The sequence below is a fragment of the Arachis ipaensis genome, chromosome B8 (assembly GCF_059453495.1).
Source record: "Arachis ipaensis isolate K30076 ecotype BB chromosome B8, ASM5945349v1, whole genome shotgun sequence".
NCBI lineage: Eukaryota > Viridiplantae > Streptophyta > Magnoliopsida > Fabales > Fabaceae > Arachis > Arachis ipaensis.
Window position 1 is genome coordinate 43,370,346 of NC_142443.1, and position 72,089 is coordinate 43,442,434.

Genomic DNA, 72,089 nt, shown 5'->3' on the forward strand with positions numbered 1-72,089 from the left:
TCAACAATTCAATGCCTATCTTAGGGCCTCTAGCCTAAGTATTTCCTACCACATTACATATTAGATACGGGAAACCGAAACCATACCTTAGCCGATTTTCCCAAGCTCCCCCGGAGCACTTCCAAACCACTTATCCACAAGCTCTCAAGGCCTCAACACCTCCAAGAACAGATTTTTCACCACCAAACCCTTTCCAAGCTTTTCAAAGTCACCAATCAAGCTCCAATACCCACACATACACAACCTAAGCCACAACCATCATACTCATACACAACATCTCAAAACCCAAACATCATAGAACAACAAAATCACACTAGGGTTGAGAATCTTACCACACCCAAGGTCCAAGGAGACAAGATTAACCTTCTCCTTCAAGAGAGTTGGGTCCTATAACATCAAAGAACCCAAAATCTCAACATTTTACCCATGAAACTCGAAAATAAGGGCTGAAATTTCGAACAGAAACACGTGGCTTACCTCAAGATTAGTTGTATGGGTTTTGTAGAGCTCTCCGCGGTGAACGTGTGCCCGCAAACGGAGCGGCAATCGGAGCTCTAGATCAAAAGTTATGGTGGTTTGAAGATCAAGTGAGAGATAGAGGTTTGAGAGAGTGTTCTTCCCCCATTTCCTCTCTTTTTCAGCGTGTTTGGTGTTGTGTGAGGAGAGAGAGAGTGCTGAAAACTAGGGTTTTGGTTTAGTTATGTTGGGCCAAGGGCCCACTTTGGGTCCGGTTGGACCGGTTTGGCCCGTTCGGTCCAATCTTGGTCCGATTTCCATAAAATTGGTACCGAAATTCTCGTCTCAATTTCCTCTATCATATTAAGCCATAAAAATATCATTTTAGGCTTTCTAGAATAAATTCTCATTTATGGGTTAATTAGCCGTTAATTAACCGGGCTTTACATTCTACCCACCTAATTGGGAATTTTGCCCACAAAATTCAAATGCAATTACCTGAGAATAAATGCGGATAATCCGCTCGCATCTCCGACTCAAGTTCCCAAGTGTGTTCCTCAACACCGCCTCGACTCCATGCCACTTTGACTAATGAAACATCTTTTCCACGCAACCGTTTAATACTAGTATCATCAATTCTGACCGGAGCCACTGGAAGCGTCAAATCTTCCCTTAACTGAACCGACTTAGGTTCTAACACATGGCTAGCATCAGGAGTGTACTTCCGAAGCTGCGACACGTGAAACACGTCGTGCAGGTTCGAGAGATAAGGTGGTAGAGCCATCCGATACGCCACCGGTCCAACCCTCTCCAGGACCTGAAATGGACCAATGTATCGAGGATTCAACTTCTTTGCCTTAATCGCCCTACCTACTCCTGTAGTTGGAGTAACTTTCAGGAAAACATGATCTCCTGCCTCAAATTCTAAGGGCTTCCGCCTTTGATCGGCGTAACTCTTTTGACGACTCTGCGCCGTAAGCATCCTATCTCGGATCTTCTTGACTTGTTCAGTGGTCTCAGCTATCATTTCCGGCCCCAACAAGCCTTTCTCTTCAGCTTCATACCAACATAGTGGAGATTAACATTTTCTCCCATACAAAGCCTCATACGGAGCCATTCCGATGCTCGCATGGTAACTATTATTGTATGCAAACTCTACTAACGGCATATACCGATCCCAACTCGCCGGTTGGTCCAAAACACAAGCTCTCAACATATCCTCTAGTGTTTGGATCGTCCTCTCGGATTGACCATCTGTTTGGGGATGGTACGCTGTACTCAAGCTTAATCGAGTTCCAAAAGCTTTCTGAAATGCACCCCAGAACCTCGAAGTGAAACGAGGATCTCTATCAGAGATTATAGTAGCAGGTACACCATGGAGTCTCACAATCTCCTTTATGTATAACCGAGCTAGCTCCTCAAGGGTGTAAGTCATCCGAACGGGTAAAAAGTGAGCTGACTTCGTCAGTCGGTCCACGATCACCCAGATAGCATCAAAACCAGTCCTAGTCCTTGTTAATCCCGACACAAAGTCCATTGCAATACTTTCCCACTTCCATTGCGGAACCTCTAAGGGTTGCAACATCCCGGAAGGTCTTTGATGTTCAATCTTTACCTTTTGACAAGTTAAGCACTTTGAAACATATTCCGCCACATCATTCTTCATACCCGGCCACCAAAACATCGCCTTTAAATCATGGTACATCTTAGTACTTCCCGGGTGAATGGAGAATCCGCTTTTGTGTGCCTCCTTTAAGATATCTTGCCTCAAAGTGCCAACATCCGGCACAATGATCCTACCCTTGAATCTCCATAACCCATCTTTTTCTTCCGACACTCTCCACTGTTTTCCTTGCTCGATAGCCGGTAACACCTTCCATAACGCTTCATCATTTTCATGAGCCTTTAGGAGTTCGGACTTAAAGTCACTCGAGATTTCTAATCGGCTCAAACACAAGGTTCCAGATACTTCTCGAGCACCAATTTTTAGACTCTCGAATCCCTTGAGCAACTTCTCCTCTTGAAGCATCATCCAAGACGCATATAACGACTTTCGACTTAACGCATCCGCCACTATATTCGCCTTTCCAGGATGGTAATTTAACTCAAAGTCGTAGTCCTTCAACAATTCCATCCACCTTCTCTGCCTCATATTAAGCTCTTTCTGATCAAAGAGATACTTCAAGCTCTTATGATCAGAGAAAACTTGGAACTTAACCCCATAGAGATAATGCCTCCACACCTTCAAGGCAAACACAACCACAGCGAGTTCCAAATCGTGCGTAGGGTAACTAACTTCATGAGGTCTCAACTGTCGTGAGGCATACGCCACCACATTATGGTGCTGCATCAGCACGCACCCTAGACCCTTCAATGAGGCGTCACAATACACCTCAAATGGCTCATTCGGCTCAGGTAACACTAACACAGGTGCAGTGGTCAACTTTTTCTTCAATGTCTGAAAGCTCTCCTCGCACTCAGGAGTCCAAACAAACGGAGTGTCTTTGCGAGTTAACTTTGTCAACGGCAAAGCTAATTGCGAAAAGCCTTTGATGAACCTTCGGTAATAGCCAGCTAAACCCAGAAAACTCCTTATCTCAGTTACTGTGGTTGGTTGCTTCCAATCCATCACAGCTTCTACCTTGGTTGGATCTACGGCTATTCCCTTCTTACTCACCACGTGACCCAAAAACTTCACCTCACTCTTCCAGAACTCACACTTAGACAGTTTCGCATAGAGTTTCTTCTCCTTTAAAATCTGCAACACGGTCCGCAAGTGTTCCGCATGCTCTTCTTCAGTCTTGGAGTAAATTAGTATATCGTCAATGAAGACAACCACGAATTTATCCAGAAACGGACGGAACACTCTATTCATGTAATCCATGAATACTGCAGGAGCGTTCGTCAACCCAAAGGACATTACAGTGTACTCGTAATGACCATAACGAGTCCTGAAAGCGGTCTTAGGGATATCCTCACCCCTCACCCTTATCTGGTGATAACCGGATCGCAAATCAATCTTAGAGAAAACCCCAGCTCCTTGTAACTGATCCATGAGATCATCAATCCTCGGCAATGGGTACTTATTCTTTATGGTGACCTTGTTCAGCTGCCTGTAATCCACACAGAGTCGCATACTTCCATCTTTCTTCTTTACCAGTAACACTGGAGCTCCCCACGGGGAAACACTTGGTCGGATAAAGTTCTTACCCAACAATTCCTCTAACTGAGACTTTAGCTCGGCCATCTCTAACAGTGACATCCTATAAGGAGCACTTGAGATTGGTCCCGCCCCAGGCACCAATTCAATAGCAAACTCGACCTCTCGGTTAGGTGGAAATTCCTCAATATCATCGGGAAACACTTCCGGAAACTCACACACTACCGGAATCTGATCCAACCTTTGATCATCACCCGAAACACCCACGGTTAACAACAGGATACCCTGACATTCGGTTCTAGAACAGTTCACCATCATTGAATTCAAGTAATAATTATTCACCACAACCGGCCCTTCTGTATCCTCCGGCATAAAGTACACCGACTTGGTAGAACAATCAAGCAGGACATGGTTTTCGGATAACCAGTCCAATCCCAAGATAAGATCAAGACCGATCATCGGTAAGCAGATTAGATTATGGACAAAATCACGCTGCTTGAACCTAAACGAAACTTTCGGGCATCCTAGTCTAGTTACCATGGCTTCATGGGTAGCATTATACACTTTTAAGTCATAACCTAAGGTTACAATCTTCAACCCTAACTCATGGGCTTTCTCAAATGCAACGAATGAATGCGATGCTCCCGAATCAAATAAAGCATTTAAAGTTTGACCAGCCATTTCACAGTTACCTCGAATGAGTGTCTCAGATCCCTCTGCACCCACAGCTGAGGTGGTGAACACCCGACCAGTCTGTTGTGCTTTCCCAGCACCTTGCTTTTGCTTCTCTGGACAACTTGCGGCTTTATGCCCCGCCTTTCCACAATTGTAGCACAAACCCCATCCGGCCTTGCATGGTACTCCCGGATGGTGACTCCCACACCTAGTACAAGATTGTTCATTCTGAGGTTGCTTCCCAAACTTCTTCCCTTGGAAATTGTTGTTGTTGTTGGGCCTCCTGAAAGAGCTTCCCCTCTTGAAAGACGGACCTCTAGGTGCAAAGCCCTTCCCTCGGTTCTGTGGAAATGAACCTTTATGACTCCCTTTCTCAGCGGTTGCCCTTTTCACACACTCTTCAGCAACCCTACACTTGTTCACTAATTCGGAGAAAGTCCTAATCTCCATTGGTCCTACTGAACTGAAGATATCACTACGGAGTCCTCCTTCATACTTAACACACTTCCATTCCTCATATTCCACCGGAGTCCCTTGGCACATACGAGAGAACCTGAACAGCTCCTCAAACATGTCAGTATACTCTGATATGGACATAGTACCCTGCTTCAGCTGTAACAATTCAAGTTCCTTAGCCGTCCTAGCAGAAGTCGAACAGTACTTCTTATAGAACTCTTCTTGAAAGACATTCTAGGTGATATAGTCATCACCCTGCTGCAGAAGACGTCGGATGCCTTGCCACCAATGCGACGCTTCACCGGTGAGCATATAAGTGGCAAACTCGACACACTGTCCTTCAGGTACCACTTGTGCTTGTAATGCTCGCTCTATAGCCTGAAACCATGTATCAGCCTCAGTCGGGCCAGTAGTTCCCTTGAACTTAGGCGGATTAACCTTCAAAAAGTTTGTCAAGGTCATCGGACCCTAAACTCCACCTCCATCATTACCATGGTTGTTCATCTGTTGACCAAGAGCCTCAGCAGTGGCTTGCATAGCAGCAGCCATGTTCTCCAACGCAGCCATAAAGTTCACCGGGTCATTAGGGTTATTCTCCGGTGCACGAGCATTCGTACGACCTCTCACACTACCTCTACCGCGTCCACGAGGCGCCATCTGGTTCCTATACACACCCAACAATCGATATTAAGTTGATCAGTCTCAATATCGGAAGTCTAGTGCTTCAAAGTCCCAAATGCATGCTCATGAACGTTTATGCCAATTATATCAAGCAGATATACTAATAGCACATAACACACACACAGAGAATGCACAGAAGCATAGTCAGTCCATCCCTCAGGCTCTATAGGAACGAACTGCTCTGATACCATAATGTAACACCCTACCATACAGAGTCTTATGCTTAAGTCATAAGACAGAGATGGCAAGGTATTACGACCTCTAAAACAAAAATTTAGTACGTATAGTAGTATGAATAATTGATTATAACTAGGAGCCTTTGTAGAAAAAGGGGTAAACAAAAACCGTAACTCGAACGCGCAACACTCCGATCGATAACGTAACGAGAAAAGGATAAGCTAACGCAAGATCATATATATAAAGAGTGTCAAAAACGGGAATATCAAGACTCAAAATCCGGCTGCGAAGATAACCGGTCCGAGCATAATAATATATACATATAATAAAATAAGGAAACCCCAAAGGAAACCCAAAGGGACACAAATACATACAACCTATTCTCCAAAATCCCCTCTAGAAGGAGTCATCACAGTTTGTATTATTTAATGGAGATAAAAGTATCTAAACAAGATATATAAACCAAAACAGAGTCCCAAGAATAAAGGATCTTCGCTAATCCAGAAGTCTCCAGCATGCCTCAACGAGAAGCCTCGCGTCCTGCATCTGAAAACCACAAAATCCGCATGGGTGAGAACCAGAGGTCCCCAGCACGGTAACAGCTTCCACATATATAATACATAATAATAGAGGAAAGCCAAAGGCAATCCTAGAACTTCCTCCAGATAATATCAAAGCTTATAAACAAGCTAAACCATATAAGGGTATCTGACTAAAGATTCTTCAGTCTAACTAATACTTCCCTTTCCAATTCCTTCAAACCTCCCAACCACCAGCAGGAGTATATAATAGCAAACACAATTATATCAGACAAAGAATATACAAATAGGAGCAGTTAAGACATTTAGACAATTAGCAAGTAATATGCAGTCAAATAGGCAATCTCAAATAATTCACATAGTATGCATATGATGAATGCCTGTCCCTAGTGGCTGATGATATCATCTGTCGGTTATAGAGCCAACCCGACAAGTCCTGGTAGCTAACCATTGGACTGTCCCTCTGTCGCACATCCCCAACTCGAGTTATACTCGTTATAAACTTGATCATAAACATGATCCATATCCATCACCCTCACTGGTGAATATTTCGGGGGCGAGCTCATCCGGGTCTTTCACAGTGCCCGGCCACACTTACGACATAGGGTCAACAGAGTCTCGAGCCTCCACCTGGAGCACGTGGTGGCTAGCCACTGCTTCCTCCCAGGGATCTCGTGCCTCTGATAGTGGAAGTGCAAATCTCAATTATCAATAATTCAGCATAAGCATGCATAAATTCTCATCCATGGATCAACATCCATATCAGCCATCCAGCTCACGGTTCAGTCCAGAACCAGCCAATATTCATATTATACACAGCCTTTCCGGCTCATGGTTAAATCCATAACCAGCCGTTTCATTAGCAATTACAGCCTTTCGGCCCATGGCTTAACAAGCACTTCCACCACCATCCTCCGCATCTCACATAATCATCTTGATCCTCATTGATCATTCATTTTTCCCTTGCTTCACTCGCAAGTTACCTCATTCACTAGCCCCTTTTTAATAGCTAGGCATGTCATAATGATTTAAGACATAAATGGTGAGATCGGAGGCTTAGAAGTATGAGATTTGGCTTTTAAAACTCAAAAATCAACTTTGGGATGAAAACAGGGCCACGCGTACGCGTACTCCACGCGCACGCGTGGATGGCCTCAAAAACTCATCGACGTGCAAGCGTCATGCACGCTAACGCGTGGATTAAAGATTTGCCAATCGACGCGCACGCGCCAACCACGCGTACGCGCGGGTGTTCTCGTGCCCCAGGCACAACACTGGCACAGTTCTGGCATAACTCTCTGGAAAATGGCTGGGCATTGGGTGCAGCACAATTGGCGCGCCTGCGCACATCACGCGCACGCGTGGATGGCGCTTTTTGGAAGATCGGCGCGTACGCGCCAGGTACGCCCACGCGCAAGGGGTCATTCTGCTAAAAATTTTCTAAGTTAAAAGCTGCAGAATTCACAGATTTAAATCGTCTTTCACCCGTTCTTTGAACGGCATGGACATCCCGGATCCAATTTCATTTTTAAACAGATTTGGTACAAAACGGAGATCCGTAGTCCAAGTTATGTCCCGCCAAAGTGTGCCCAAAAACCATATTTTCATACAAAACCACAAAGTGCCAATTTCAAAACAAGCCATTTCCAACTCTTTTCAAAACCAATCAAAACATGCCAAGTTCATCCCGTTTCTTTGAAATCAATCAAAATATATCAAATTCAACATCAAGCCTCCTCAACTCACACATTGACACATTACCACAAATTACCAAAATCACTATCTCATCATTTTACCCCACTTCACCCAAGTGGCTCAAACTCAAACACATTGACATATCATATACTATTCCTCATGCCAATTCTCAACAACACCAATTCCAATAAATTATTATTGTACACAATCAACATCATACTCACCATCAACATGGTTCAACCCACAATTCAACCATAACCAGTCATCAAGTATATATATCACAACATGCATATTTCTCATACATCATACCACTAAGGCATTAATAATCATCATCACATATATGACCACATCATATATCTCAATCATTCAACAACATCAACAATTCAATGCCTATCTTAGGGCCTCTAGCCTAAGTATTTCCTACCACATTACATATTAGATACGGGAAACCGAAACCATACCTTAGCCGATTTTCCCAAGCTCCCTCGGAGCACTTCCAAACCACTTATCCACAAGCTCTCAAGGCCTCAACACCTCCAAGAACAGATTTTTCACCACCAAACCCTTTCCAAGCTTTTCAAAGTCACCAATCAAGCTCCAATACCCACACATACACAACCTAAGCCACAACCATCATACTCATACACAACATCTCAAAACCCAAACATCATAGAACAACAAAATCACACTAGGGTTGAGAATCTTACCACACCCAAGGTCCAAGGAGACAAGATTAACCTTCTCCTTCAAGAGAGTTGGGTCCTATAACATCAAAGAACCCAAAATCTCAACATTTTACCCATGAAACTCGAAAATAAGGGCTGAAATTTCGAACAGAAACACGTGGCTTACCTCAAGATTAGTTGTATGGGTTTTGTAGAGCTCTCCGCGGCGAACGTGTGGCCGCAAACGGAGCGGCAATCGGAGCTCTAGATCAAAAGTTATGGTGGTTTGAAGATCAAGTGAGAGATAGAGGTTTGAGAGAGTGTTCTTCCCCCATTTCCTCTCTTTTTCAGCGTGTTTGGTGTTGTGTGAGGAGAGAGAGAGTGCTGAAAACTAGGGTTTTGGTTTAGTTATGTTGGGCCAAGGGCCCACTTTGGGTCCGGTTGGACCGGTTTGGCCCGTTCGGTCCAATCTTGGTCCGATTTCCATAAAATTGGTACCGAAATTCTCGTCTCAATTTCCTCTATCATATTAAGCCATAAAAATATCATTTTAGGCTTTCTAGAATAAATTCTCATTTATGGGTTAATTAGCCGTTAATTAACCGGGCTTTACATTATGATTAGGTTCTGATTTGAAGTCTACATAATACTCAGGATTGATTTAGAGATACTCATATTTTGGAGTGAACTTTTTGTAAAACACTCATGCTTTGGTTTGTGAATCACTGAATCGCTTTATATATTGGTTTCAACTTCTATGAAACTCTCAGGAATTGGAGTGTAATTCCAAATGTGTCATATATTTGAATATTTACATTGTTATCTTCATAGACATGTGTTTCACAAACTCATAATAATACAATATGATAATATCTCAATACACTATTTTAAATTCTAATAACTACATGAAATAAAATAAATTAAGTATCACTAAATTAGAGTAAATAATCATAACATGAGTTGTTGTCTTCATACAAGCTATGAATTTCAACCATAATACATTAAATAGTTGTCTTCTATTTACATAACTTTGCACACTAAATCAAATTTACATTTTTCTCAATTAACCCATTGCAAATTGATGAAATTATAAGTGTAGCTGCAATTCCAATTAAAAAAGTGGTTAAGGTTCTGCATTTAGTGTTGCCTCCAAATATTTTTTCAATTTTCTGCTTCGCCATCGTTACTTCCAGTGCCTCCAATATTTCTTCCATCGTCTTCAAACTTTCAACCATACCATTCTGATTGACATCAGCTTTATGTGAATATGACTCAACATATTCATCAAGCCAAGCAAAGTATTTGCAATGTGGAGTTACGGTCTGCAACAAACAACACTCCATGGTAATGGCAATGAATTTTGAAACAAAACTAAAATTGAAAAATGATTACCTTAAACATTGAGCAACCAAAAAAAAGCCTGTTCGGATTTCCTGCAGTGCTAGATTGAAATAATATTGCATATGTGCCACAATGACATCTGGGTGCTACAAATCTTTTCTTGCCTTGGTTTGTCTTTTCCCCTATACTCCCAGTGGAACCCAGAGTCGGACTCCAGCACAAATTTTTCCCAGCTTCACTGCTTTCCTCCACGGTTCGTGAAGAAGAGTCTCTGACTTTCATAGCCATATTGTTCTTCAGGAGAAAAGCCCTAATCTTCACTCCACACACAACGAAGACAATGAAGAACAAAGAAAAAACCCTAAATAGCTATGAACACCCAGGAGATAACTGCTCATAATGAAACGCAATGTTTCAACAAAGTTATAGGGGGCAATTTGTCCCAATTATGAAGGAGAGAAACCCACGTGGATAAGTTACTGACACATCAGCAAGTGACCTGCTCGGAATTGGTTGTAGGGACTGGAACATACAGATATCTAAATAGATAGGGATCGATTTGGGTATTTAGATTTCTTAGGGGGTGGGAAGTCCATCGGGCAAATGGTTAGGGACCGGAAAGGGCATTTACTCTGGTTAATTTAATTGAACCAATCGGTTGATTCAATTTTCAACAATATATAATATTGTAATAATTGAGTTTCATTAATTTCTAGACTCTTGGTCAATTGTCATAAATAACAATAATAATAATTAGTTAAGTACATAATATAACAATTTCGGTCGAGGATCAAATAACAATAAAAGACATTGGAACATGTACAATGGACCCGGGTTTTTTGGCGCGGTCTGGGCTCAGATCTGGGTCACGCACGGTACTGTTCACCTCAGTATGCATGCTCGGATTTTCCCGCCGTCCGGTGCGGTACTGTTAACCTCGGCATGTGTGCCCCGGGTGGTCTGGCACACTTCCCGAGCGACCCGGGCGGGTCCTAAACAGTGCACCGGTGTCGTGGCACATTTCTCGAGGCGATGATGTGGCAGTGGTGTGGCGCATTTCTTGAGGTGGTGACATGGCGGTGGCACTAAATTTTTATTTTGGTTCCTGAAATTGCACCAATTTTTGTTTTGATCCACTATAGAAAAAATCACTTTTAGCGGTCATTTATTTTGCTTTTAGCGGCAATGAAAATAGCCGCTAATACATTTATCGGCAATTAGACATTAGCCGTCTTACGTTTTGTCGCTAAAAGGGTTTAGCAGTAATTATAACATTTGCCGGGGCCCCAAAAAGTATATAACTTTTAGTGGCTATTTTCTTGGCAATTTATATGGCCACTAAAAGTAATTCTAAGATTGCAATATTGTTCACTTTTAGTTACCATTAAACCCATTTTACTAGCAATTTATATTGCCAATAAAAAAAATTCTAAAATTATAATATTATTCACTTTTAACTGCCATTACTATTGCCGCTAAAATCTTAAATTTTTTTTTAATTATACTCACTTTATTAGAACTAACAACCTATATTTTTTTAATGATGATGATGATGATGATGATGATGATGATGATGATGATTTGTATTTGAATTTTGATCAGAAAAATTTCAAATAAACTTTCTATTAAAATGCTCTTTTTGACAAACTAGAATGTTAAAAGTGGTATTTGTCAATACATAATAGAGGTTTCTTTGTCATTTCATTGACTTTGAATACATTTTGCAGAAAATAAAAAAAAAAGTCAAAATATGCTCAATTCTTCTAGGCCAATACTGCAGCAAGGACACCAACTATGAGTCCCACAACAGTTGCAGTGAAAAAAAAGATGTCAAAATATGCTCAATTCTTCTAGGCCAATATTGCGGCAAGGCCACCAACTGAGTCCCACAACAGTTGTAGCGATGCCAATTCTTATAACACCATCTGTATAACACATTGAAATTTAAGTTCAGTTAATGTTCTAATGCATGGTGAGAAAAGCTTGAGTAAGAAATAGGGATGAGGATATTGACATAAACTTAAATAAATCTACACAACCTTGGATAAAACACAGAGTTCAAGCCAACTCTCACAAGATAAAAACTCAAGTGAAACAGAAAACCTATGGCCCTGTCTTAATGCTTAAGCCAAAACTGACAATTTCACTCAGTTTTACAAAATCTAAGTTTATAACATCTAGCACCATAAAAGCCTCACACCATTCCTCTCATGCTCATTGTTGCAAGTCAGAATTCACAATTTCACATGCTCACATTCACTATCAGCATATTGCCCAGAACCATATTCCAAATTCCAATAAAGCCACCTAAAAACGAATGACAACTATCTCTATACCGTAATTTATACCCTCCATACATGCCACTTCAAATTTAATTCAAACACCACTCTCCTGCATAGTCATGTTCGGAATTTATACATATACACGTATCAAAAGAATTTAATGGATAGAGAAGTCTTGTATAATGATTTATAAAATACATTAAAGGAAAGCAAAAAAAATAAGAAAAGTAATCTTAATGAGCAGTTGGTATACTATTATGTATGGTATTAATTAATTAGTGCTGGATTCAAACAATAATAGATGGAGATATAATCTTACAAGAAATTATTATTAGCATCAAACCTGATTTCAAGTGCTGGATGGTGTTAACTCATGGCCACTATTAGCATCAGGAACCTAATAAATACAGCAATGTCAAATAAAAAAATAGCTCATAAGAAAAAATTTCAAATTTCAAAAATTACCTGCATAAAAAAAATTTTCATTAAAATCTTGAGTTATAGATGAACTTATTAAAATAAACTTACACAAAACTTGTCTCATAAAAGATAATTCAGCCAACATTTTATTTTGATTTTCTTTCATCAACTTCATTTCTTCTTCATGTTTCTCCTTTATCCCCTTTATTTCTTCTTGTAATTTTTGAGCAACCTCATTAGCTAAAGCATCTGAAGCAAATTTATCATAAGATGATTTATTATCCCATAATAAAAAAGGTGTTGGACCAAGTCCTAAACCACGTACGTAACCACTTCTATCACTTTCTAATACTTGAGAATAAACATCTCCTTCCCAAGAAACATCATTATTAGATTCTTCATTAGATAGCTCGCTGGTGCACGAAAATTACTTCACACTATGTAATTCCGCACAACTAACCAGCAAGTGCACTGGGTCGTCCAAGTAATACCTTACGTGAGTAAGGGTCGATCCCACGGAGATTGTTGGCTTGAAGCAAGCTATGGTTATCTTGCAACTCTTAGTCAAGATATTAATTAGTGGTTATCAATTGGCTTGCAAATAAACACAAAAGCATGAATTAAAGGTTACTTGTTATGCAGTGAATGAGAATATGTTGGAGTTTTGGAGATGCTTTGTCTTCTAAAATTCTGCTTTCCTCTGTTTTCTGATTCACTCACGCACGTCCTCCTATGGCAAGCTATGTGTTGGCGGATCACCATTGTCAATGGCTACCATCCATCCTTCCAGTGAAAAGGGTCCAGGTGCGCTGTCACCGCACGGCTAATCATCTGCAGGTTCTCAATCGTACCAGAATAGGATTTACTATCCTTTTGCGTCTGTCACTACGCCTAGCACTCGTGAGTTTGAAGCACGTCACAGTCATTCAATCCCTGAATCCTACTCGGAATACCACAGACAAGGTTTAGACTTTTCGGATTCTCTTGAATGCTGCCATCAATCTAGCTTATACCACGAAGATTCTGATTTAGAGATCTAAGAGATATTCATTCATTCTACAGTGGAACGTAAGTGGTTGTCAGGCACGCGTTCGTGGAGGAATGATGATGATTGTCACGTTCATCACATTCATATTGAAGTGCGAATGGATATCTTAGATAGGAACACACATGTTTGAATGGAAAACAGAAATACTTGCATTAGTTCATCGAGACACAGCAGAGCTCCTCACCCCCAACAATGGAGTTTAGAGACTCATGCCGTCAAAAGGTACAAAGTTCAGATCTAAAATGTCATGAGATACAAAGTAAGTCCCTAAAAGTTGTTTAAATACTAAACTAGTAACCTAGGTTTACAGAAAATGAGTAAACTATAACAGATAGTGCAGAAATCCACTTCTGGGGCCCACTTGGTGTGTGCTGGGGCTGAGACTAAAGCTTTCACGTGCTTGGGGCTGTTTTGGGCGTTCAACGCCAGCTTTGGATCCTTTTCTGGCGTTGAACTCCAACTTGCAACTTGTTTCTGGCGCTGGACGCCAGAATGGGGCAGAGAGCTGGCGTTGAACGCCAGTTTACATCATCTATCCTTGAGCAAAGTATGGACTATTATATATTGCTGGAAAGCCCTGGATGTCTACTTTCCAAAGCAAATGGAAGCACGCCATTTGAAGTCCTGTAGCTCCAGAAGATCCATTTTGAATGCAGGGAGGTCAGAATCCAACAGCATCAACAGTCCTTTTTTAGCCTGAATCAGATTTTTTTGCTCAGCTCCCTCAATTTCAGCCAGAAAATACCTGAAATTACAGAAAAACACACAACTCATAGTAAAGTCCAGAAATATGAATTTTTCCTAAAAACTAATGAAAATAAACTAAAAACTAACTTGAACATACTAAAAACTATATGAAATTAACCCCAAAAAGCGTATAAAATATCCGCTCATCACAACACCAAACTTAAACTGTTGCTTGTCCTCAAGCAACTAGACAAATAAAATAGAAGACTAATAGGTTGAGAAGCAATAATATCTCAGAGTTTTTGAGTGAAGCTCAGATTCTAATTAGATGAGCGGGACTAGTAGCTTTTTGCTTCCGAACAGTTTTGGCATCTCACTTTATCCATTGAAGCTCAGAGTGATTGGCATCTATAGGAACTTAGAATTCAGATAGTGTTATTGATTCTCCTATTTCAGTATGATGATTTTTGAACACAGCTATTTTATGAGTCTTGGCCGTGGCCCTAAGCACTTTGTTTTCCAGTATTACTACCGGATACATAAATGCCACAGACACATAATTGGGGGAACCTTTTAGATTGTGACTCAGCTTTGCTAAAGTCCCCAATTAGAGGTGTCCAGAGTTCTTAAGCACACTCTTCTTTTTGCTAAACCTTAACTTTAACCGCTCAGTCTCAAGTTTTTACTTGACACCTTCACGCCACAAGCACATGGTTAGGGACAGCTTGGTTTAGCCGCTTAGGCCAGGATTTTATTTTCTTAGGCCCTCCTATCCACTGATGCTCAAAGCCTTGGGATCCTTTTTATTACCCTTGCTTTTTGGTTTTTAAGGGCTATTGGCTTTTTGCTCTTGCCTTTTTGGTTTTAAGAGCTTTGGCTTTTTCTGCTTGCTTTCTCTTTTTCTTTCTAATTTTTTTTTCTACAAGCTTTGTTCTTTGTTGCTTTTTCTTGCTTCAAAAATCATTTTTATGATTTTTTAGATTATCAATAACATGTCTCATGTTCATCATTCTTTCAAGAGCCAACATATTTAACAGTCTTAAACAACAAATTCAAAAGACATATGCACTGTTCAAGCATTCATTCAGAAGACAGAAAGCATTACCACCACATGTAACTAATTAGAATTTTTTTTATTAAAAACTTGAAATTTTATTGCCTCTTATTCAAAAGATCTACTATTTTATTCATGTTTGCTGATGATGAGAAAAATAGACTATAACTTAATTGGAGATAAAATCAAAATAGATACTAATTACTACTATATGACTCCTAAGGTAAACTCCTATAACGACAACTATCACAGAGTTAAAGCAAAAATTGGAATTTAACAACCTTTGTTCTGGGAAGTGGATGTTCCTCGGATCTGTGGGGTGCTTGGTCCTTCAAGAGATAACTTCTGGCGCTTCAATTCCCTCAAGTCACGCCCTTGCTCCTCTTGTTCTTTAATCAAATAGCAAAGAATTTGACTTTGTTCCTTCTGTTCTTTTATTATCTGTTCTATAGCTTCTTGCATCTTGGTAACTGATGTTTCAAGATACTCCCAGTATTCAGATTGAGGGATTTCTGGGAGAAATTCCTGTGTTTTCTTCTTGATGGGATCATCCTGTGCTTGTTGTTTTTCCATTGATGCTTTGGTGATTGGTTTCTCAACTGAGATATACTCAGTTATTCCCATCCTTACTCAAGCGTCCTTGCAGAGCAGAGAAATCAAGCTTGGGTAAGCCAACCTGGCCTCTTTAGAATTTTTGTTAGCAATTTTGTAGAATTCAGTTGAAATCAGTTGATGAACTTCCACTTCTTTTCCCATCATGATGCAATGGATCATCACTACTCTTCTAACAGTGACTTCAGAACGGTTACTAGTGGGCAGCAGAGAATGCCCAATGAAGTCCAGCCATCCTCTGGCGACTGGTTTGAGATCTTCTCTTTTGAGTTGATTTGGGACACCCTTCGTGCTGGTGGTCCACCTGGCTCCAGGAATACATATATCCTCTAGAATCTTATCCAGGCCCTTGTCTGTTCTCATCATTCTTCTGTTGAAAGAGTTTGGATCATCTTTCAGCTGAGGTAGCTTTAAGATCTCCCTGATCTTGTCAGGGTTAGTATGAACAATCTTTCCTCTAACCACGGTCCGATATTCATAGAAAGCAGTTCCAGATAGTTTTTGCTTGTCTGTCTGCCACATATTAGCATAGAACTCCTGGACCATATTCCTTCCCACTTTCGTTTCAAGATTAGCTAGGACCTCCCAGTTCCTGATTTGAATTTGCTCCTGGATCTCCGGATATTCGTCTTCTTTCAGATCGAATCTAACTTCCGGGATCACTGATCTTAGACCCATTATTTTGTAATAATGGTCTGAATGTTCTTTAGATAAGAACTTCCCTTGATTCCAAAGTGGTTTTGGAATGCTCTCTTTCTTGCCTCTTGAAGTGGGTTGTTTTCCCTTAGGAGCCATGATCTTAGTGATCACGGATAAACACACCAAACTTAGAGGTTTGCTTGTCCTCAAGCAAAAGAAAAGAAAGGAGAGGGAGAGAAGGAGAGCTAGGTGCAATGATGGATGGGAGGGGAGGGAGGCCGAACCCATATTTAAAGGGAGAGGGGGGTGGGTTTTCGAAAAATAGGGAGAAAGATAAGATAAAAGATATGATTTTTAAGAAAAATTTGAGTATGATAAGAAAAGATATTTGAAAAAGATAGATTTGGATTTTTGAAAAAGATAATATGGAGATTTGAAAAAAGATATTGATTAGTTGAAAAGATTTTTGAAAAGAGATAGATTTGTTTTGAAATTTTTGAAAAAGAGTTGAATTGGATAAAAAGGATTGGTGCTTATGGATTAAAATACATTTGATATTTTTAAAATAGGGTTTTTGGAAATTAGGGATTTTAGAAATCAGGGTTCTTAACATGTTTATGCAAGAAATCATGAATTGAAACATGAAAATTAGGATTAAAATGAAAAATATGAAAAAAACGAATTTACCTCCTCCCCACCATCCTGGCGTTTGAACGCCCAAACGCTGCATGTTTTGGGCGTTCAACGCCCAAATGCTGCCTCTCCTGGGCGTTCAACGCCCAGCTGCTGCTTATTTCTGGTGTTGAACGCCAGGAAGTCCCTTGTTACTGGGCGTTTTTCTGAATGCCCAGAACGCTGTAAATCTGGTGTTGAACGCCCAGATGGCTATCCTTACTGGCGTTCAACGCCCAGTGGATGCTTCTGTTGGGCGTTGAACGCCCAAAACAGACTTTTACTGGCGTTTTCTTGCTAGTGAGCTCGTTTTCTCTGTTTTGCTTGCAGAATCCTTCTGTAACCATGTGAACTTATACAATTGACTCTTTACCTTAGGATCAATGAACTTTATATAAACAAATAAAAATAAAAATAGGGCAAAAATGCTTAGAGGATTGATGCCCCATGGCTGGGTTGCCTCCCTGCAAGCGCTTCTTTATTGTCTTTAGCTGGACCTTGCTGAGCTTTTAATCTAGCTTCAGCCTTGAGCATTCTTGCTCAATGTTGCCTTCAAGATAGTGCTTGATTCTCTGTCCATTGACAATGAACTTCTTATCAGAATCAATATCTTGAAGCTCCACATAACCATATGGTGATACACTTGTAATCACATATGGTCCCCTCCATCGGGATTTCAGCTTCCCGGGGAATAGCCTGAGTCTAGAGTTAAACAGCAGAACCTTCTGTCCTGGTTCAAAGATTCTAGATGACAGCTTTCTATCATGCCACTTTTTTTATTTCTCTTTATAAAGCTTGGCATTTTCGAAAGCAGTGAATCTGAATTCCTCTAGCTCATTTAGCTGGAGCAATCTTTTTTCTCCTGCTAATTTGGCATCAAAGTTTAGGAATCTGGTTGCCCAGTAGGCTTTATGTTCCAGTTCCACGGGCAGGTGACATGCCTTACCATACACAAGTTGGTATGGAGAGGTCCCTATAGGGGTCTTGAATGCTGTTCTGTAAGCCCACAGAGCATCATCCAAGCTCCGTGCCCAATCCTTTCTGCGGGTATTTACTGTCCGTTCTTGGATTCTCTTTAATTCTCTGTTAGAGACTTCAGCTTGCCCATTAGTTTGTGGATGATATGGAGTAGCCACCTTGTGGCGAATTCCATACCGAACCATGGCAGAGTAAAGCTGTTTGTTGCAGAAGTGAGTGCCCCCATCACTGATCAGTACTCTAGGGACACCAAACCTGCTAAAGATATGTTTCTGGAGGAACTTCAGCACTGTTTTAGTATCATTGGTGGGTGAGGCAATGGCCTCAACCCATTTTGATACATAGTCAACTGCCACCAGAATATAAGTATTTGAGAATGATGGTGGGAAAGGTCCCATGAAGTCAATTCCCCATACGTCAAACAACTCAATCTCCAAGATTCCTTGTTGAGGCATGGCGTAACCATGAGGCAGATCACTAGCTCTTTGGCAACTGTCACAGTAACGTACAAACTCTCGGGAATCTCTATAGAGTGTGGGCCAATAGAAGCCACATTGGAGGACCTTGGTGGCTGTTCGCTCACCTCCGAAATGGCCTCCATATTGAGATCCATGGCGATGCCATAGGATCCTCTGTGCTTCTTCTCTAGGAACACACCTACGGATTATTCCATCTGCACATCTCTTAAAGAGATAGGGTTCATCCCACAAGTAGTACTTGCATCAGTGATTAATTTTTTCTTTTGTTGCCTGTTGTACTCTTTGGGTATGAACCTTGCAGCTTTATAGTTTGCAATATCGGCAAACCATGGTGTTTCCTGAATGGAAATAAATGCTCATCCGGAAAAGTCTCAGAGATCTCAAGAGAGGGGAGGGACGTCCCTTCTACTGGCTCTATCCGGGACAGATGATCAGCCACTTGGTTCTCTGTCCCTTTTCTGTCTCTTATTTCTATATCAAACTCTTGCAGAAGCAACACCCATTTGATGAGCCTGGGTTTTGAATCCTGCTTTATGAGTAGATATTTAAGAGCAGCATGGTCAGTATACACAATCACTTTTGATCCTACTAAGTATGATCTGAACTTGTCAATGGCATAAACCACTGCAAGTAATTCTTTTTCTGTGGTTGTGTAATTTTTCTGGGCATCATTTAAAACGCGACTAGCATAATAAATGACGTGCAGAAGCTTGTGATGCCTCTGTCCCAATACTGCACCAATGGCGTGATCACTGGCATCACACATTAGCACAAATGGTAATGTCCAGTCTGGTACAGAAATAACTGGTACTGTGACCAGCTTAGCTTTCAGCGTTTCAAACGCCTGCAGACATTCTGTGTCAAACACAAATGGCGTGTCAGCAGCCAACAGATTGCTTAGAGGTTTTGCGATTTTTGAAAAATCCTTTATAAACCTCCTATAGAATCCTGCATGCCCCAGAAAGCTTCTGATTGCCTTAACATTGGCAGGTGGTGGTAATTTTTCAATTACCTCTATTTTTGCTTGATCCACCTCTATTCCCTTGCTTGAGATTTTATGCCCAAGGACAATCCCTTCAGTCACCATGAAGTGACATTTTTCCCAGTTTAAAACTAGGTTGGTCTCTTGGCATCTCTTCAGAACAAGTTTCAGGTGATCAAGACAGGAGCTGAATGAGTCTCCATATACTGAGAAGTCATCCATGAAGACTTCCAGAAATTTTTCCACCATATCAGAGAAAATAGAGAGCATGCATCTCTGGAAGGTTGCAGGCGCATTACACAGCCCAAATGGCATCCTTCTATAAGCAAACACTCCAGATGGACATGTGAATTCTGTTTTCTCTTGATCCTGGGGATCTACTGCAATCTGGTTATAGCCTGAGTAGCCATCCAAAAAGCAGTAATAATCATGACCTGCCAGTCTTTCTAGCATCTGGTCTATGAATGGTAAAGGAAAATGATCCTTTCTGGTGGCTGTATTGAGCCTTCTGTAGTCAATACACATGCGCCACCCTGTAACTATTCTTGTAGGAACCAGTTCATTTTTTTTCATTATGAATCACTGTCATGCCTCCCTTTTTTGGGACGACTTGGACAGGGCTCACCCAGGGGCTATCAGAAATAGGATAAATAATCCCAGCCTCTAGTAATTTGGTGACCTCTTTCTGCACCACTTCCTTCATGGCTGGATTCAGCCGCCTCTGTGGTTGAACCACTGGTTTAGCATTATCCTCCAATAAGATTTTATGCATGCATCTGGCTGGGCTTATGCCCTTAAGGTCACCTATGGACCACCCAAGAGCCGTCTTGTGTGTCCTTAGTACTTGAATAAGTGCTTCCTCTTCCTATGGGTTTAAATCAGAGCTTATGATCACTAGAAAAGTGTCACCTTCTCCCAGAAATACATATTTCAGGGATGGTGGTAATGGTTTGAGCTCGGGTTTAGGAGGTTTTTCCTCTTCCAGAGGAAATTTTAGAGGCTCTTTCATCTCCTCTGAATCCTCCAAATCAGGCTGAACATCTTTAAAGATGTCTTCCAACTCTGATTCGAGACTCTCAGCCATGTTGATCTCTTCTACCAAAGAGTCAATAAGATCAACTTTCATGCAGTCTTTTGATGTGTCTGGATGCTGCATGGCTTTGACAGCATTCAACTTAAACTCATCATCATTGACTCTCAGGGTTATTTCCCCTTGTTGGACATCAATGAGGGTTCGTCCAGTTGCTAGGAAGGGTCTTCCTAGAATGAGAGTAGCACTCTTGTGCTCCTCCATTTCCAGCACTACAAAGTCAGTGGGAAAGGCGAATGGCCCAACTCTGACAATCATGTCTTCAATCACGCCTGATGGGTATTTAATGGAGCCATCAGCAAGTTGTAGACATATCCGGGTTGGTTTAACTTCTTCAGTTAAGCCAAGCTTTCTGATAGTGGATGCAGGTATTAGGTTGATGCTTGCCCCAAGATCGCATAAAGCTGTCTTGGTGCAATTACCTTCTAATATGCATGGTATCAGAAAACTCCCAGGGTCTTTAAGCTTTTCAGGAAAGCTTTTTAGAATGACTGCACTGCATTCTTCAGTGAGGAGAACTCTTTCTGTTTCTCTCCAATCCTTTTTATGACTCAAGATCTCTTTCATGAACTTGGCATAAGAAGGTATTTGCTCAAGTGCCTCTGCAAATGAAATCTTTATTTCAAGAGTCCTGAGATAATCTGCAAAGCGAGCAAATTGCTTATCCTGCTCCTCTTTCCGGCGTTTTTGAGGATAAGGTATCTTGGCTTTATATTCCTCAACCTTAGTTGCTGTAAGTTTATTGCCTACAGAAGTGGTTGAAGAAGCCTTTTTAGAGGGGTTGTCATCAGCACTTGTGTGTGTCTGATCTCTCACTGGCAATTGAGTGCCAGAGTTAGAAGCTGGAGTGACGTTAGACGCCAACTCCTTGTCTGTTCCTGGCGTCTGAACGCCAGAACTGTGCCCATTTTGGGCGTTCAACGCCAGATCCTGCCCATTTTGGGCGTTCAACACCAGATCCTTGCTTGTTTCTGGCGTTGAACGCCAGTCCTTGTTTGTTACTGGCGTTGAATGCCAGTCTTGGGCATGGTCTGGGCGTTCAGCGTCAGCCTTCCACCAGATTTCTGGCGTTTTAGCGCCAGAATTACTTTTCCCTGGGCTCTTACTGTCCTCAGGTGAATTTTGGGTGGTTTGCTCACTCCTTAGCTCTTTGCTGCCTTGAGGTGGGGTATTTAATGTTTTCTCACTTCTTAATTGAGCTGCTTGACATTCTTCTGTTATTTGTTTTGATAGCTACTGCTTTGTTTGCGTTAGTTGTACTTCCATGTTTATATTGGCCATCCTTGTCTCTTGTAGTTTATCCTTGAATTCAGCTAACTGCTTTGTTAGAAAATCTAATTGCTGATTGAATTCAGCAGCTTGCTCTACAAGACTGAGTTCAGCAGTTACTGTTTTAGCCTCTTCTTTCATGGAAGAGTCACTGCTTAGGTACAGATGCTGATTTCTAGTAACTGTATCAATGAGCTCTTGAGCTTCTTCAATTGTCTTTCTCATGTAGATAGATCCACCAGCTGAGCAATCTAAAGAGATCTGAGCTCTTTCTGTAAGCCCATAATAGAAGATGTCTAACTGAACCCACTCTGAAAACATTTCAGAGGGGCATTTTCGTAGCATCTCTCTGTATCTCTCCCAGGCATCATAAAGAGATTCATTATCTCCTTGTTTAAAGACTTGGATGTCTAGCCTTAGCTGTGTCATCCGTTTTGGAGGAAAGTATTGATTCAGGAATTTTTCTGTCAGCTGTTTCCATGTCCTTATGCTAGCCTTAGGTTGATTATTTAACCACCTTTTGGCTTGGTCTTTTACAGCAAACGGAAACAGTAATAATCTGTAGACATCCTGATCTACTTCCTTATCATGTACTGTGTCAGCAATTTGTAAAAACTGTGCCAGAAACTCTGTAGGTTCTTCCTGTGGAAGACCGGAATACTGGCAGCTTTGCTGCACCATGATAATGAGCTGAGGATTCAATTCAAAGCTACTGACTCCAATGGAGGGTATGCAGATACTACTCCCATATGAAGCAGTAGAGGGGTTAGCATATGACCCCAGAGTCCTCCTGGACTGTTCATTTCCACTTAGATCCATGATGGAGAAAGGGAGATGATGTAAAATAAAAAAAATTTTATTTATTTATTTATTTATTTATTTATTTTGAAAATAAAATAAATTAAAATAAAATAAATAAAAATGATTGAAAATTTTCGAAAAAAATTGAGGGGAGAGATAGTGGTTAGGAAGTTTTGAAAAGGATATGATGATTTTTTTTTGAAAAAGGTTTTAAATTTTGAAATAAAAATCTGATTTTTAAAGGTAAATTTCGAAAATTTGCTTTAAAATAGAGAGAAAAGAAATTTTTGAATTTAGAGAGGAGAGAGAAAAACAATAAGATAGCACAAGATTTAAAAATTTTTAGATCTAATGCTCCTTGTTTTTGAAAATTTTGGAGAGAAAACACCAAGGAACACCAAACTTAAAAATTTTAAGATCAAAACACAAGGAAAACTCAAGAACACGTTGAAGACTTACAAGAACACCAAACTTAAAATTTTTAGAAAACCAAACTAAAATTTTCGAAAACCAAAGGGGAATCAACAAGAAAACACTAAACTTAAAGTTTGGCACAAAATTTAATAGAGAAATTATTATTTTTGAAAATTTTTGAAAAGAAAATAAAAGACTCTGACTCAAAAGACAAAAATTTCCTAATCTAAGCAACAAGATTCACCGTCAGTTGTTCAAACTCGAACAATCCCCGGCAACGGCGCCAAAAACTTGGTGCACGAAAATTACTTCACACTATGTAATTCCGCACAACTAACCAGCAAGTGCACTGGGTCGTCCAAGTAATACCTTACGTGAGTAAGGGTCGATCCCACGGAGATTGTTGGCTTGAAGCAAGCTATGGTTATCTTGCAACTCTTAGTCAGGATATTAATTAGTGGTTATCAATTGGCTTGCAAATAAACACAAAAGCATGAATTAAAGGTTACTTGTTATGCAGTGAATGAGAATATATTGGAGATGCTTTGTCTTCTGAAATTCTGCTTTCCTCTGTTTTCTGATTTACTCACGCACGTCCTCCTATGGCAAGCTATGTATTGGTGGATCACCGTTGTCAATGGCTACCATCCATCCTTCCAGTGAAAAGGGTCTAGGTGCGCTGTCACCGCACGGCTAATCATCTGCAGGTTCTCAATCGTACCGGAATAGGATTTACTATCCTTTTGCGTCTGTCACTACGCCCAGCACTCGTGAGTTTGAAGCACGTCACAGTCATTCAATCCCTGAATCCTACTCGGAATACCACAGACAAGGTTTAGACTTTCCGGATTCTCTTAAATGCTGCCATCAATCTAGCTTATACCACGAAGATTCCGATTTAGAGATCTAAGAGATATTCATTCATTCTACAGTGGAATGTAAGTGGTTGTCAGGCACGCATTCATGGAGGAATGATGATGATTGTCACGTTCATCACATTCATATTGAAGTGCGAATGGATATCTTAGATAGGAACACACATGTTTGAATGAAAAACAGAAATACTTGCATTAGTTCATCGAGACACAGCAGAGCTCCTCACCCCCAATAATGGAGTTTAGAGACTCATGCCATCAAAAGGTACAAAGTTCAGATCTAAAATGTCATGAGATACAAAGTAAGTCCCTAAAAGTTGTTTAAATACTAAACTAGTAACCTAGGTTTACAGAAAATGAGTAAACTATAACAGATAGTGCAGAAATCCACTTCTGGGGCCCACTTGGTGTGTGTTGGGGCTGAGACTAAAGCTTTCACGTGCCTGGGGCTGTTTTGGGCATTCAACGCCAGCTTTGGATCCTTTTCTGGCGTTGAACTCCAACTTGCAACTTGTTTCTGGCGCTGGACGCCAGAATTGGGCAGAGAGCTGGATTTGAACGCCAGTTTACGTCGTCTATCCTTGAGCAAAGTATGGACTATGATATATTGATGGAAAGCCCTGGATGTCTACTTTCCAACGCAATTGGAAGCACGCCATATGGAGTCCTGTAGCTCCAGAAGATCCATTTTGAGTGCAGGGAGGTCAGAATCCAACAGCATCAGCAGTCCTTTTTCAGCCTGAATAAGATTTTTTTGCTCAGCTCCCTCAATTTTAGCTAGAAAATACCTAAAATTACAGAAAAACACACAACTCATAGTAAAGTCCAGAAATATGAATTTTTCCTAAAAACTAATGAAAATAAACTAAAAACTAACTAGAACATACTAAAAACTATATGAAATTAACCCCAAAAAGCGTATAAAATATCCGCTCATCACTCGCCATTGTTCAACTACTCTTTAATTAGTTCCTATATAGAAAGAACTGAATGTTACAATTGAGTGAAGCTAAAAAGGAGGATACATCACAACAACAAGAAGATACAAATTGATAAATTTTACCACTGCTTTTGCAGACTCCTCATCAAATAATCTACCATCCTTACGCCTTTTATGAATTTTAAGAAAAATCTCTGCTCGTGAAGGTTCGATTCCATCCTTGGCCTAACAAAATGACAAAGTCAAAAGAGAAGTGCAAATGTGCAAATGTGCAAATGTTCAAAAAAGGAAAATTTTCAGTGTTCTCATATTATATATATTGTGCTGCGTTGCTAATGGTTCCAAAAAAAAAAAACAGTGCATTATTTTATAAAATATATGAAATAAAAATTACGCATAAGTACCAGTTCATCCATCAATGTTGCAATGCTTTTGGATCCTCCCGTGTGAGGCATTTTTTGCTTTGCCCTATTAATCCTATTTGTTTGGGTACGTTTCTACCATAACAACACACAAAAAAATTATTTAAGATGAAAGCACTTCAAAAATTCTCTTAGTAGTGCATCCTGCTTCTACCTAGCACCTACCAGTGCATATCAGATATACACTGCTACACATACATGCCATTATTTCTCAATTTTCTTATTTTCTATATCTATACAGTTTCAGTAAAATAGTAAATTCTATTTCTCCATGTATGTTCATGAAATCTACTTTGGCCTAAGTAATTTGCTACAGTTATGGCAGAATTAGAATTGAAAAAAATAAGCAAATGCTAATAAAACAAATGAAGACAATCATTATCAGATTTAGGAATAATATTTATCTTATATTTACGTGTTAGTTAAGGCTTTCAAAGTACCTTTGCTTTATCAAAGAACCAATATGAGACAAGACCAATCCATTGATCTCTTGGGATTCTTTTCGGTCTATTCTTCAATAAAACATCTTTGGTTTTGTATTATCCCAAATACATACCCTTTAAGTCACATTTATAATCTTTTCATTTCTTCCCAATTGATTTTTTTACAAATTTCTCACCATGTATTGGGATAGGAAACTTCTTCTACAAAATGTTTAAGCAATTTCTTAATAAATCAAATAAAATAAAATTAAAATCCATTAAGAATAATAAATTCTTACCCTCACAAATTTCAGCAACTTATTTTTCTCCTCTTTATCATAACATCTCCAATCATCTATGTTTAAAGACATTATTGAAGGAGTTCTAGCTAGAATACCAAGAAAACTAGTAAGTTTTTTGCCTTCTTTTCTTATAGCTTGGCTGCGGTTATTAAATTGCACATCAATTGTCTTTCCACGAGGTATGTTCTAAATTTTTTTTCAACAATGTAGGTCCTTTAACCCTCTTTGTCTCTGGATAACCTAACAAAAATATGCAATTATTCAGTGAAAAAAAATATTAAAATATAATATCATATTTAAAGCAATAATAATATCACCTAATTCTTCATCTTGCTCAGAATTTATACTATTAGAAATATTGGGAGTTTGAGACAAATCCTCATCATTCAATAGTTGCTCCATAAAAGGCAGCACTTCATCAGCATAATTTTTCTCTTCAACAAATTTGACACGACTCTTTTTAGGCACTTTTAAATCTGTACTTGAGACAACACTCTCAAGATCATTATCCTCAATAAGTTTGTGTCTTTTGCTTGCCATTGAAGCACTGATTTCTTGCAATCTCTTTCTCTTCTTTTTTCTACTAGTGAAGCCCTCTTCTTCCCAATTCCTTGTAGCTTCTCCATCAATGTCATGCCTTCTCTTTCTCTTCTTATGTTTTTCCTTTTTATTTGACTCTAAATTATTTTTCAAACTATTTTCTTCAATATTGGACTTTTTATAGTTCTTCTTTGATGCATCCATATCCTACAAATACAAAGTCAATAGAATTTAAAGTATAAAACCTTTACATTAACAAAACAAAACAAAAAAATAGATTACGAAAAAGAGAAAAAATTATCAAAAAACAGAATCCAAGGATTCTAACCTGAATTTCCAAAGCTTCCATGTAATAGTAGAACAAGGGTAAAGTGAATCAAGTTATATTATACCAGCTTTATCAGAGAAATCAGATTCTTACTAACATGAATGTCATTTCACAATGGAAAAAAGAAAAAGGTAAAATAATATATAAACTCTCTAGGTCAACCTTAATGAACAGAATAAGTAATCAATCTTAAGACATAAAAGATTCTTCAAACTCAAAGGTCAAAATTCAAAACATCAAAGTAAGAGCTATATATCAAAGTAAGGGCTGCATCTACTTCTCCATGCGTGTACCAATACCTCCCCAAACGAGCATGTGCAGAAAAATGCAAGTCACTTGGTAAACCTTTTTAAATAAAAAAATATAAAATTAATAAATAAATATAAGAAAAATGCAGAAAATGAGAATACAAAATGTAAGAGTTTTCAAAATATTACCTAACTTACTCAGAATTGTCATCAGTTTGATTTGGTGAATGCCCATGGTCAATTACTATACCTTTAACCCCACTTCTAACTCAATCATTATTCCCATTCTTAAAGTGACGAATTTCCTCTAACAAAGTTAAGTCACCATTATCATTTTGCATTAATTGCTCAAACTGCATGATTTTCTCGTCTCCCATATTATATATGTCTCGAGGACTAATTAGCCTAGGGACAAACCATTCATGATCATGAGGATCTTTCACAAATATCACTTGTCGAGCTTGGTTTGCAAATACAAAAGGTTCATCACTCTCTTGATCACCGGTATGTATTAAGTGTGAAAAGTTCACTAGTGTGAAACCCAGGTCATCTTTCTTAACTCTTCTACCTTTGGTTATGTCAACCCAGTCACATTTAAACGAGACAACCTTAAATTCTTCAAAGTAACTTAACTCTATAATATCAGTCAATCTTCCATAATAATTGATATTTTCTGACTTGGGAGCATTGTCACTTGCACTTGCATAGCTAATCAGCTTTGAGACCAGAATTTTGTGTTGCCTTGGACTCTTCATGCTTCTTTGTTTGAAATCGATACCCATTGTTCAAATCAAAACCTTTGAATCGTCTTGCAATGTAACTTGGACCTCGTGAAAGGATTCTTATATCACTTTGGGTACCAAATGTGATATCCAACTTGTTAATCTAACTAGAAAATAATATAGAACCTATAAATTTTTGAGAAAGTAACATGATATTAACCAAAAAATAATAATTAAATCCTTTACTTACTTCATCCTTGAACCATTCATGAAATGAATTAAAATGCAAGCGAGCAAGTTGATGTGGAGAAAAGTGACGCTTGCGATGTATTCTCTTGATCTCACTAATATGTTCACTGTACATGTGACCCATATATATGTCACTAATAATGTTATATATGGTAAACAATAAATAGAGCTAGATGATCACTTACTTTCTATAATCTTCAACCACTTTAGAAGCACAATTGAAGATCACATATCGATGGGTTTGCAACCATATTTTATCATCCATTAGAAATGCTTCTTCTTTGCCAAATGGCTTCCCAATAGAAGAAAAAAGGCATCCATCTTGATCAGCCTCATGCTCAATATCCATTTTATTTTTTGTTGACCAATAAGATCTTGAATCCCCACCTTCCATATATAGTAAACAAAATGCCAAACACTCATTTGAAATATATCCCTCTGCGATAAAACCTACTAGACATGCTTGATTTCGAGCATATGATTTTAAAGTGCATAAATACCTATAACGTAAGTTAATATTATTCTACTATATATGAAAATGGACTGAACCTGTAATTTAAATCTAATATATATAATTATTCGTACCTTTCTATTGGATACATCCAGCGATATTGGACCGGACCTGCAATTTTAGCTTCAGTTGCTAAATGAATAACCAAATGTACCATAATTGTGAAAAATGATGGGAGGAAGAGCTTCTCCATGTCACACAATACTAAGGCAATCTTCTCCTCAAGTAGTGTTAATTTTTCCACTTCAAAATTTTTACTGCATATCCCTCAAAAGAATGTGCACAATTCGATCAAAACAGAGCTCATCCTTTTATCTACTGTTCCTCATAAAGCAAGTGGAAGAAGTTCTTGCATTATAACATGGCAATCATGAGATTTTAGCTCTGATATTTTTTGTTTTCGAATGCAATGAGAAACATTAGATGCATAGCCATGTGGAAGCTTAACATTTTCTAGTACTTCATAAAACAACTTCTTTTCAGCAGAAGACATTGAGAAATAAGAAGGAGGGAGAAATGTCTTTCCATTAGCTTGCTGTTGAGGCCATAAGCTAGGTCTTATATTCATCTCTTTCAAGTCCAACCGAGCCTTCAAGTTATCTTTCGACTTTTTACCCGGACCTAACAATGTATATATCAAGTTATCACACACATTTTTTTCTATGTGCATCACGTCAAGGTTATGTCGCACCAAATTTGTTTTCCAATAAGGGAGATTGAAAAAAAATGCTCCTCTTTCTCCATGTATTTTTTATCACCCCATTAACATCTTCACCAAGCTTACCAAGGAAAAAATTTATGCCTCTAGTTTGATTCAAAACTGATGACCCTGATATTGGGCCAGGCGCAACTCTTGATTCTTTAGTCCCATCGAAAGATCTTGCATCATTTTGATATTTATGATTAGACTTCAAGAAGCGTCGATGATCCATGTAGCAATACTTTTGACTTTTTTTGAGCCTTATAGAATAAGTGTTTATATTGCAAGAAGGGCAAGCAAATTCACCATAAGTGCACCAACCAGATAAGTTACCATATGCTGGAAAATCATTTATTGTCCACATGATTGCTGCTTTCATATTAAATGTCTTTTTATCAAAGGCATCATAGGTTTTCACCCCAACATCCCATAATTCCTTTAACTCTTCTATCAAAGGTTGCAAGAAAACATCAATATTATTTCCAGGCACTATTGGTCCAGGAATGAGTAACGACAAAATAAAAAGCTCTTGCTTCATGCACAACCATGGTGGAAGGTTATATGGCATTAAAATCACTGGCCATGTGCTATGTTTACTTTGCATTTTACTATATGGATTAAATCCATCAGCAGCTAATCCTAAACGAATATTACGAGGATATTTAGAAAATTTCTCATGAGAATTGTCAAAACTTTTCCACGCTTCAGAATCTGTAAGATGTCGCAAAGTCCCATCTTTATTGCGTTCATCATGATGCTATCTCATCAATTTAGAAGTTCTTGAATACACAAACAATCTCTACAACCTTGGCTTAAGGGGAAAATACTTTAGAACCTTAGCAGGAATTTTTTTTCTTATTGTTTTTCCACCTAGAAGCTCCACAAACTGAGCATTCGTTGATGTTCTTATTAGCCAATTCATTCCTAAAATGCATATAATCGTTGGGACAAGCATGGATCATTTCATACTTCAAGCACAATCCCTTAACCATCTTTTTAGTATTATAATAAGAACTAGGTAACTTCTCACCATCGGGTAATACTTCCTTTAATAATCCTAGCAACGCATTAAAAGACTCGTTTCTCCATTTGAATAATTGCTTTAGATAGTAAAGTTGCAATAGAAAAGAAGGCTTGCTGAATTTCTTGCATCCAGGATATAATTCTTCATCTGCATCTTTTAGTAACTTGTCAAACATTTTCACTTCTGGATGAGATTCATTTCTTAACGCATGTTTGGCTCCTCCAAGTTTGGCTCCTCATCACCACTTTCTGAAGGTTCATTATCTATGCTATGGGTAAAGCCATTATAAACATCCTCTATCATTCCTACCATATAATCACCCCTAAAAGTTTCTTCTATACAATTAGTTTCTCCAATAAGAGTAGTGATTTTAATAATTCCCCATGACAAAACCAAGTGTCATATGATGGCATAATGCCATTAACCACAAGGTGATCATAAGCTATTGTCCGATCCACTAAATAGTGTAACACACATTTCTTACAAGGACAAGCAATTGATTTTCCATTACTATGATGAAAGGCATGGTCTAAAAACTTTTCTAATCCCTCTAAATACTCTTTACTAATTCTATCACATTGCATCCATCTTCTATTTTTCTAGAATTGTTCATGATCCTTCTATAGATATTTTATATCCTAATTAAAATGAATAAATTAAAAATATATAAGCATCAAACATTAAAGACTAGGAAATAAGGTAACCAATCTCTAACATAGGTAAATAGAAAAGTTAGTTAATTATCACCGACCTTAAAATTGGTAAAAAGCTGAATTGTAACTGCTCAACTTTGGCATAAGTTGTAGGTACAATTTCTAGTTTTTCTTTTTAATTAAGTGGTATGAGAAATTGTTACTCAGGTTGTGAATTGTTGTTCGAAATTGATTCCCTGGCAATGGCACCAAAAACGGATGCACAGAACCATGGTCTAAACATATCTTCACAACTTCGCATAACTAACCAGCAAGTGCACTGGGTCGTCCAAGTAATACCTTACGTAAGTAAGGGTCGAATCCCACGGAGATTGTTGGTATGAAGCAAGCTATGGTCACCTTGTAAATCTCAGTCAGGCAGATATAAAATAGTTATGTAGTTTTCAAAATGTAGTAATAGAAAAAGGATAGAAATACTTATGTAAATCATTGGTAAGAATTTCAGATAAGTGTATGGAGATGCAATCGTTCCTCTGGACCTCCGCTTTCCTGCTGTCTTCATCCAATCAGTCCTACTCCTTTCTATGGCTGGCTTTATGCAAGGGCATCACCGTTGTCAGTGGCTACATCCCCTCCTCTTGTGAAAATGGTCCAAGATGCCCTGTCACGGCACGGCTAATCATCTGAGGTTCCCGATCATGCTGGAATAGGATTTACCCTCCTTTTGCGTCTGTCACTACGCCCAGCACTCGCGAGTTTGAAGCTCATCACAGTCATTCAATCATTGAATCCTACTCGGAATACCACAGACAAGGTTTAGACTTTTTGGACTCTCTTGAATGCCGCCATCATAGCTTACACCACGAAGATTCCGATTAAGAGATCTAAGAGACACTCATTCAATCTAAGGTAGAACGGAAGTGGTTGTCAGGCACGCGTTCATAGGGAATGATGATGATTGTCACGTTCATCACATTCAGGTTGAAGAGCGAATGAATATCTTAGAAGCGAAATAAGATAAATTGAATAGAAAACAGTAGTACTTTGCATTAATCTTTGAGGAACAGCAGAGCTCCACACCTTAATCTATGGAGTGTAGAAACTCTACCGTTAAAAATACATAAGTAAAAGGTCCAGGCATGGCCAAGATGGCCAGCCCCCAAAACGAGATCACAGGATCAAAATACCATCCAGGATGTCTAATACAATAGTAAAAGGTCCTATTTATAATAAACTAGCTACTAGGGTTTACAGAAGTAAGTAATTGATGCATAAATCCACTTCCGGGGCCCACTTGGTGTGTGCTTGGGCTGAGCTTGAATGTTACATGTGCAGAGGCTCTTTCTGGAGTTGAACGCCAGGTTGTAACGTATTTCTGGCGTTCAACTCTGGTTTGTGACTTGTTTCTGGCGTTTAACTCCAGACAGCAGCGTAGAACTGGCGTTCAATGCCCTTTTACATCATCTAAACTCGGCCAAAGTATAGACTATTATATAGTGATGGAAAGCTCTGGATGTCTACTTTCCAACGCAATTGGAAGCGCACCATTTTGAGTTCTGTAGCTCCAGAAAATCCACTTTGAGTGCAGGGAGGTCAGAATCCAACAGTATCAACAGTCCTTCTTCAACCTCTGAATCTGATTTTTGCTCAAGTCCCTCAATTTCAGCCAGAAAATACCTGAAATCACAGAAAAACACACAAACTCATATTAAAGTCCAGAAATGTGAATTTAACATAAAAACTAATGAAAACATCCCTAAAAGTAACTAGATCCTACTAAAAAACATACTAAAAACAATGCCAAAAAGCGTATAAATTATCCGCTCATCACAACACCAAACTTAAATTGTTGCTTGTCCCCAAGCAACTGAAAATCAAATAGGATAAAAAGAAGAGAATATACTATAAATTCCAAACTATCAATGAAACATAGCTTCAATCATATGAGCGGGACTTATAGCTTTTTGCCTCTTGAATAGTTTTGGCATCTCACTTTATCCATTGAGGTTCAGAATGATTGGCATCTATAGGAACTTAGAGTTCAGATAGTGTTATTGACTCTCCTAGTTCAGTATGATGATTCTTGAATACAGCTATTTTATGAGTCTTGGCCGTGGCCCTAAGCACTTTGTTTTCCAGTATTACCACCGGATACATAAATGCCACAGACACATAATTGGGTGAACCTTTTCAGATTGTGACTCAGCTTTGCTAGAGTCCCCAATTAGAGGTGTCCAGAGTTCTTATGCACACTCTTTTTTTTTTGCTTTGGACCTTGACTTTAACCGCTTAGTCTCAAGTTTTCACTTGACACCTTCACGCCACAAGCACATGGTTAGGGACAGCTTGGTTTAGCCGCTTAGACCAGGATTTTATTCCTTTAGGCCCTCCTATCCACTGATGCTCAAAGCCTTGGGATCCTTTTTATTTGCCCTTGCCTTTTGGTTTTAAGGGTTATTGGCTTTAGCAAACTCATGTACTTCTTGTTCTTTTGAATTAAAATATTTTTCATTTAAGAGAGGTGATGGATTCATAGGACATTCATAACTTTAAGACATAGTTACTAACTACTAATGATCATGTAATGAAGACACAAACATAGATAAGCACATAACATAGAAAACGAAAAATAGAAGAAATAAGAACAAGGAATGAATCCACCTTAGTGATGGTGGCGTTTCCTTCTTGAGGAACCAATGATGTCCTTGAGCTCTTCTATGTCTCTTCCTTGTCTTTGTTGCTCCTCCCTCATTGCTTTTTGATCTTCTCTTATTTCATGAAGGATGATGGAGTGCTCTTGATGTTCCACCCTTAATTGTCCCATGTTGGAACTTAATTCTCCTAGGGAGGTATTAATTTGCTCCCAATAGTTTTGTGGAGGAAAATGCATTTGAGGCATCTCTGGGATCTCATGGTGATGAGATTTATGCGCCTCTTGAGCTCCATGTATGGGCTCTCTTGCTTGCTCCATCTTTTTCTTAGTGATGGGCTTCTCTTCCTCAATGGGAATGTCTCCTTCTATAAAAGCTCCAGCTGAGTAACATAGATGGAAAATAAGATGAGGAAAAGCTAGCCTTGCCATGGGGGATGACTTTTCGGCTATTTTGTAGAGTTCAAGGGAGATGACTTCATGAACTTCTACTTCCTCCCCAATCATGATGCTATGGATCATGATGGCCCGATCCACAGTAACTTCATATCGGTTGCTAGTGGGGATGATGGAGCGTTGGATGAACTCCAACCATCCTCTAGCCACAGGCTTGAGGTCCAATCTTCTTAGTTGAACCGGCTTGCCTTTGGAGTCAATCTTCCATTGAGCTCCTTCCACACATATGTCCATAAGGACTTGGTCCAACCTTTGATCGAAGTTGACTCTCCTTGTGTAGGGGCGTGCATTCTCTTCCATGTTTGGCAAGTTGAACGCCAACCTCACATTTTCCGGACTGAAATCTAAGTATTTCCCCCGAACCATGGTGAGATAATTCTTTGGGTTCGGGTTCTTACTTTGATCATGGTTCCTAGTAATCCATGCATTAGCATAGAACTCTTGAACTATTAGGATGCCGACTTGTTGGATGGGGTTTGTTAGAACTTCCCAACCTCTTCTTTGAATTTCATGTCGGATCTCCGGATACTCATTTCTTTTGAGTTTGAAAGGGACCTCGGGGATCACCTTCTTCTTGGCCACAACATCATAGAAGTGGTCTTGATGGGCTTTGGAGATGAACCTTTCCATTTCCCATGACTCGGAGGTGGAAGCTTTTGTCTTCCCTTTTCCTTTTCTAGAGGATTCTCCGGTCTTAGGTGCCATCAATGGTAATGGAAAAACAAAAAGCTTATGCTTTTACCACACCAAACTTAGAATTTTGCTCGCCCTCGAGTAATAGAAGAAAGAATAGATGAAGAAGAAGAAGAAATGGATGAGAGGGAGAAGGGGTTGTGTTTCGGCCAAGAAGAGAAGAGAGGGTTGTGTTGTGTGAAAATGAGGAAGAATGGAAGGCTTTATATAGGGAAGGGAGGGGGGGTTAAGGTTCGGCCATTTAGGGTGGGTTTGGGTGGGAAATTGATTTTGAATTTTGAAGGTAGGTGGAGTTTATGAGGTAGGTTTATGGGGAAGAGTGGATGGATGTGAGTGGTGAAGAGGTGATGGGAAGAGAGATTGAGGTGATTGGTGAAAGGTTTTGGGGAAGAGTGTTTATGGGATTGTGTGAAAGAGGGGTGAGAAGAAGTAAGTGAAGGTAGGTGGGGATCCTGTAGGGTCCACAGATCCTGAGGTGATCCTGTGGGATCCACAGATCCTAAGGTGTTCAAGGATTTACAACCTTACACCAAATTAGGCATGTAAAATGCCCTTGCACACAACTCTGGGCGTTCAGCGCCAGGTTGGTGCTTGTTCTAGGCGTTGAACGCCCATTTGTAGCCTATTTCTGGCGTTGAACGCCAGAACCATGCTTGTTCTGGGCGTTCAGCGCCAGCTCTCCTCCAGGGTGCATTTCTGGCGTTCAAACGCCCAGATGCTGCCCATTCCTGGCGTTCAGTGCCAGAACCATGCTCTGTTCTGGCGTTGAACGCCCAAAACATGCTTCTTACTGGCGTTTAAACGCCAGTAAGGTCTTCCTCCAGGGTGTGATTTTTCTTCTGCTGTTTTTTATTCCGTTTTCAATTTTTATATTTATTTTGTGACTCCACATGATCATGAACCTATAAAGACATATAACTAAGAAAAATATAGTTAGATAAATAAAAATTGGGTTGCCTCCCAACAAGCGCTTCTTTAATGTAAATAGCTTGACAGTGGGCTCTCATGGAGCCTCACAGGTGTACAGAGCTTTGTTAAGACCTCCCAACACCAAACTTAGAGTTTGGATATGGGGGTTTGACACCAAACTTAGAGTTTAGTTGTGGCCTCCCAACACCAAACTTAGAGTTTGACTGTGGGGGCTTTGTTTGACTCTGCTTTGAGAGAAGCTTTTTATGCTTTCTCTCCATGGATGCAGAGAGAGATCCTTGAGTTGTAAACACAAGGTTGTCCTCATTCAATTGAAGGATCAATTCTCCTCTGTCCACATCAATCACAGCTCTTGCTGTGGCTAGGAAAGGTCTTCCTAGGATGATGGATTCATCCTCTTCCTTTCCAGTGTCTAGGACTATGAAATCAGCAGGGATGTAGAGGCCTTCAACCTTTACTAACACATCCTCTACTTGTCCTTAAGCCTGTTTTCTTGAATTGTCTGCCATCTCTAATGAGATTTTAGCAGCTTGCACCCCATAGATTCCCAGTTTCTCTATTACAGAGAGAGGCATGAGGTTTATCCCTGAACCAAGGTCACACAGAGCCTTAAAGATCATGGTGCCTATAGTACAAGGTCTTATGAACTTTCCAGGATCCTGTCTCTTCTGAGGCAATGTCAGTTGATCTAGATCACTTAGTTCATTGGTGAACAAGGGAGGTTCATCTTCCCAAGTTTCAATGCCAAATAATTTGGCATTCAGCTTCATGATTGCACCAAGGAACTTGGCAGCTTGCTCTTCAGTAACATCCTCATTCTCTTCAGAAGAGGAATACTCATCAGAGCTCATGAATGGCATAAGGAGGTTTAATGGAATCTCTATGGTCTCTAGATGAGTCTCAGATTCCTTTTGTTCCTCAGAGGGAAGCTCCTTATTGATCACTGGACGTCCTAGGAGGTCTTCCTCCTTGGGATTCACGTCCTCTCCTTCCCTTACAGGTTCGGCCATGGTGCTTATGTCAATGGCTTTGCACTCTCCTTTTGGATTCTCTTCTGTATTGCTTGGGAGAGTACTAGGAGGGATTTCAGTGATCCTTTTACTCAGCTGGCCCACTTGTGCTTCCAAATTTCTAATGGAAGACCTTGTTTCATTCATGAAACTTACAGTGGCCTTAGATAGATCAGAGACTAAGTTTGCTAAATTAGAGGTATTTTGTTTAGAGTTCTCTGTCTGTTGCTGAGTGGATGATGGAAAAGGTTTATTATTGTTAAACCTGTTTCTTCCACCATTATTAAAGCCTTGTTGAGGCCTTTGATCCTTCCATGATAGATTTGGATGATTTCTCCATGATGGATTATAGGTGTTTCCATATGGTTCACCCATGTATTTTAATTCTGCTATTGCAGGGTTCTCAGGATCATAAGCTTCTTCTTCAGAAGATGCCTCTTGAGTACTGTTGGATGCAGCTTGCATTCCATTCAGACTCTGAGAAATCATATTGACTTGCTGAGTCAATATTTTATTTTGAGCCAGTATGGCATTCAGAGTATCAATTTCAAGAACTCCCTTCTTCATAGGCGTCCCATTACTCACAGGATTCCTCTCAGAAGTGTACATGAACTGGTTATTAGCAACCATGTCAATGAGTTCTTGAGCTTCTGCAGGTGTTTTCTTTAGGTGAATGGATCCACCTGTAGAAGTATCCAATGACATCTTTGATAGCTCAGATAAACCATCATAGAATATATACAGGATGGTCCATTCTGAAAGTATGTCAGAAGGACACTTTTTGGTCAGCTGTTTGTATCTTTCCCAAGCTTCATAGAGGGATTCACCTTCTTTTTGTCTGAAGGTTTGAACATCAGCTCTAAGCTTGCTCAGCTTTTGAGGAGGAAAGAACTTGGCTAAGAAAGCCGTAACCAGCTTATCCCAAGAGTTCAGGCTGTCTTTGGGTTGAGAGTCCAACCATATTCTAGCTCTATCTTTTACAGCAAAAAAGAAAAGCATGAGCTTGTAGACTTCAGGATTTACTCCATTAGTCTTAACAATATCACAGATCTGCAAGAATTCAGTTAAGAACTGAAAAGGATCTTCAGATGGAAGTCCATGAAACTTGCAGTTCTGCTGCATTAGAGAAACTAACTGAGGTTTCAGCTCAAAATTGTTTGCTCCAATGGTAGGAATGGAGATGCTTCTTCCATGTAAATTGGAATTAGGTGCAGTAAAGTCACCAAGCATCCTCCTTGCATTATTATTATTTTCGGCTGCCATCTCCTCTTCTTGTTCGAAAATTTCTGAAAGGTTATCTCTGGATTGTTGTATTTTAGCTTCTCTTAGTTTTCTCGTCAGAGTCCTTTCAGGTTCTGGATCTGCTTCAACAAGAATATTCTTGTCCTTGCTCCTGCTCATATGACAAAGAAGAGGGCACAGAAAAAAAAATAATAATAATAATATGGATCCTTTATACCACAGTATAGAGGTCCTTGTGTTAGTAGAAGAAAAGAAGAAGAAAATCTGAACTCAGAGAGAGAGAGAGGGTTCGGATTTTTGGTGATGTGAGAAAGAGATGTTAGTAGATGAATAAATAAATAGAAGGAGATGAGAGAGAAGGAATTTTCAAAAATAATTTTTGAAAAAGAGTTAATGATTTTCGAAAATAGTTTTTGAAAAATGTTAGTAATTTTCGAAAATTAAGATTTAAAAATTAAAATAATTAGTTAATTAAAAAGAATTTTTTTGAAAAAGAGGGAAGATATTTTCGAAAATTAGAGAGAGAGAGAGTTAGTTAGGTAGTTTTGAAAAAGATAAGAAACAAACAAAAAGTTAGTTAGTTAGTTGAAACAAATTTTGAAAAAGATAAGAAGTTAGGAGGTTAGAAAAGATATTTTGAAATCAAATTTTTGAAAAAGGTAAAATAAGAAGATATTTTTGAAAACATATGATTGAAATTAGTTTAAAAAAAAAGATTTGATTTTTAAAATCACAATTAATGACTTGATTCACAAGAAATCATAAAATATGATTCTAGAATTTAAAGTTTGAATCTTTCTTAACAAGCAAGTAACAAACTTGAAATTTTTGAATTAAAATATTAATTGATGATGTTATTTTTGAAAATTATGATATAAAATTAAGAAAAAGATTTTTGAAAAATATTTTTATAATTTTCGAAAATAACTAAGAAAAATGAAAAAGATTTGTTTTTTGAAAAAAGGTTTTGAAAAAGATAGGATTTTTAAATTGAAAATTTGATTTGACTCATAAAAACAACTAGATTTTAAAAATTTTTGAAAAAGTCAAATCTAATTTTCGAAATTTATGAGAAGAAAAAGGGAAAGATATTTTTTTTATTTTTGAATTTTTATGATGAGAGAGAAAAACAAAAAAAATGATGCAATGCATGAAAGTTATGGATTAAAATAATGAATGCATGCAAGAATGCTATGAATGTCAAGATGAACACCAAGAACACTATGAAGATCATGATGAACATCAAGAACACAGTTTTGAAAAATTTTTAATGCAAAGAAAGCATGCAAGACACCAAACTTAGAATTCTTTAATGCTTAGACATAAAGAATTCAGGAATGCATATGAAAAACAAGAAAAGACACAAAACATGCAAATGCAAAGATCAAATAAGAAGACTTACCAAGAACAACTTGAAGATCATGAAGGACACTATGAATGCATGAATTTTTTTTCGAAAAATGCAAGATGAACATGCAATTGACACCAAACTTATAACATGACTCAAGACTCAAACAAGAAATACAAAAAATATTTTTGATTTTTATAATTTTCTAATTTTTTTGGATTTTTGTATATTTTTTTTTTCGAAAATCATTTTGAAAAAAAAAAGAAAAAATAAGGATTCCAAAATTTTTAATATGAATTCCAGGAATCTTATGCTCTTTAAACTAAAGATCCAATCAAAGGGTCAGGCATGGCTTAATAGCCAGCCAAGCTTTAGCATGTAACATCAGAGAATATACTGCTCATTACTTATCAAGGTAACTTGCTTCTATGCTGATGGTTTGGAAGCCTCAGTCCAAAAGAATTTAGACATGGCTTTACAGCCAGTCAGGCTTCATATGCTTCATGAAACACTAGAATTCATTCTTAAAAATTCTGAAGAAAAAAATATTTTTGAAAACATTTTTATTTTTGAAAACATTTTTATTTAAAATTTTTTTTTTCTAAAACAAAGGAGAAAATTTTGAAAAATTTTTGAAAAATTTTTGAAAACAAAACAAAAAGAACATTACCTAATCTGAGCAACAAGATGAACCGTCAGTTGTCCAAACTCGAACAATCCCCGGCAACGGCGCCAAAAACTTGGTATCCGAAATTGTTACTCAGGTTGTGAATTGTTGTTTCGAAATTGATTCCCTGGCAATGGCACCAAAAACGGATGCACAGAACCATGGTCTAAACATATCTTCACAACTTCGCATAACTAACCAGCAAGTGCACTGGGTCGTCCAAGTAATACCTTACGTGAGTAAGGGTCGAATCCCACGGAGATTGTTGGTATGAAGCAAGCTATGGTCACCTTGTAAATCTCAGTCAGGCGGATATAAAATAGTTATGTAGTTTTTGAAATGTAGTAATAGAAGAAGGATAGAAATACTTATGTAAATCATTAGTGAGAATTTCAGATAAGCGTATGGAGATGCAATCGTTCCTCTGGACCTCCGCTTTCCTGCTGTCTTCATCCAATCAGTCCTACTCCTTTCTATGGCTGGCTTTATGCAAGGGTATCACCGTTGTCAGTGGCTACATCCCCTCCTCTTGTGAAAATGGTCCAAGATGCCCTGTCACGACACGGCTAATCATCTGAGGTTCCCGATCATGCTGGAATAGGATTTACCCTTCTTTTGCGCCTGTCACTACGCCCAACACTCGCGAGTTTGAAGCTCGTCACAGTCATTTAATCATTGAATCCTACTCGGAATACCACAGACAAGGTTTAGACTTTCCAGACTCTCTTGAATGCCGCCATCATTCTAGCTTACACCACGAAGATTTCGATTAAGAGATCTAAGAGACACTCATTCAATCTAAGGTAGAACGGAAGTGGTTGTCAGGCATGCGTTCATAGGGAATGAAGATGATTTTCACGTTCATCACATTCAGGTTGAAAAGTGAATGAATATCTTAGAAGCGAAATAAGATAAATTGAATAGAAAACAGTAGTACTTTGCATTAATCTTTGAGGAACAGCAGAGCTCCACACCTTAATCTATGGAGTGTAGAAACTCTACCGTTAAAAATACATAAGTGAAAGGTCCAGGCATGGCCGAGATGGCCAGCCCCCAAAACGAGATCACAGGATCAAAATACCATCCAGGATGTCTAATACAATAGTAAAAGGTCCTATTTATAATAAACTAGCTACTAGGGTTTACAGAAGTAAGTAATTGATGCATAAATCCACTTCCGGGACCCACTTGGTGTGTGCTTGGGCTGAGCTTGAATGTTACACATGCAGAGGCTCTTTCTGGAGTTGAACGCCAGGTTGTAACGTATTTCTGGCGTTCAACTCTGGTTTGTGACTTGTTTCTGGCGTTTAACTCCAGACAGCAGCGTAGAACTGGCATTCAACGCCCTTTTACGTCGTCTAAACTCGGCCAAAGTATGGACTATTATACATTTCTGGAAAGCCCTGGATGTCTACTTTCCAACGCAATTGGAAGCGCGCCATTTTAAGTTCTGTAGCACCAGAAAATCCACTTTGAGTGTAGGGAAGTCAGAATCCAACAGCATCAGTAGTCCTTCTTCAACCTCTGAATCTGATTTTTGCTCAAGTCCCTCAATTTCAGCCAGAAAATACCTGAAATCACAGAAAAATACACAAACTCATATTAAAGTCCAGAAATGTGAATTTAACATAAAAACTAATGAAAACATCCCTAAAAGTAACTAGATCCTACTAAAAACATACTAAAAACAATGCCAAAAAGCGTATAAATTATCTGCTCATCATTAAGCTAGAGATTTTTTCTCATTTCTTTCTTTTTCTTTTACTCTTCAATCTGCAAATAATTAAATCAAGCAAGTTAAGACATGATTAAATAAAAATTTACTTAGTGTATTTTTGATACTTAATAAATAAAGCTATCGACACAATATATACTAGCTCTCTCATAAGTCACTATTGGATTAATTTGATGAAAATAATAAAATAAGAAGTCCAATAATTTAAACCATTGATAAATATATGACATGGAATGGGTCTTGGATTAAAAAAGATTCATGTACTGCATATGAACTGGTGGAGTACATATACATACAAAATTAAAGATTTAAAGGTTAAACCTAATTGATACACTAACGATACTAAAACAATTTTCATGGATCATACAAAAGAACAAAACAGTCGCATAGGGAGAAATCAGAAATTCACCAATTTTACTTTTTTTTTCTCAATGTTTATTTCATGTATGTGTGGCATTTATATCTAATGTCAACTTCGTGAGCTAAAAATTAATTAATATTTCATTATAAAATATTAGAATAAAAAGGTATATTTTTTCTGTGGGGGTAAAAGAGACACGAGTGTATGGTTTAGGTGAATAATAAGAATAATAAAAATAGTGAAAATAGTTGAATATGTATGTACGGTAGAAGAAAGGTCCAATGGCACCAGCTCAACTTTGGCATAAGCTTACCAAAAGTTAATAGTGTACAACTTGGGATCAACAATATTTGCAAAAATTTGGAGGGAAATTAATTCATACTGTTTCATGTGGCAGCCATATGGAATCAAAATTTGGTTAAATGATTACCAAACAACAAGACATGAACCTCACACAAGAAGAAAGCCTTATTTTCCCCTAAATCTATCTTTCAGAAACAGAAAATAAACATTATAGAACCAAGTTTAAGTTCACAAGTAAAATAGAAATGGAACAATTATACTTTAACACTAGTGAGGTTTTGACAGAATGAAAAATGAAGTTAAATTCATCACTCCATGAGAAATATCAGGAGCTTAGCAACTAGCAAAAAATACAATATAGTAATAGCTGGCATGTTCTCCATATTTCATAGGAGTATGGTATCAGGTCAAAGAAAAAATTAACTTCGTAACTGAAGAATTAATTACAAAAATACTTCATAAACTAATACTGGATACTGGATATTGATAAACCTCAAACTAGAAACATATTTTTTGGTGAGGAAAAGGGATTAAAGACCCCAAACTAGAATAGCCAGAGCAAAATAAAACAATTGGCTATTCACCAAGCTCAAGAATCTAGCAGCTATCAATAGACCAATTGGTACAGTATCACTATTCGCCACATGAACTAAAGAGAGACATAAATAAAACCTGAAAGTTCATTTCGGCATTTTATCAAACACAAAACTGGCAGCCCATAAATCAATACATACTTAGTAGACTTACTAATGTTCAGATTAATGATTGTACAAAATTTAGGCGAGCCACTATATCAAAAGATAGACAATAGATACTATATAACTACTCGATGACTGGATAAGTTTCAAACCTGAATCTAGCTTCAGAGTTGACCCAGCTTGAATTTCTGGTAACTAAACCAAATTAGAATGACATACTACATGTTACAACACTTCTAAAAAGAAAAGCAACAATAAAAATTACATGTTCCTGTGAAGCCTCTTTCAGATGAGATACAAGGCTAGCTCTAGAAGATTCTATAGCTGTTAGTTGCTCAATGCAATCCCTAAGTATGGCATTATGTCCCTGGAGTTCATCCACTACTGCAGATCCACAGAATTGCCCTACTTATTGAAGATTAAATAAGTAAGGAACATCCAAATAAGATGAAATCAACAAGACTCCCGTTACACACATTACCTAACAGTCTACTTACATTACAACTAATACACAAGCTGTTTGGATGAAAGTGTAATATCAAATAAATGCAGGGAGTGTATTAAATAAAATAAAATAAATTAAAAAAGATGAAAATAATAATAATAAAAACATTTTCTAGTTGTTCAGACTTTAGATCCCCTGTTTCTATGAGGCAGTCACTTGAACAAAATCCATTTGATCCCAAACGATTGTCTAATTTTAGTAATACACATGAATTGGAAAAATAATAACAAATCTTATGGTTTTATATATAGATTAAATTAATTGCACAAAAAATTACTTTCTTTCCTAAATTTAATAGGATTATTCATAGAAAAATAATTATATTAAATAACTTTTCTGAATGACCATTTATTTAGGATAAAATAAAATTTTAAAATTAAATATTTTATTTTAAAAAATAAAAATAACTCCCTTTACCTACTAGCTCCAAAGAGTATCAAAGACAGACAGCTTGCTAATTTTTTAACAATCCAACTATTCACCTCCTTTAGCATCACACATAGTATGTTAGATAGTTGGGTTTTTGGTCTTTCAAAGTTATCAAAATTGAGCTAAACAGCAGAAAGCATACCTCACCTTGAGATCCTGACCCAAAAGACAAAAGCATGGATCTTAGTGAAGGGTAGCACCAGAAATAAAAACTGGTGCTTATCCCTTCTGGTGGCTCACCTCAGTACCTTCAACCTCCCCAAACATAATTAGACTACATAAACTAAGCACTACATCCACACAGTCTAAGTTCCAAACTAACAATATTCATACTTAAAAATAAAGAATCAAGAACAATGACTTAACCAAACACTTGGCAACACTGAAAAAGTAACAATACGTCAAACAAATGACAGTGTTGAATTAACACACAATAAAACCAAGAAAAATCTGCCAGATTCCTAATCTAGAACACTCAAACTAAGCTCGTAAGCTAAAATCACACATCCAAAGGCACATTAATTAGGCATCATCCAAATTGCAGATTCCTTTATCATCTCACATCTTAAATTGAAAATAAAAATAAACAAAATGATAGCTCAATTGACGACACATAGCTTCAGTTTCACGAACAAGAATTAGCATTAATAGCAGAAAACTAAATTCAAAGCTTAAGAACTGGAACCGTAAGATCTAAAACAATGAAAATAATGAGTAACGCAAATGTAAGAACCGCAATTAATCGAACCAGTTAATTAAGTGGTTAAATTGCCCAAATTTGATTCCGAAAAGTTGTAGTGAGAATTTGAGGTTTTAAACATCATTTTTGGACTCAATGGGTCTTTCCGAGTCAGAAAATATGTTTTCTACGAAAAACCGTAAACCGACAGTTGAACCAGTTGAAGTCTGCCCGGTGCTGCTCGAGAGAAAGTGGAAACAGTCAAAAACCTTAGAAAAATATTAGAAATAGAAAACCAGGCGTTAATTTTAAAGGTTTGGCCCGAAGTTGGGCCAAACGGGCTAAAAACGCTAACGGGTTGAACCGGACCTAAGTTGGGCCCAAGTCCAACATATATAAAGGTTCATTTAATGAACCCTAACCTCATAAACACACACACACTTCAGAAATTGAAAGAGGGAGAGGAGAAGAGATTGAACACTATTCACCTCAATCTTCCCAAGCTCATATCTTGAGCTACGGTGCTCCGATTTACGTGCCGTCAGTGGCTACGCATTCCTTGTGAAGAGCTCTACAAAACTCATGGAAGAAACTGGTAAGAAAAATTCGAAATCTTCTCAGTTCCTCTCTTAAAAATTTCGGGTACCTAGGGCTTGTGATTAAGTGAGTTTTTGTGATTCTTGGTGTTTAGGTTCACTCTAATCCTTGCTTAGCTTTGGGTTTTGACATCCAAATCTGTTGGAAAAGGTAAGAGGCTTTGAATTCTTGTGAAATTTTGATTTATGTTGAGCCCTAGGTTGATTTTGTGGTGATTTATATGTATATAGCTTGATTATTGTGAGTTTGGGGCTTGTTGGTGCTTGTTGGAGCTACATTGGTGGTTGGATTTTGGTTGAAGGCTCATTTGGTTCATATTGGGAGATCGACCAAGGTATGGTTTTGGTTTCCTCTATGTAGTATATAATATTCATGGACACTTAGGCTAGTGACCCATAGGATAGGATTGGATTTGAATGGTTGATGAGTTGTTGGATGTTATTGTATGATGATATTTGATGAAATGATGATTTTGAGTTGATATTGATGATTAATAGTGATATGAGGAGGATGAATGACTTGTGAAGTTGAGTAGTGGATTATGTTGATAAATATGATATTGGTGTTGATCGATTGGTAATGTAGTTGGAAAATTGTTAATGAAGTTTGATATATGAGATATATTGTTGTTGATGTGTGGATGAGGAAAGGTGAAGGAAAAATGTGATAGTTTTGGGGTAGTATGACATAGAGGGTTGATTTTGATGAAAATTGGGGTTTGGAATGGTTTGGTTTGGTTTTGGTTATGTTTTATAAAGGAATTGTGGAAATTGTGATTTTGGGAAAAAGTTGAATTTTGGTGAACTTTGTCCAATCATAACTTTTGCCTCGATTTTCAAAATTGATTGAAATTTACTTAGAATTAAAGATCTTTGAAAACCCTTTAAATTGATATAAAGTTTGCAAAATTTGAAATTTTGTGGAGGATGTTATGATCATTCAAAGTTGGTGTTGAAAATTTGAAAATTCTGCAAAGTTACAGAATTCTGAGTTTTCTGGTATGTGCGCACGAACAGCCTTGTGTGCATGCACACTCTGCGAAAATTTTGACCTGTGTGTACGCACAGATAATAAACCACTATTTTATAGTTTATCTTGTGCTCAATTGAGTGGTTTTTATCAAGTCTTTGCACACTTATTCATACTAATTGCATGGTTTTACATTTTCCTTGTTAATCTTGTGCTATGATTGAAAACATGCTTCTTTGGCCTTAAATTTGCTATGTTTAATCCCCTCTTATTACCATTCGATTCCTTGATATGTGTGTTAAGTGATTTTAGGGTTTATAGGGTAGGAATGGCTTAAAGGATGGAAAGAAAGCATGCAAAAGTGGAGGGAATACAAGAAGTTGAAGGAATTGCTAAGCTATCCAGCCTGACCTCTTCGCATTAAATTGACCATAACTTGAGCTACAGAAATCCAAATGAGACGGTTCTAGTTGCGTTAGAAAGATAATATCTGGAGCTTCGAAATAATATATAATTCGCTATAGTGGCCATAGAGATAAACAATGCGCACGCGTTGTTCTCTAGAAAATCTAGCGACCTGTACGTATTTGAATTCGTCCCCAGCGATTTCTGGGTTGTTTCTTACCCAGTTTTTGCCCCAAAAAATACAAATTAGAGGCTGTAAAGTTGGAGAATCTATGCATTCATGGATACAACTTCTCATTATTCAATAATTTAGGTTTTAGATGTAGCTTTTAGAGAGAGAAGCTCTGTCCTCTCTCTAGGATTTATGATTCCTAGCTTTATGCTTTTGAGTTTGATATTGACAGAGTCATTACCCCCATTGAAGCTCCATTATTCTAGTTTATTTTCTTATTCCCTTACTTTTTATTGTCCATTAACCCTATTTGGATAAGTATGTTTATGATTTTGGGATTTATTAATGCAAAGAACTATTTTTACTTTTAATTAATTTGTAGTTATTGTCTATCATGTCTTCTTTCTATTCCCTTTTCATGTATGCAAAATTGGCTTCCATGTCAATAGAGTAGACTCCCAACTTGACTTGGGAGTTGATTAAAAGGAGACCCTTGAGTTGGAATGCTCAAGTGATTAGTTAAATTGGAAGTTGTTGGCTAATTCTCTATTTACTAATGCTAGTCCTTCCCAAGGGAGAGGGTTAGGATTTGTGAATAAGAGTTAGCTCAATCACTTGAATTTTCTTTATTTAGTAAGGGTTAACTAAGTGAAAATAACAACCTTTTGATACTACATTTGAGAAAATCCAACAAGGATAGAACTTCCAATTAGCTTTTTATTTTAATTACATAAAACCTCTTGTTAATTTTCATTGTTTTAATTTATAATTATTTATTTTCTCATTCCTCATTCCAAAATTTCTCAGAAAATTCATAACCAATAATAACTACACCTTCCTGCAATTCCTTGAGAGACGTCCCGAGGTATAAATACTTCAGTTATAAATTTTATTGGGTTTGCTTTAATGACAAACAAGTTTTTGTACGAAAGGATTCTTTGTTGGTTTAGAAACTATACTTTCAACGAGAATTTATTTGTGAAATTCTTTACCGACAGAAAATTCGTTCATCAAAATGGCGCCGTTGCTGGGGAATTGCAAACGTGTGCCTTATTATTGGTTATTGTAAATATTTGCTTTTTGCTTGTTTATTTGTTTTTGTTTTTAATTTTTGTTAGCTACTATGAATTCTCACCCATGTCGCTATGAGTTTGGTTCCAATGTTGTTGTAAGGAATGGAAGCTATAATGAGAACAGGCATCAAGGTTGGAACAATCAACGGTGGGAGGAGCCACAAGGATTTGATCAACCCTCTTGGCAACAACCCCCTCCAATGCGCTATAACCAACAACCACCCTATGATGCATACCAAGACAATAGTTATGGTGGACCTCTTCGTGATAACCAACCTCCACCAAATTACTATGGTCAAGAGCCATTCCAGGGTGCGTACCAAGATGATGGATATGGTGGACCCCCTTGTAGTTACCAACAAGTCCCATCATATACCTATGAACCCCCTCCTCAACATAGCTTTGAACCACCCTACTCACAAGCCCCTTTTCCCCATTCACCTTCATATGACCCCAATCCATATCCACCATGCCAATCCCCATATGAACCATACGAACCATACTTAGAACCACCCCCATTCCAACACAATTACTCCCAAGAACCACCACTTCAATATACACCATCTCCATATCCTTATCAAGATGAACCACCTTCTTATCATGAACCCTTCCTCCCAAGTAATGAACCCTCATATCCACCCCAATCTCCAATGAATGAAACCCTTGGTGTACTTCTTCAAGGGCAAGAAGAGATGGAAAAGAAGGTACTAAAATTGATGGCTGCCTTGGCTGAGGTAGTAAATCGATTAGCTTCCTAACATTTGGACACTCAAAGAACTCCCATGGCTACATGTGGAGAACCAATAGAAGAGTGCAGCATGAAGGAGAGACTTTGTATTGGAACAAGTGGACAATGAGGAACGTGACTTTGTATTGGAACAAGTGGAGAAAGCCGCAATAGATAAAGAGGAAGAAGTGGTTGAAGACTTAGGAGATGCAGAACCTCCATGGAAAACTCAAGTCATAGAGCCTCCTTCTAAAACGTTTGAAATTGATGTTGAGGAGGTGTACAACCTCCGAGGCATATCATGGTTGAAGACTTTGCAGAGGTTGATCAAGAGATGGAGATTACAGAAGAAGAAGCACAACCTCCTATGCCCTTGGTAAGTAATGAAGAAGAGATTGAATTGGAAGAAAGCTACCAAGAGGAAGATGTTGAAATTGAAGAAGCTTGCAAAGAGGTGGAAGTTGTCAAGGAAGAGCTCAAGGGAATGGAGCTGGAAATCACCTTGCCAAAGTTGTTGGAGACCTCTCCCTCAAAGCCATTACCGTCCAATACAACATTCAAGTGGGTAAAATTCTTATCCTTGACCTTTACTTTTCCACTTGAATATAGTCTACTTGAGACAGATGGTCAGCTTAGAGCTCTTTGTGGCTTTAAGAGTAAGAGAAAGATATTTAGTGGTTGGCAACACAATCCTAGGTTCATTGTGGTTGGGAACTCAAAATCTAAATGCAAGGGTTGATGTAGAGCTCGAATGAATGGGTCTAGGAAGCTGTTTGGATGCCTTAGTGAGAATTCGGATTGCTTATCACCTGGTTAGAACAATGATGATAAACAAAAAGACAGGTGCAAAAGCAAGGTTTGGGACCCCGGAATTTATTCTAGCAATCAACATTCTTGGGGCCTTGCCACTTGCTTTAACTTACTTGCAGGCTTTATGCAACTAGTGTGGGATCCCGGAGGCTATTGGAATTACAAACACTGGTGGAGATTCCTGGATGAGTTCAAGCACAAGCTTCCATGACAAGGAGCTCACCAAATGTCCAACTTAAGGACTCTAACTAAAAGTGCTAGGTGGGAGACAATCCATCATGGTATGATCTTTCATTTTTATTCTTAGCTTTATTTTATTTTATTTTATTTTTATTAGTTTTCATTCATAATTTCGGCATAATCATCTACATTCTGCATTCTACATTTTGCATTCTGTTTAAAAAAAGGGGGGGGGGGGTCGACGCGCAAGCATCTATAACGCGCGCGTCATTTGTGTGTGCACACCTGAACAGAGAGTTACGCGAGAGACGCGCGGGAGGGGGTGTGTTGCGCACAAGCCACCCCACGTGTACGCGTATCTCACGCGTACGCGTCCCTTGCATAAAAGTTCGACCCACGCGTAAGCGTCAGCAACGCGTACGCATGGGCATGAAAAATTGGCGTAAAAGCGTGTTGAACAGAGAGCTGTAATGGTCTGGGGCTGGTACTGTGCTAGAGGCACAACATCACCCACGCGTACGCGTCCCTGACGCATGCGTGTCCTTTTACTTCCAGACCACCCACGCGTACACGTGGGCGATGCTTACGCGTCTTACGGTCAACTCAGTTTTCACGCGTACGCGTGATGCCCGCGCGCGCGTCGCGCCCCGTTTTTTTTCAATTCTCACCTCTTTCTCCTCTCTTACTCCCTCTTCTTCTTTTCTCACTTTCTTCTCATCCTTATTCTCTTTCGTTCTCTTTTACATACTGCATTTGCATACTTTCCTTCATTGTATTTTAATTTCATTCATATTTTTGTCTTCTTTTCTGATTTCCTATTTTATCATTGGTGTTAGATGTTTTTATTCAACTGTTGTATCTTTTTTGGTATTATTTTGGTGCTTAGTGACTTGTTTTACAATGTTGGATGATATTATTTTTTTTATCAATGTCAATCTTTTATGATACCTGTATCCCTTTTGCATTGACATGAATTTATATTGTCTTTCATTATCTACTATCTCTTTCCCATTGTTGCAATTTGTTCACTATTGATATGCCCTTTGCTTCTACTATTTTCTCACTTGCATGTTGTAGCTACCATGTACTTGAGACTCTTATTATTTGGCATTAACCCACCCATATTTTCTTTCTTTTCTATCTTTATTTCTGAGTTACTTTTCTCCTTTATCTCTCCTTTCAGGTTGGCCACCGAGCAAGGAAAGGGAACGCTTCTAAATGGGGAGACAAACAAGTCCATCAGCACAATCCTTGGAGAAAAGCGTCAGTTGGGACAACCCCTGTCCACTTGCACATCTTTGCATGCACCGAGGACGGTGCAATCTTTAAGTGTGGGGAGGTCGATACCGACTTCCGTGGGTTAGTTATTTCCTAATTAACACTAATGTTTAATTTTCTATGGTAATTTAATTGTTACATTTGCATATTTGATTGCATGTTTGTTTGATTTTGTGCATTTAGCTACTACTTGGTTGAAGTAATATTTTCTTTTTCAAGACCCTTTTTATAGCATTTCACTAATCTAAATTGAAAATTTTTTGTTAAACTTATTTGAGGATTGTAATTTGGAACATGAATTATAGCTAAGAATATACAAACTTGTGAGATTTGAGCTTAATTACATGGTTACACTATTTAACCATAACATTATATTCATGTGTGTTTTCTTCTCTATGCTTGTATCTTCACTTTGTTCCATTGTATATGTCCAATGTTTAATGTGTTATATGCATGCATATGATTGAGGTCATTATTTGATTTTTGCTCACTTATCCCAAATAGCCTACCCTTTCAATCACCTATGTTTGCCACTTTGAGCCTTTTAATCCTCATTTATTCTATATTTCACCACATCACTAGCCTTAAGCAGAAAAATAAATTAATTACTCTAAATTGAATCTTTGGTTAGTTTAAATTAGAGATTGTGTATCAATTAAGTGTGGGAAACTGTGGGAACTTGGGTTGATGAAAGCGTACAGTGTTTCATTAATAAAATATTGGAAATTTGGGTACCTACTCATGTGAGACCAGAAAAATTAAAAAAAAATAAAAATAAAAATAAAAATAAAAAAGAAAGAAAAAAAAGAAAAAGAAAAAAGAAAAAAATATATATACAATAGGAATAAATAAATTAAATAAATAAATAAGGGGATAAAAATACCACAATGCTAAGTTCAATAAAAGATCAATGCATATGTGGTAAAACTAAAGAAAAGTTGATGCATGAGTATGTGAAATATACAAAAAGGAGATTTTGGGTAGCTAAGCATGATTTTAGAATTACGTAGAGTGTGTGTGTGTGTTAGGTAAGAGCTTAGGTTAGTCAAAGATTCATATTATAGCTCACTTGGCCATACATATATCCTCACCCTTACCTTAGCCCCATTACAACCTTGAAAATACCTCATGATGTTTGTATTGGTACATTAAATATTTGTTGATTGGTTAGATGAAGAACAAAGTTTTAGAAAGCATGACTAGAGAAGAGTAGAGTGATTAATCCTAGACACTTGAGAGAATTAGAGTGCATATACACTACCAGTGGGGTTCAATGCTTGATTCTATGTTCCCTGCTTTCATGAGCTACCTTCTTACAAGTTTACTTGTCTTTTATTATGTGATTTGAATTAGTGAAATCTGATTTATGTTTGTCTTGGAGAATTTGTTTACTTTTAATCAAGTAGGTAGAAGCATTTTTGCATGTAGTCGCATTCATATAGATAGGTTGCATTTCATAAGTTTCACCATTCCTCTTCACTCCTTTATAGCTTCTCTTGAGCTTAGCATTAGGACATGCTAATGTTTAAGTGTAGGGAGATTGATAAACCACTATTTTATAGTTTATCTTGTGCTCAATTGAGTAGTTTTTATCAAGTCTTTGCACACTTATTCATACTAATTGCATGGTTTTACATTTTCCTTCCTAATCTTGTGCTATGATTGAAAACATGCTTCTTTGGCCTTAAATTTGCTATGTTAAATCCCCTCTTATTACCATTCGATGCCTTGATATGTGTGTTAAGTGATTTCAAGGTTTATAGGGCACGAATGGCTTAAAGGATGGAAAAGAAGCATGCAAAAGTGGAAGGAATACAAGAAGTTGAAGGAATTGCTAAGCTGTCCAACCTGACCTCTTCGCACTAAATCGACCATAACTTGAGCTACTGAGGTCCAAATGAGGCAGTTCTAGTTGCGTTGGAAAGCTAACATCTGGGGCTTTGAAATGATATATAATTTGCTATAGTGTCGATACAGATATACGACACACACACGTGCATTACGCGCACACATCGTTTTGTAGAAAATCCAGAGACCTGTACATATTTGAATTCGCCCCCAGCGATTTCTGGGCTGTTTCAGACCCAGTTTTTGTCCCATAAAATACAAACTAAAGGCTATAAAGTGGGAGAATCCATTCATTTATGGATACAACTTCTCATTATTTAATAATTTAGGTTTTAGATGTAGCTTTTAGAGAGAGAGGCTTTCTCCTCTCTCTAGGATTTAGGATTCTTAGCTTTATGCTTTTGAGTTGGATATTGACAGAGTCATTACCCCCATTGAAGCTCCATTATTCTAGTTTATTTTCTTATTCTCTTACTTTTTATTGCCCATTAACCCTGTTTGGATAAGTATGTTTATGATTTTGGGATTTATTAATGTAAAGAACTATTTTTACTTTTAATTAATTTGTAGTTATTATCTATCATGTCTTCTTTCTATTCCCTTTTCATGTATGCGAAATTGGCTTCCATGTCAATAGAGTAGACTCCCAACTTGACTTGGGAGTTGATTAAAAGGAGACCCTTGAGTTGGAATGTTCAAGTGATTAGTTAAATTGGAAGTTGTTGGCTAATTCTCTATTTACTAATGCTAGTCCTTCCCAAGGGAGAGGATTAGGATTTGTGAATAAGAGTTAGCTCAATTACTTGACCTTCCTTTATTTAGTAAGGGTTAACTAAGTGAAAATAACAACCTTTTGATACTACACTTGAGAAAATCCAACAAGGATAGAACTTCCAATTAATCATTCTCCCAGTTAAGGCTTTTTATTTTAATTACATAAAACCTCTTGTTAATTTTCATTGCTATAATTTATAATTGTTTATTTTCCCATTCCTCATTCCAAAATTTCTCAGAAAATTCATAACCAATAATAACTACACCTCCCTGCAATTTCTTGAGAGACGACCTGAGGTTTAAATACTTTAGTTATAAATTTATTGGGTCTGCTTTAGTGACAAACAAGTTTTTGTACGAAAGGGTTCTTTGTTTGTTTAGAAACTATACTTTCAACGAGAATTTATTTGTGAAATTCTTTATCGACAGAAAATCTGTTCGTCAATAGACCTGTGCGTCTGCACACGCAGAGGCAGGCACTCTGCTTGCAGCGCTGGCATAGCTTGTGCGCGCACGCACTAATGGGAAATTGCAACCTATGCGTACGCACAGACCTGTGCGCACGCACATGTTGAGAAGGCCAGTCTGTTAGGGGGCGCTGCCACAGGTTGTGCGAGTGAACAAACCTTTTTTAGTTTTGACACCTGTGCATACGCACACCCCTGTACGTACACACACCTTTAAAAATTTCCTGGGCCTACGCACGCACACCCCTGTGCGGACGCACACGCCCTGTTTCTCAAATTTTGCTTTGTTTTTAACTATTTCACCTTCCCGACGAGGTTGTAAGCTTCTATAACACTTTTTCAAGACTTTTGGGCATATTTTTGGGTGCTCAAATATGGGAAATGGTGTAAGGGTTTTAGACACTATTATTTGGAAAAAGTTAGCGAACTGAGTACTAGGTTTCTGTTGTACTGGGGAAGGTTTGATGATGTGTGATGAATGGTTGATGAATGAGATGCGAAAGCAATGAACTGAAATGTGAATGGACAGTGGTTGAAAGGAGTCGAGAACTCTGAATGAAGTGATGGATCCATCTTGTACTAAAAATGTTTTTGAAAACCACTGTACCACTTTTTCGTTGAGATTATGGGACACTATACGCCTGACAGGGGCCGAGGTTGGATCCCGCCTGTCGAGGTAGCGGCGGCAGTGGTTCGTCCCACTTGTGCTTAGATGTGAGGTCGGTGGCATTAGATCCCGCTCGCATCCCTTCGGATCATCAGAGCGTATAGGCGCAAAATCCTGGATAGTGAAATGAGCATTATATCTCGGGGGTTCCCACACCATGAATCTGAAGGGCAACATCTCCATGGAGATGTGTCGGATTGGCAGTTGAACCGACAATGTGATATCATAGCCAGTAGGGCAGGCATTCATCATATACATTTTCTACCTGTTTGTATGCTTTGCCGAATTGATATTGTTTTCCCTATCTATATAACCTGTCTAATTGCTATTTGTATTAATTGCTATATATGATCCTACTTGTGTTTTACTTGTATTATATATACTTGTGCTTTTACTAGAATTGAGGAGGTTCAAAAGGCAGTGGCGATGGGATCGCATGGCAGATCAGTTGGTGAAGGCTATGGGACAGCTGTGTTTGATTAGAGTAGAAATTCCCTAAGATAGATTACCCTTTTTATGGTACTACGGTTTAAGTTGTATTAAGGAATTACATATTATGCTGATTTGGTTTAGAATGCTTTAAGTTTGAATTCTTGCGATGGATATGGAGTCTAGGATTGCCTTTGGCATCCCAGGGTCTTATATCCTACATCACTGGGCACTGTTACCATACTGAGAACCTCCGGTTCTTATACCATATTTCTATTGTGTTTTTCAGATGCAGGTCACAACCCACCTCGGTGAGTTGTCTGGTTGGTGACAGAAGCGGAGGATCCGGATACTTCTTTTGAGTCTTTGATGTATTTGGAATATGTCTCTCACTTTTGTATTTTGTTTCACCTAGAGTCTTGTATTTGAGAGAACAAAACTTGTATAAGCTATTTTTTTACTGTCTGGTTTCATATATGGTCTGTATATGGCTAGTCGGCTTAAACTCCGTGAGTCATGGCTAGCGTCTTATGATATTATACTATTATACTATGATGTTTTGTTATTAAACACCTGTTTCTTATGCTTTAAGTCAGTAGCTTCATTAGTACGTTCTGCACTTTTGAAATCCTATTTTTGAGCTATATTCTTCATCGGGCTTCTAGATATTATTAATTCCTTCTATATAATATATGTATAAGCTTATGACTGTCGTAACCTTTTATTAACCTTTGCTTTACGATGCGAGGTAAGGTTTAGGCTAATTAGGGTGTTACACAAACGCGAAGATCTAACTTGTAAGAGAATGAAATGAAGGAGTTGTAAGAGAGAGCACAGTAGATCGAAGCTGCGAATGAGTCGACTCGGCGATACCTGAAGGAGCAAATCGGAGCTGCAAGAAGGATCTGAGTCAAAGAGCAGGTTCGTGAGCCCTAAATAAAAAACTAGAGAGAAAGATAGAAAGCGATAGGTATGAGCCTTTTCTTGATATGAATTGCGGTGGCAAGGGCGGCAGCGACGACTACGGCGAGCTTCGGCGGTGAGGTTAGGCTCTCTTTCCTCTGAGACCTCTTTCTTTGGTTTCTGTGAATCTCTTATTTCCTTAGTTCAGATACAAATTATTTTAATAAAAACAATACTAGCCATAGTTCTATGACCACTAAAAATATTTTATTAAAAAGGTAGTGATAGTAATAAATTAATAATAATAATTGTCATTACAATATAATTTTAATAAGAATAATACTGACAATAATTTTATGGTCACTAAAAATTTTTTACAAACAAAGCTTTTTTTGTATTTATTAGTGGCAATAAAGACAATTACCATTATAAGATATAGTAATAATGGCAAATATATAATTGCCGCAAAAACATAACTTAAATTAAGGAATTAATGGCCATTATGTTATTGCCACTAAAAGTTTGTTGCTAAAATATTTTTTTTTGTAGTGTTTGAATTCAAAATTCTTATAGTGGTATTCTAAATATAGCTCCTCTATTTTGATCTTTGAAATTTAAAATTCTTATATTGGTATCCCAAATACAGCTCCGAGAACCATTTTAATTTCTAACTTCTTTTTAATGCTGAGTCAGCGAACGAAATGTTTGTGACAAAATATTGACACGCTAGATATGCTGCAACAACTAGCTAAGTAACGTGGCAAGATTTGATATAGGACTCAATTTAGTCTCTGAAACCCTAATTTATACATATTATTGATTTGAGTTCCTAACTTTTTCATCCTCTTCTTCTTGGCTACTAAGGATTAACATTAGTATATTCTTATTCTTATTATATTCGAAAGCACCTACAAACACACCATTCTCCATAACCTGCTTTACCTTTGCATTTTTCAAGAGCTTACACCTTCTTTAGATCTTCCTGCAGCATATCTCAATGCGGTGCCACTTTATCATATTCTTGTTCTTATTGTCATCACCATTGTTGTTAATATGCCTATCACCACTTATCTGAAGCATCCTTCCATCGTTGACCTCCATCTTAACCTTGCCCTTCTTGAGATCCAGAAGTTCTGAAAGAAAAATGTGGGCGTCTTTTGTCTCTTTTCAATCTGTTGGAATACTTAAGATGGGCACCTATTGATCTTGGATAGAAAAAAGTTGAAGGTTTGATCATTGCTAAGCATCTCCAAAATCAAAGACATTATTGGTTTGATAAAAAAAAGATATTGGTTATTGATGGTAAGGTGATAATAGGAACTTAGTGCAAAGTCAAGTATTTATTATTGTTGTTGTTGATTGTTGTTGTTGTTTTTGTTGTTGTTGTTGTTGTTGTGAAGAATGTGGTGTGTTCTTATAAAGGGTGCGGATAGAGAGTCCTGTTTGGGGTTTAATTGATGATGTTTCTATATTGATATCTTTTTTAGAAGAAGGATGTAAAAGTTAGGAACTCAGATTAATATGTGCATAAATTAGAGTTTCAAAGACTAAATTGGGTCCAAAATCAAATTTTGCTACGTTACCTAGATGTTTAACGTCGGGATTTCTACCAGTAAAGAAATTCATAGAAACGGTTGCGTTGTAGATATAGTTTCTAAACCGGCAAAAATCCCTTCGTAGAAACGTGTTGGGTGTCACAAGTAACAAACCCCTTTAAAAATTGTTAACCGAGTATTCAAACCTCGGGTCGTCTTCTCAAGGAACTGCGAGGAAGTATGTTCTTATTATTGGCTATAAAGGTTATAATCGGGGTTTAGAAGGTGAGAAGCAAGTAATCTGAATGACGAGTGAATTAAATGGCAATCAAGAATAAATAATAACTGTAAAGCGACTTTTAGCAAGGTAGAGAAATTAGAGGTCCAACTTAGTTATCTCTCTCAACAATAATGAAAGTTGAATCTAGACTCCACTTGGTCGACCTTTACCAGGGTAAGGGAAAGTCAAGGGACTAATTAAGTTGACCTTTGAATCCTAATTATTTCCTCAGAAAAGGTTGGGATTATTTAAGTTCAGCTCAATTAGCAAGATCACGATTATCTATTGTATTGAGTTTAATAATTGTTGAGTTACTAAATTCTTAACCAGAACCAAAAGGGGAAAAAGTAAAGTTGCTGGAATAATAGTAAAAATATCCTTAGATGGGAAGCAATGGTAACTTAAGTCAAAGAGAACAATCATAAATTGAAAATACCTCAATTATCATTAATTCAAATAGAAATCTGTAACATGGAATAATTCATAAATAATAATAAACAATTCAAATGTTGTAATAAATAAAGAGAAGTAATATTAAAATAAAATTAAACCTGGATCCAGAGTTACTCTTAAAACAAGAAGAAATCCTAAATCCTAAAAGCGAGAGGGAGGAGATCTCCCTCTCAACTAAATCTAATTCATTGAAAGGTGAAAATATGCGAGCTCTGTGAATGGATGCATTCCCTCACTTCATAACCTCTGGTCTATGCCTTCTGGACTTGGGTTTGGGCCAAAAAGGGCCTCAGAACTCGTTATGAGCGTTTTCTGCAATTTCTGGTGCGTGGCCTCTGTCACGCGTCCGCGTGGGTCACGCGGTCGCGTCAATTGGAGCTTTTCCCTGCCACGCAGTCGCGTCAGTCATGCGACCGCGTCATGTGCATTCTGCTTAAGGCGCGCGGTCACGTCAGTCATGCGGCCGCGTCGCTGCTGTTTCGTGCTTGGCACGCGATCGCGTCATCTATGCGATCGCATGGATACCAGTTTCTTTAAAGCTTCGTTTTGCTTTCTCCTTCCATTTTAGTATGTTTCCTTTTTCATCCTTTAAGCCATTCTGCCTTAGAAAATCTGAAACTACTCAACACACTAATCACGGCATCGAATGGAAATAAAGGTAATTAAAATAATTAATTTTTAAAGCTTAGAAAACATGTTTTTCATTATATGACATAATAGGGAAGGGAAAGTAAAACCATGCAATTAATGTGAATAAGTAGGTGAAGAGTTGAATAAATCACTTTAATTAAGCACAAAAGAACTCATGAAATGTGGGTTTATCAACCTCCCCACACTTAAACACTAGCATGTCCTCATGCTAAATCCAAGGTAAATAATTAAGGTTAAAGTGATGGAATGTTATGAAATGCAACCTATGCTAAATGCATCTACCTAATGAGTCATGCAATTCTAATTCATCCACTCATATATAAAGCTTACATGTAGCTAAGTTAATTCATATTCTCAAGGAGTTGTGTATATATATATAGCCAACCCTTAAATAATAAAGTACTTTAGCAAATGAGATGGGAAAGAAAATATTGTACAAACTTGCAAAACAATTAGTAAATTTTAAGCACGGATATATGTTGATGAGTTATTGAACCCTCACTGGATTTTGTGTTTACTCTCTAGTCACTCAGTGTTTATTGGGTTTATTCACTCTATTTTTCTTTTTATTCTTAATTTCTACAGCTTTGTTTTTCATCTAACCAATCAACAATTATAGAATATAGTCATACCAAAAAGTCATGAGGTCTTAATTAAGGTTGTAATGGGGCCAAGGTAAAGGTAAGGATTTATGTATATGGTCAAGTGAGCTAATAAGCGAATCCTTAATTAGACTAAGATCTCACCTAACATACATATTTAGTAAAATAAAATCTCTTTACCTATTTTCCCATATTTCCCACTTATTGTTACATGCTCATGTTTTACTTTTTATTTTTATTCCTTGTGCATTGTTTTTATTGAAAAAAATTTTTAATTAATTTTTTTAATGCACATGATAATTGAATCATTTAGATTTTTTCATGAGCATGCTTCCCAAATTTTATTTTATTCCTTTTTACTTTTCTACCTTTTTGTTTCTATTATCCATGTTCCCAAAAGGTTTTCCGCATTTAACTCTATTTATAATTTTCTATCTTAAGCTAACCAAGGATTCACTTGGGATTTTATTTTGTTTTTCTACTTAAGGCTAGTAATTTGGCTAAATAGAATAAAGGGGTTTTGAAAGGCTCAAGGGGGCTAACAAGGGTAATGTAAAAGGTAGGCTAATTTGGAGTGAGTGAGCTAAAATCAAATGATGGCCTTAATCGTTCTCTTGGTATGTATCTATTCTATATTCTATAATTGGACATATAGATTAAAGCAAAGTAAGGAACATCAGAATGAAAAGAAATGTGACACACAGAAATGAAATTATGGTTTGAATGCAACCATATAATTTAAGCTCAAGACTCACAGGCTGTGTGTTCTCTAACTCAAGCATCATATATCATTCATATATTGTATGCAGGTTTAGTTAAAAATTCCCATTATTCTCTTGAAAAAATTATTTAGGGTAGCTTTTAAAGTTTTAATGTTCCTCCTTGATGAAATGTTGTCAACTAACATGTAATGCTATATATACAAGGTGTGGGTTATTTTGATTCTGTTAAAGTTTCTAGTTTACTTCCTTTCTATATTTTTCTATTTAAACTATACTATCTTATGCTAAAAAGGGTAAACTATACTAATTAATCCACTAATAAATCAGAATTGTAAACTAAACTAAATAACTAAAATGAACTAAATAACTAAGATATGAACTAAAGGTGCAAAATGCAGAAAATAGAGTAAAATACACAAGTAGCAATGTATAAGTACTCAGAAAATAACAATAAAAGAAAAAGAGAAAAATACAGAAAATATCCAAAATAAAAGAAAAAGTATGTATTGGTTCACCAAAATAAACGCCAGAGATGGCGACCTCCCCACACTTAAAATGAAACATCGTCCTCGATGCTCAATCAAGCCTGGTGTGAAGGAGTGTCATCACTGGGAGGGATGGCAGCTGGGGTCTCTGTGGCGGTGGTGGGCTGGGGGTCTGGCTGCTGTGGAGGTAGGACGGACTGGAGCGGGATCTCCGAATCTGCAGCCTCTATCTGGGGCGTAACCTCCTGATGCGGGGCAGCCTGCTCTGTGGCTACCTGCTGATGAGTCTCCGCCTGGGAATGAGGCTCCTCCTCGTGCTCATCCTCCTCCTCATGCTCATCCTCTGATGGCTCTGAAGGGGTGTCGGGCTCTGAGGGGATGTCGGCGCCCTGTCTGATCATTAGCTTCAGATGGGAATAGCGTCGCTTGCTGCGGCGCTCTAATCTCTCATACCGGCACCTGTTACGGTGCTCCATCTGATCAAGCTGGCAGAATAGATGGTGCACGAGGTGATAGACTGGCTCAGAAGCGGGTGGAGGTGCAGTGGTGGCAGCAGGGGCAGCTGTGGATGAAGAGGGTCCAGCAGACGGAGGGGCTGTCTCATTAGTAGCAGTGACAGGTGGTGGTCTATAGCCCAAAGCAAGGAAGTTCCTGCTGTGCGGGATGATCTTCCTGCAGTCCGCTGCGGGTGGTCTCTCATCGGCATCCTCCCAAGGCACATCAGCCTGACGGCCTAGCCGTGTAACCAGGTAAGGAAAGGGGAGGGTGCCTCGGACGTGGGCCCTGGCCATATAATGCCGGATAAAACGAGGCAGATAAATGTCCTTACCCTCCAGCACACACCAAAGGAGGGTGATCATGGTAGCCGGGATCTCCGTCTCGTGAGTACTCGGCATCACAAAGTTACTCAAGATCTGATGCCAAAGCCGAGCCTCATCGTTCAAGTACACTCTCTTGATCCCTCTAGGCATAGTGGTATTCTGACCCATCTCCCAAGGAACAGCAGGGTCGAGAGCTATCCTTGCCTTCACAGTATCCTAGTCAAACTGCATCTGGCCCATGTCCTCCTCAGCCTGTGCAAAACCATCTGGCTTATCGGACTTGGCGGGGAGCTGGAGAATGGTCTCTATGGCCTCCTCAGTGACCAGAATAAGCTTTTCTCTCAGGTTCACTGCATCTAGGGTAGTAAGGTAGTAGTTGCAATAGAATTCCCGGACCCAAGATGCATTCACCTCTGTCAGTTGTCTCTCCAGAAAGTACCAGCCCCTTTGCTTGATTTGCTCAGTAGTGTATTGCTGGAGGGCCTCTGGAATCTTCAAGGTACGTTCCAGGTATAGATTTCCGGAGTTTGCAAAAGCTGGGTACTTCAGTTCACAGTACTGGTTTGCAAATTTTATAGGATCATTTGCAGGAAGCAGTTGGTTAGCTTTCTCCTGCTATGTGAAATTCTTCTCCCGCCATGATGTATCGTGCATTAGAGAAATGATGGACTGGGAGGAATATCCTCTCTTGCGCTTGCCTTTACCTTTCCTCTGTGAAGCAGACATCCTGAAAAAGCAGAAAACCAGGAATTGGATAAAATCGGAAAGCAAATAGGCAATTAAATAAAGGAAATCCAAGCGGCAAAGGAGAAATAAAATAAGGAAAATGAGTAAGTGAAATATGATTGAATGAATGTTAAATGGAAAGAAAATAAGCAATATGCCATGGTTAGAAAGTTAGAGGAAAGTGAAAATAATCAGAAAAGAGATCAAAAGGGTTAGTATGGTTAGGATTGGAAAAAGAAATTAGTAAATTAAAATCAGTGAGTTAGGAAAGTAAGTGGCATAGAAAAATTCCATATAACAAGGATTCACAGGTAAGAATAGAAGTACTCATAATTTGAACAAGCAGTTTATGAACCAGGAAATCAAAAAGGATGAGAAAGTCTGCCATAGCATTCATGTAGTGGTTTGGGTAAAGTAAAGGGAAACAGATTTCAGAAATGCGAAACCAAAACATGAATGAAAACAAATTTTAAGAAAAATTGGGCAGCATTCCGGCTAAAATCGGATTGTCCCGGAAAATAAACAGTAATTTAATCAGTTCATATGAATTAAAAAATCAGGCTGCATGTACATAGATATAAAATAAACATAAAAACTCAATGTAAACAGCAGCAACATACAAGAAAGCAGCATATGAAACATGATTAGGTAGCAACATATTTGCACATAGGGTAAAACAGAAGTAAGAACAGTGCAAGTAAACAGACCTAGATCCACTAACCACAGCCTAAGCTACCTAACAACCTAGAAATCCACTACAACATGCAAGTCTAGCTATCTTAATTCTGAACATAAACGGAACAAAAAATACAGAAAATTTACGAACAGATAAAAAATGGTTGCGTGTTGCGGAACCTGGTAAGCGGAAGGGGTGGAACAGGGAAGAAGGTGGCTGCGACGGCGTCCGGCGCGGTGGTGGCAGCGAGGGGGCAGTGGCGGCGAGGATTTGGGTTGGTGATAGAGGAAGGGAGGGGGGCTTGCGGGTGGGTGGCTGAGGGGTGGGAGGCTGGGCTGCCGGCGGTGGTTGCGGAGGCAGTGGCAGAAAGGGGAGGGGAGAGGAGGAAGGGAGAAGAAGGGAGGGGAGGGGGTTAGGGCGGCGGCGTACGGGGTGGCGGCGGCGTTGGGGTGGTGGTGTGGCTTCTGGCCGGCGGTGGCTGGGAAGAAGAAGAAGAGAGAAGGAGAAGAGGGTAGGGGTGAAAGGGGAGGGCTGCGCGACTGATAGGGTTCGCGGGCTGGGGGGGTTATATTTTCGAATCCACACAGCCGCGTGGGGCACGCGGTCGCGTGGTTGGGACGAGAATGGGAGTGACGCGATCGCGTGGAGTGCGCGATTGCATGAGAGGGGGGAAAGAAGGGTGACGCGATCGCATAGGTCGCGCGATCGCGTCGCTGGAATTTGTGCTAAATGTACGACTCCAGCACCGTTTCAGCGCAACTCTCTGTCTCCTTTTGGGGCGATGTGCAATCCATGCGACGCGATCGCGTCGCTCACGCGGTCGAGTGTGGTTGGTATTGGGTAGTGACGCGTGAGCCAATTTGTGCGAAACGCACAAGGGCCGCACGATTCCAGCCCAACTTTCTGTTCGTTGGATCCTTACGTCGATATATATATCACGTGGCCACGTGGGTCACGCGGTCGCATGGGTGGTGTTTTTCGCGATATGACGCGATCGCATGGGGCATGCGGTCGCGTCGTGCAAACACTTTTTTTTTATGCATGAAAAGTGCAGAATGCAATGACTATCATGAATGCTTATGCATGATTCCAGGTTTAATAAATAAAAATGAAAAAGGAAAAATGAAAGCAATTAACAAGAAATAATATGAAAAAAAAAAAGAAGCGACCATACCATGGTGGGTTGTCTCCCACCTAGCACTTTTAGTTAAAGTCCTTAAGTTGGACATTGTAAGAGTATCCTGTTATGGTGGCTTGTGCTTAAATTCGTCCAAAAATTTCCACCAGTGCTTGGAATGCCAATACCCTCCGGGGTCCCAAACTAGGCATGTAAAGCTTCTGCGCAGCTTTAAACAGATATTCAGCCTCCCGGGATGACGAATGTCAGAACATAATCCATGATCCCAAGCTGTGTTTTTAGGTCCACCTCCGTTTTGATTTGTAAGTTTCCATTCGAGTGGGTTAAAGAGTAGAGTCTCACCGTGGCAACCAAACGTTCTCTGTGATCCATGCAATTGAGCACGATACCAATCCGTGTACTTCGAGGTGAAGCGTGGGACCTTATTGAACCTGGTGCACCAGCTCTGAATACGAGCCATTTCCCTCTTACTCTTAAAGCCGCAGAGAGCTCTAAGCTGGCCATCTGTTTCAAGCAAACCATATTCAAGTGAATAAGTAAAATTATAAGTTAAGGGTTGTACCCACTTGAAGCTTGTATTGGGTGGTAATGGCCTTGGGATAGGTGTTTTTGGTGGCTCTGCAAGTTCCATTTCCTTGTGTTCTTCTGTGAATTCTTCCACTTCCTTGCAAAGATCTTCAATTGTATCTGTATCCTGGTCAAAGTCTTCTATGTCTTCCTCATCACTCGAGTCATAGATTGGAGGTTGAGAGAAATCTACCTCCGCATCATCTTCATATTCACTTGGGAAAGATTCTTCGATCTCAGAGAATTCACTTGCGGACGCAAGCTCATCACTAGGAGAACTAGACTTGTGACTATCATCATCAAGGAAATTTGCTTCTTGGATTATTCCGTCTGACTCTTTGGTGCACGAATTGTGAATCACACTTTTCACAACGCGTACCACTAACCAGCAAGTGCACTGGGTCGTCCAAGTAATACCTTACGTGAGTAAGGGTCGAATCCCACGGAGATTGTTGGTTTGAAGCAATCTATGGTTATCTTATAATTCTTAGTCAGGAAGTCAATTATATTTATCAGTTGAATAGCGAATAAACAAGAGAGCATGGATTAAAGGTTATTTGTTGTGCAGTAATGGAGAATATGTTGGAGTTTTGGAGATGTTCTGTCTTCTGAATCTCTGCTTTCCTCTGTCTTCTTGTTCACGCACGCACGTCCTCCTATGACAAGCTGTATGTAGGGGTTCACCGTCGTCAATGGCTACATCCCATCCTCTCAGTGAAGAATATGCTCACATGCTCTGTCACAGCACGGCTAATCATCTGTCGGTTCTCGATCATACTGGAATAGGATCCTTCGTCCTTTTGCGTCTGTCACTAACGCCCAGCACTCGTGAGTTTGAAGCTCGTCACAGTCATTCGATCATTGAATCCTACTCGGAATACCACAGACAAGGTTTAGACTTTCCGGATTCTCATGAATGCCGCCATCAGTTCTAGCTTATACCACGAAGATTCTAATTAAGAGATCTAAGAGATACTCATTCAATCGTATATAGAACGGAGGTGGTTGTCAGGCACACGTTCATGGTTTGAGGAAGGTGATGAGTGTCACAGATCATCACCTCCATCACAGTTAAGCGCGAATGAACATCTTAGATAGGAACAAGCGTGTTTGAATGGAAAACAGAAATACTTGCATTAATTCATCGAGACACAGCAGAACTCCTCACCCCCAACAATGGAGTTTAGAGACTCATGCCGTCAAAGAATACAAAGTTTTGATCTAAAATGTCATGAGATACAAAATAATTCTCTAAAAGTTGTTTAAATACTAAACTAGTAGCCTAGGTTTACAGAAAATGAGTAAACTATAGCAGATGGTATAGAGATCCACTTCTGGGGCCCACTTGGTGTGTGCTGGGGCTGAGATTTAAGCAATTCACGTGTATAAGGCCATTTTGGGCGTTCAACGCCAGGTTTGGATCCATTTCTGGCGTTGAACTCCAAATTATAATCCTTTTCTGGCGCTGGACGCCAGAATTGGGCAGAGAACTGGCGTTGAACGCCAGTTTACGTCATCTATCCTTGAGCAAAGTATGGACTATTATATATTGCTGGAAAGCCCTGGATGTCTACTTTCCAAATCAATTGGAAGCATGCCATTTCGAGTTCTGTAGCTCCAGAAAATCCACTTTGAGTGCAGGGAGGTCAGAATCCAACAGCATCAGCAGTCCTTTTTCAGCCTGAATCAGATTTTTTTGCTCAGCTCCCTCAATTTCAGCCAGAAAATACCTGAAATTACAGAAAAATACACAACTCATAGTAAAGTCCAGAAATATGAATTTTTCCTAAAAACTAATGGAAATAAACTAAAAACTAACTAAAACATACTAAAAACTATATGAAATTAACCCCAAAAAGTGTATAAAATATCCGCTCATCACAACACCAAACTTAAACTGTTGCTTGTCCTCAAGCAACTAGACAAATAAAATAGAAGACTAATAAGTTGAGAAGCAATAATATCTCAGAGTTTTTGAGTGAAGCTCAGATTCCAATTAGATGAGCGGGACTAGTAGCTTTTTGCTTCCGAACAGTTTTGGCATCTCACTTTATCCATTGAAGCTCAGAGTGATTGGCATCTATAAGAACTTAGAATTCAGATAGTGTTATTGATTCTCCTATTTTAGTATGATGATTCTTGAACACAGCTATTTCATGAGTCTTGGCCGTGGCCCTAAGCACTTTGTTTTCCAGTATTACCACCGGATACATAAATGCCACAGACACATAATTGGGTGAACCTTTTCAGATTGTGGCTCAGCTTTGCTAAAGCCCCCAATTAGAGGTGTCCAGGATTCTTAAGCACACTCTTCTTTTTGCTTTGGACCTTGACTTTAACCGCTCAGTCTCAAGTTCTCAATTGACACTTACACGCCACAAGCACATGGTTAGGGACAGCTTGGTTTAGCCGCTTAGACCAGGATTTTATTCCTTTAGGCCCTCCTATCCACTGATGCTCAAAGCCTTGGGATCCTTTTTATTTGCCCTTGCCTTTTGGTTTTAAGGGTTATTGGCTTTTTGCTCTTGCCTCTTGGTTTTAAGAGCTTTTGGCTTTTTCTGCTTGCTTTTTCTTTTTCTTTCTATTTTTTTCGCCTATTTTATTTTATTTTATATATATATATATATATATATATATATTTTTTTTCTGCAAGCTTTGTTCTTTGCTGCTTTTTCTTGCTTCAAGAATCATTTTTATGATTTTTCAGATTATCAATAACATGTCTCATGTTCATCATTCTTTCAAGAGCCAACATATTTAACAGTCTTAAACAACAAATTCAAAAGACATATGCACTGTTCAAGCATTCATTCAGAAGACAGAAAGCATTGCCACCGCATGTTACTAATTAGAATTTTTCTTATTAAAAACTCGAAATTTTATTGCCTCTTATTCAAAAGATCTACTATTTTATTCATGTTTGCTGATGATGAGAAAAATAGACTATAACTTAATTGGGGATAAAATCAAAATAGACACTAATTACTACTAATGATCATGTAATGAAGACACAAACATAGATAAGCACTTAACATAGAGAAAACGAAAAACAGAGAAAGTAAGAACAAGGAACGAATCCACCTTAGTGATGATGGTATTTCCTTCTTGAGGCACCAATGATGTTCTTGAGCTCTTTTATGTCTCTTCCTTGCCTTTGTGGCTTGATTCCTAGTGATTTTTTTTTGTATTTCTATCCTCAGTTGCTTCCAATAATTGTGTGGAGGGAAGTGCATCCCCTGAGGTATCTCAGGGATCTCTTGATTTGCAGCCACATGTTCTACCACTGAGCTATAGATCCTTCACATAATTGTTTTACCTACACCAAACTTAGAATGTTGCTCGCCCTCGAGCAAAAGAAGAGGGAATAGATGAAGAAGAAGATGTGGAAAAAAAACTAGGATTATGAGGAGGGAAGGTGGGGATCCTGTGGGGTCCACAGATCTTGAAATGATCCTGTGAGGTCCACAGATCTTGAGGTGTCAAGGCATTTACATTCCTGCACCAATTTAGGCATGCAAAATGCCCTTGCACACAACTCTGGGCGTTCAGCGCCAGGTTGGTGCCCATTTTGGGCGTTCAACGCCCATTTACTAGCCATTTCTGGCGTTGAACGCCAGAACCATGCTTGTTCTGGGCGTTCAGCGCCAGGATGTTGCCCATTTTGGGCGTTCAGCGCCAGAACCATGCTCTGTTCTGGCGTTGAACGCCAGACAGGTGCTTCCTCCAGGGTGTGATTTTTCTTCTGCTGTTTTTGATTCCGTTTTCAATTTTTAATATTTATTTTGTGACTCCACATGATCATGAACCTAATAAAACATGAAAAACCATGAAAATAAATAAAAATTGGGTTGCCTCCCAACAAGCACTTTTTTAATGTCCTTAGCTGGACTTTGCTGAGCTTTTAATCTAGCTTCAACCTTGAGCACTCTTGCTCAACATTGCCTTCAAGATAGTGCTTGATTCTCTGTCCATTAACAATGAACTTCTTGTCAGAGTCAATATCTTGAAGCTCTACATAACCATATGGTGATACGCTTGTAATCACGTATGGTCCCCTCCACCGGGATTTCAATTTCCCGGGGAATAGCCTGAGTCTAGAGTTGAACAGCAGAACCTTCTGTCCTGGTTCAAAGATTCTAGATGACAGCTTTCTGTCATGCCACTTTTTTTATTTTTCTTTATAAAGCTTGACATTTTCGAAAGCTGTGAATCTGAACTCCTCTAGCTCATTTAGCTGGAGCAATCTTTTTTTTCCTGCTAATTTGGCATCAAAGTTTAGGAATCTGGTTGCCCAGTAGGCCTTATGTTCCAGTTCCACGGGCAGGTGACATGCCTTACCATACACGAGTTGGTATGGAGAGGTCCCTATAGGGGTCTTGAATGCTGTTCTGTAAGCCCACAGAGCATCATCCAAGCTCCGTGCCCAATCTTTTCTACGGGTATTTACTGTCCATTCTAGGATTCTCTTTAATTCTCTGTTAGAGACTTCAGCATGCCCATTAGTTTGTGGATGATATGGAGTAGCCACCTTGTGGCGAATCCCATACCGAACCATGGCAGAGTAAAGCTGTTTATTGCAGAAGTGAGTGCCCCCATCACTGATTAGTATTCTAGGGACACCGAACCTGCTAAAGATATGTTTCTGGAGGAACTTCAGCACCGTTTTAGTATCATTGGTGGGTGTGGCAATGGCCTCAACCCATTTTGATACATAATCAACTGTCACCAGAATATAAGTGTTTGAGTATGATGGTGGGAAAGGTCCCATGAAGTCAATTCCCCATACGTCAAACAACTCAATCTCCAAGATTCCTTGTTGAGGCATGGCGTAACCATGAGGCAGATTGCCAGCTCTTTGGCAACTGTCACAGTTACGTACAAACTCTCGGGAATCTTTATAGAGTGTGGGCCAATAGAAGCCACATTGGAGGACCTTGGTGGCTGTTCGCTCACCTCCGAAATGGCCTCCGTATTGTGATCCATGGCAATGCCATAGGATCCTCTGTGCTTCTTCTCTAGGCACACACCTACGGATTATTCCGTCTGCACATCTCTTAAAGAGATAGGGTTCATCCCACAAGTAGTACTTTGCATCAGTAATTAATTTCTTCTTTTGTATCCTGTTGTACTCCTTGGGTATGAACCTTGCAGCTTTATAGTTTGCAATATCGGCAAACCATGGTGTTTCCTGAATGGCAAATAAATGCTCATCCGGAAAAGTCTCAGAGATCTCAAGAGAGGGGAGGGGCGTCCCTTCTACTGGCTTTATCCGGGACAGATGATCAGCCACTTGGTTCTCTGTCCCTTTTCTGTCTCTTATTTATATATCAAACTCTTGCAGAAGCAACACCCATCTGATGATCCTGGGTTTTGAATCCTGCTTTGTGAGTAGATATTTAAGAGCAGCATGATCAGTATACACAATCACTTTTGATCCTACTAAGTATGATCTGAACTTGTCAATGGCGTAAACCACTGCAAGTAATTCTTTTTCTGTGGTTGTGTAATTTTTCTGGGCATCATTTAAAACGTGACTAGCATAATAAATGACATGCAGAAGCTTGTCATGCCTCTGTCCCAATACTGCACCAATGGCGTGATCACTGGCATCACACATTAGCTCAAATGGTAACGTCCAGTCTGGTGCAAAAATGACTGGTGCTGTGACCAGCTTAGCTTTCAGCGTTTCAAACGCCTGCAGGCACTCTGTGTCAAACACAAATGGCGTGTCAGCAGCTAGCAGATTACTTAGAGGTTTTGAGATTTTTGAAAAATCCTTTATAAACCTCCTATAGAATCCTGCATGCCCCAGAAAGCTTCTAATTGCCTTAACATTGGCAGGTGGTGGTAATTTTTCAATTACCTCTATTTTTGCTTGATCTACCTCTATTCCCTTGTTTGAGATTTTATGCCCAAGGACAATCTCCTCAGTCACCATGAAGTGACATTTTTCCCAGTTTAAAACTATGTTGGTCTCTTGGCATCTTTTCAGAACAAGTTTCAGGTGATCAAGACAGGAGCTGAATGAGTCTCCATATATTGAGAAGTCATCCATGAAGACTTCCAGAAATTTTTCCACCATATCAGAGAAAATAGAGAGCATGCATCTCTGGAAGGTTGCAGGCGCATTACATAGCCCAAATGGCATCCTTCTATAAGCAAACACTCCAGATGGACATGTGAATGCTGTTTTCTCTTGATCCTGGGGATCTACTGCAATTTGGTTATAGCCTGAGTAGCCATCCAAAAAGCAGTAATAATCATGACCTGCTAGTCTTTCTAGCATCTGGTCTATGAATGGTAAAGGAAAATGATCCTTTCTGGTGGCTGTATTGAGCCTTCTGTAGTCAATACACATGCGCCACCCAGTAACTGTTCTTGTAGGAACCAGTTCATTTTTTTCATTATGAATCACTGTCATGCCTCCTTTTTTTGGGACAACTTGGACAGGACTCACCCAGGGGCTATCAGAGATAGGATAAATAATCCCAGCCTCTAGTAATTTGGTAACCTCTTTCTGCACCACTTCTTTCATGGATGGATTTAGCCGCCTCTGTGGTTAAACCACTGGTTTGGCATTATCCTCCAATAAGATTTTGTGCATGCATCTAGCTGGGCTTATGCCCTTAAGGTCACCTATGGACCACCCAAGAGCTGTCTTGTGTGTCCTTAGCACTTGAATAAGTGCTTCTTCTTCCTGTGAATTTAAAGCAGAGCTTATGATCACTGGAAAAGTGTCACCTTCTCCCAAAAATGCATATTTCAAGGATGGTGGTAATGGCTTGAGCTCGGGTTTAGGAGGTTTTTCCTCTTCCAGAAGAAATTTCAGAGGCTCTTTCATGTCCTCTGAGTCCTCCAAATCAGGCTGAACATCTTTAAAGATATTTTCCAACTCTGATTCGAGACTCTCAGCCATGTTGATCTCTTCTACCAAGGAGTCAATAAGATCAACTTTCATGCAGTCTGTTGATGTGTCTGGATGCTGCATGTCTTTGACAGCGTTCAACTTGAACTCATCATCATTGACTCTCAGGGTTATTTTCCCCTGTTGGACGTCAATGAGGGATCGTCCAGTTGCTAGGAAGGGTCTTCCTAGAATGAGAGTAGCACTCTTGTGCTCCTCCATTTCCAGCATAACAAAGTCAGTGGGAAAGGCAAATGGCCCAACTCTGACTATCATGTCTTCGATCACGCCTGATGGGTATTTAGTGGAGCCATCA

The 72,089-nt window shown here is 38.7% G+C and overlaps 1 protein-coding gene and 1 pseudogene across 1 annotated transcript; both read right to left on the reverse strand.

Moving 5' to 3' along the window:
* Nucleotides 1–11,675: 11,675 nt before the first annotated feature.
* On the reverse strand, nucleotides 11,676–26,773 carry LOC148547848 (uncharacterized; annotated as a pseudogene).
* A 2,383-nt stretch (nucleotides 26,774–29,156) lies between these two features.
* On the reverse strand, nucleotides 29,157–30,730 carry LOC107611000 (uncharacterized). Its single transcript, XM_016312968.1, has 3 exons — nucleotides 30,419–30,730; nucleotides 29,616–30,288; nucleotides 29,157–29,452 (listed from the first exon to the last, which is right to left on the reverse strand). The coding sequence occupies exons 1-3, from the start codon at nucleotides 30,728–30,730 to the stop codon at nucleotides 29,157–29,159; spliced, it is 1,281 nt and encodes a 426-aa protein (XP_016168454.1).
* Between the last annotated feature and the right edge of the window lie 41,359 nt (nucleotides 30,731–72,089).

Excerpts from the sequence above, each read along its gene's own strand:
- LOC107611000 (XM_016312968.1), bottom strand. The coding sequence starts at position 30,730 with ATGTTTGACAAGTTACTAAAAGATGCAGATGAAGAATTATATCCTGGA. Across the intron at positions 30,289-30,418 it reads AGAACATCAACGAATGCTCA|CATCATGATGAACGCAATAA; the intron begins GTTTGTGGAGCT and ends TTGATGAGATAG. Across the intron at positions 29,453-29,615 it reads AGGCATAAATTTTTTCCTTG|GTCCGGGTAAAAAGTCGAAA; the intron begins GTAAGCTTGGTG and ends ATACATTGTTAG.